Source organism: Carassius auratus, chromosome 8, assembly GCF_003368295.1.
Source record: "Carassius auratus strain Wakin chromosome 8, ASM336829v1, whole genome shotgun sequence".
NCBI classification, from domain to species: domain Eukaryota; kingdom Metazoa; phylum Chordata; class Actinopteri; order Cypriniformes; family Cyprinidae; genus Carassius; species Carassius auratus.
In genome coordinates this window covers 17,448,650-17,515,009 of record NC_039250.1, presented here as the reverse complement: position 1 = coordinate 17,515,009, position 66,360 = coordinate 17,448,650, and the positions used below count along the sequence as shown (strand labels likewise).

Below are 66,360 nucleotides of genomic sequence, written 5' to 3'. Positions count from 1 at the left end.
AATATAAATATGAATTTAATGTAGGGATGTGTATGTACATTATGAACAGAGCAAAGAGAATTATATAATCATTATGAGTAAACAGGAACGTGAAACAGTGGGTAATAATACAGTTGAATGAGTGTGCAAAAGTAAGTTTAAACAATTTATTATATGCAAAATAATAGTAGTGGCAATTATATTTATTGTAGAAATAGTTTACTGTGCTTGTACAGTAACAGCTTTAGAAGTTTATAGTGTAATGGATTTAAACATGTGCAGTCTGTGAAAATATGAGTAGTGCATACATGTATGTAAAGTACTGGGTGACCCAGTGCAGTAAAAGAGCAGGTGCAGGTTAGATTGGTGTGTGGTGTCAGGAGTGTCACAGCCTCGGGGAAGAAGCTCTTCCTGAGCCTACTAGTTCGAGAGCGTAGGCTCCTGTAACGCCAGCCGGATGGAAGGAGGGTGAAAAGTCCATGGTAGGGTGAGAGGCATCCTTGATGATGTTTCTTGCCCTACCCAGACAGCGCTTCTGATAAATGTTCTCTATGGAGGTTAACTGGGTGCCAGTGAGATCTCTCAGTCTTAAGATCCCAGACCTGGTCAAAGTGAAACAAACAATCCAGATGAAGTTGTTTAATGGACAGAGAGCTCAGCTTATGTTCTGTTGATTTAGCAGGGTGAGTAACTATGACCCTTGTAGTACTGTACACTTACCATTCTTCAAGCTGTTTTAAGATCTTTTGAGAAGCTTTTTCTCTGAAGACAATTTACCACATCCTCTTCTTTCAGTCCTTTCAAGAGCATCACTTGGTCAAAACCCCTCATTTGGTTTGATGAGATCATCTGTACAAAGTAAAATTGTTAAAATACTGCAATAAACAATTTCATTATGCAAGAATTTAGAAAAAGTTACAGAGGCAAAGGACTTGCTCATGAGACTCCATTAGCATGTGTAGTTCTCAGAGACTCTAGAATTCATCTATTGTTGCAGTAAATGTGTTTTCTTCCTCTAGAATCTTTCTCCAGAGCTAATGACTTCTCTCACAAATGTGTTTTAGTCTGTGCAGTGTAAGGCTTTGCTCAAACCAATCAACTATCAAGTCACAATTTATAACACAACATTCACAAAACAGTGAGATAATGTCAATTGGTGTTTATATCAATTAAACCACTTTTATGACACTTGTATGCTTTTAAGAATAACAGGTGGTGTTTTTTTAAAACTTTAGATTAAAAATGTTCCAGTCAAACTTTGCTAACATGCTATAATTATTATAGCTGTATCAAATAAAATAAAATAAATATAAAAACATTGGAAAGAATAATTACGGCTGACATGACCAGTCCTGTGAGAGATCATCATAAAGTCCTGTAACACAGCATTGCTTCAACACACACATACCAGAGGACTTCTGTTTGTTTGAGCACAAGATGACCATCTTCATTTCTCATCCTGAGCAAATCATTTCCTTGGTCTTCCTTCTCTTCTGTGAAACAAGATAATCTTACTCTGTGTGCAATGAGCAATATTTCTCTTTAAACATATAATTAAGTTAATTTAAAGTAAGATTCAGACCAGAGCATTTGATGAGTAAACAAATGTACCTGGGAAGAGCTGATTGTGGCAAGAGTCGCTGAGACTCAGTAACAGCTCTTTTAGTTTTTAGGAAGGTTTGTGAGGGTTGGCTCCCCAAAAACTTCTGAAAAAGAAGAACAGCATTATCTGCAAACAATCCTGTAAGACAGAAAGAAAGGAAATATTATTTCATTACATGCAACTTATACATTACTATATACTTTAACTTATACATTACTTACATACATTATTTTTTAGACCATGAAAGCATTAGTGAATTATTAAGACTTTGACGTGCGACTGTATTTAGGGATCATTTTAAAGACTTTTCCCCTTTCCAGATACCCACACTTGAGGTCTTATTCACTTGAGAGTGTGTGTACGTGACTATGAGACTGTCCTCGGTCTTAATAATGCCAAAGCACAGTGTCCTTAACACACACTAAACCTCTCCAATACTGCTCCGGAGCGCTATACAACGCTTAGTGTATCCCATCATGCATCATGTTTTGCAATTAATGTGAGACTTTTTGCAGAGATCTCACAGGAGGTCACGCAACTTTCCAATGTTTGTGAAATATTAATTATAATAATTAGAAATTGAGACTAATTTAGTAGTAAAACAAAGTGTTGCATGTTTTCTTGGTGCACAGAAAAGTATATTTATTTTGTACATCATTTGTAACTTCTTTTTATCACTTAATTAGAAGCACCACAAAATAAATTGTCATCTTTAATAGGGACTATTGAAAAGACATTTAGAAGTTTCTTTTAAAATACAAAGTTGAAACGAACTTTGCCATGTTAAGATCGACACACATTGTGATCTTCATGCTCACTTGGGCCAAATAAAGGAAATGTGCAAAGATGGCAAGTGTGGGTATTTGGACTGTACAACAGTTTAAGAAACAACAAAATGCTGTGCAAATGATAACAACAGGAATGTTTGATAAAAGGGACAAACTATCACAGACCAACCTGCCTCTGCAGCTTTCTGTCTTCTCCATTTCTGAAGGAATACCTCTCCACAAACACCACTGGGGTGACTGCTTACTTTATGTCTTTTCAGCTAAAAAATTAATACAAGGGGAAAGAAAATAAAACAGAATTATATACAGAATGTTAATAGTGATCTGTGAGCAAAATATTTAAGATATAAACCAATATGAATTGAACTGCAATATGGGAAAAAAGTTTTTTTTTTTTTTTTTTTTTTTTACATTAAAAAGGTATTACAAGCATGGTACAGTAAATGTGATTACTGTGAAATAAGTCATATAAAAGCACATTAAAACACTACCATTACAGTGGTACAACTATAGTTAATTTGGTGATTAATGTGCTATTACTATACTACAGTAAAGCTACAGTTACTGTGGTAAAAAAAAAAAAAAAAAAAAAAAACATGGTAAATGTCTTGTTTACTGGGTTTTACCTACTTTTGTAGGTGTCATGGTTACCATGATTTTACTACAAATACAACTTACATCTTTGAACCTGAAATGAATATAAAACGGATCCCAGGTCTGTGGCACGTCACGTGACCGATAGAGTTTAACCAGTTAGCAGCTGTGCTCATTTAGTTAAACACAATGAAACTCAAAGACAGCCTCGGATGACCGATGTAATACAGAGAGTAAACATAAGGCGCTCATATGATTAATAAAGAAGACAGAATACGTTTTAGGACAGGCATTAAAATAGCATATTTACTACTTCTCACCATAGACTGTATAACTCACCCAACCTGCGGCTCTTGCAAACTGATGGAAAGTATCGCGATGTGTGCTGAATGAGACTTCTTGAACGTGATTTCAAAGCGATAAACATCTCATGTCAGTGACGCTAGAGGCGCTTGACCACGCTTCAGTTTTTGACGCTTTGGGGTTGACGCACAGCGCGTGATGCGCGTAGTGGGAGGGGCGGCGCTATTTATTAATTATGTATTATTATTATTTAGGTCTTTCTGTGTTGATTTGCTGTTTATTAATATTTTTAAAACTATAACGCTAAATCTATCAACATTTATTTAGATGTTATCATGTATTCATTCATTTCTTTATTTTAATTATATTATTTCGGTCTTATTACAGGTGAAATATTACAGTAAGCCAGAACACGGGCCGAGCGGGGCTCATTCTAAACCCATTAGCGGACATTCATATCACAGAATCTGACAGCGATCAGAGGCTCATCAGCGACAGCATTTTTAAGAAGCCTTTACAATAGCCTTAATAAAAACTCTTAATAAATCTGTAGGCCTATCGCTAATAAATAATTTATTTATTTATTTATTTTTATTTTTTTTTTGTTCTTTTTATTTAAACTAAATTGTTTCTTAATGTAAAAATGTGTTACAGTTATGTGTCAAGGACTTGATATTGAATTCTGTAATAAAAAAAAAAAATTAATCTAGGCCTATGAAAAAATAAAAATCAATGAAAAAGTAAAAAAAGAACCATTGCGCATTTTACAGCTAAAAAAGTTTTAATGTGTTTTTGTCACCAGCAATACAGTATGTTGCTCAGTTTTGTACAGTAAGTTAAGCTCCGATTTTTTTTTCAAGTTTCAGTGAGTTTCTTCTGTTGTCCTGTGAAAAATTAAATAATAATAATAATAATTAATCAGAAAATATTGTGCTGATGCACGAAAGATGCCTCCAGTTGAAATGCATTAGTTTTAAAAAAACGTGCTGCAATCATGAAAATAAGGAAATAAACGTGTGCCTGCCACGAATAAATAGATTAAATTACGTGACAAAATCACGAACTGCCGTGAGACTGGGTTTCCGTGTGTGGACCACGGAAGAAGAGTGTCATTGACTTGCATTAGAGTTATCCGTGATCTCAGCACAGACTCACTCCGTGCTCGTATCACAGATTTTAGTTAGGCTAACAGAATCAAAGTGAATCTGTATGATGGCAGGACAATGCAATAGTTACAATAACAGTCAGGTTGGTCATGGTATTTGGTGTTGAAAAAAATAAATACTTCAAATGTTGCGTTTCCAGATGAGATAGCACGTCCATTGAGTGAGGTCTGTACTCCATCACTGAAACGATCCGTGTGTGGACCACGGAAGATGAGTGTCATTGACTTGCGTTAGAGCTATCCGTGATCTAAGCACAGACTCACTCCGTGCTCCTATCACAGATTTTAGTTCTGACTATAGCCAAAATGTGTGTAAAACGCCATCAAACTGGATTTTATGATGACAGGACGAGAAAAAATGCCAAGTTAATTACATGCCATTGCAACAGTGTCGACGAAAAGCTTGTAAGTTCCTAAACAAGTGAGTGAGGTCAGGTTGTGGAGGTGCTTTTGTAACTGAAACAAACGTAATTTTTATGATGACAGGACAATGCAATAACTACAACAGCTGTCTGGTTAATGTCATTATGGCATTTGATATTGGAAAAGAAACAAATACTTCAAATGTTGCGTTTCCAAATGAGAAAGCACGTCCGTTCAGCGAGTTCTGTACTCCGTCATTGAAACGGGTATCCGTGTGTGGATCACGGGAGGTCAGTGTCATTGACTTGCGTTGGAGAAATATCCGTGGCCGGGTCACGGAATTTGGGGCAATTCCGTGATGGCTTCACGGATTTTGAGTTAAGGACCCGTGGACATTTCACGGAATTCTGTGAGACCAGGTTGTCCGGTAACAGTAGGCTAACTTTACGTTCGCCAGCGCATGACGATGTTTTGATTCAGACTGCACAAAGAGAAGAGAAGATATACGGGTCCATTGTGAATGTGTCTGTGAGAGCAAATATAGTATAGTTACAGTAACTGCAGTAGGTGCGTCAGAAATTATTAAACCAGAGGGGACATGTAAATAAATGTGAGCTGAACAAGCGCTTTTTTCTTTTGTACAGATTGTTTCAAAGCAGCTTTACAGACATAACAGGAAAATGTTGTAATAATATTGTTAAATATAAGTAGGTAATAGGTAATACCTATTGCTTGACAAATGAAAAAAAAAAAAAAAAAAAAAATTATATATATATATATATATATATATATATATATATATATATATATTTCAAATGTTTGCCTATGTAGGAGATCCCTGTTTATTATTATTATAATTCTAATGATGACAGGAGTAATGATACATGGTGATATTATTAATACACATGCTTATTCTTTCTCTGTCTCTCTTTCTGCCCTACAGATTGCTGAAAAAGGAGAATCCTGTAGCAGAAAAGTGTGGGACTACTTCTGCAAATGCTTTAACTTTAGTATTATAATTTATTTACAGTACACACACAGACTGTTAAAACCAGCTTCAACTGGAAGAAAGTAAAAGTGTTAAATGTTTAAATGTTTTTTGATCATTAAAAAATATATACTTTTGATGTGCATTTGTTTAGACATTGAGACTGTAATCTAAGGCTTTTTTTTAACATAAATCCCTTCTGGAAAATGGTTTATACAGCCCACATACATAGAACAGGCAGATATTTTGCTATTAAATGTTGTGTAAGTGCAGTTTATAGGAAATGGGTCTAATATCCAGTTTATTTTCAAAATATCAGCTTATAAATCGGCTCTTTTCAATTTATTATCGGCATCGGCCCCCAAAAATCCATATAAGTGATAAGTGAAGTGACATTCAGCCAAGTATGGTGACCCATACTCAGAATTTGTGCTCTGCATTTAACCCATCCGAAATGCACACACACAGAGCAGTGAACACACACACGCGCACACTGTGAGCACACACCCAGAGCAGTGGGCAGCCATTTATGCTGCGGCGCCCAGGGAGAAGTTGGGGGTTCGATGCCTTGCTCAAGGGCACCTAAGTCATGGTATTGAAGGTGGAGAGAGAACTGTAAAGGCACTCCCCCCACCCACAATTCCGCCGGCCCGAGACTAGAACTCACAACCCTTCGATTGGGAGTTCAACCCTCTAACCATTAGGCCACGACTTCCCCCATTATCGGTCGGGCTCTAGATTTCACCATGATTAGCCTGTTGCTAGCATGTTTCTAGCATGATTAACATGTTGTTAACATGTTTCTAGCATGACTAGCATGCAACTAGCATATTGCTAGCATGTTTCTAACACGTGACTAGCATGTTGCTAGCATGATTTTAGCATTATTAGCATGTTGCTAGCTTGTTTCTAGCATGACCAGCATGTGACTAGCAAGTTGCTAGCATGATTTTAGCATGATTAGCATGTTGTTAGCATGTTTCTAACATGACTACCATGCGACTAGCATGTTGCTAGCATGATTTTAGTATGATTAGCATGTTTCTTGCATGTTTCTAGCATGATTAGCATGCGACTAGCATGTTGCTAGCATGTTTCTAGCATGATTAGCATTCGACTAGCATGTTGCTAGCATGTTTCTAGCATGATTAGCATGTTGCTAGCATGACTAGCATTCAACTAGCATGTTGCTAGCGTGATTTTAGCATGATTAGCATGTTGTTAGGACATAGATAGATAGATAGATAGATAGATAGATAGATAGATAGATAGCGTGTAAGCCACATTAAAAATGTTAACAGCTTAAAGGCGCAATATGTAATTTTTCTGCTTTAAAAATAGCAGAAAACACTATATCTATGTTATACATTTTTTTTAGTTGTGTAATTACATTATCCTGACAGTTTCCACGAACTTTCAAATCCGGAGAAAATTATTGTTTAATTAGAAGACATGGCACGTTTCTTTATTTCCGTTTTGTCGCCTGTCTATGGCGTCATATAAACTTTGACCCCTCTAGTTTATCTAACTTCCTGCGGAACCGCCAAATACAAAGGTGAACAGAAACAAAGACGAGACGAAGAAGAAAAAGTAGTAGCTAGCCTTGATCGAGACTATTATATTTTATATTTATATTGCTTATATTCGTATTTATACCTCAATCAATAACTTAGTTATGGATCATGATTATGCTTTGCCTGCACGTTCTGTGAAGCGCAAACGTACGGGTGAAATAAATGACCCGAGAAGGTTTTGGGACAAGATAAGAAACAAGACACGGGTAAATATTGGAGTTGCATTTCCAAGATAGAGTTTCGTGACAAGCTGAAACTACAGAGAGATGCCGAACTCGCTTGCATTCTGATAAACAGGTATGCATCCATCCAGCTAACTGTATCTATCCGTATATTTTGTGAAACGATGATGTCTTGTGTAAAACGCAGACGGACTAGCTCTCATGTACAGTATAGTATAATGTAAATCTACATTTGTTCTATATCTAGCTGGATAAAGCAGCTTCAAATGCAGTTCACTATCTTGTTCGATATCATAGTATAAACCTAATTATAATAATTAACGCAAAGCGACCATGTTTTTTTAACATATATTACTACTAGCTATATGGAATATTGATTTGATAGGGGTCTCATAATTCATATATCTCTCCGTTCAAAAAGACGTGATTGTCAAAATACTAAGTTAGAATGAGTGAGGAATGATTGGGAGCGACAGAGCGCGTGTTCCAATGAACAACAACTCCCATGAGCCCACGCTCTTTCCTGACGTCATCAAAGTACATCTTATGTTATTATTTTGATTGAGTGACCCCTGGTGGCCAAAAATCCAATACTGTATGTTTAAGTCATTTGTGGATTAATGCGTATTGGAGACGCGAATCCATTTAAAACGATTCAGTTCGATTTGGTGAACTGGTTCAAAAAGATCCGGTTACATCGAATGATTCGTTCGCGAACCAGATATGACAAACTGCTTTGTTTTGAACTCTCATTACAGACACGGAAGAGAAGACAATGCTGAATAAAGTCATAGTTTTTGCTATTTTTGGACCAAAATGTATTTTCGATGCTTCAAAATATTCTTACTGACCCTCTGATGTCACATGGACTACTTTGATGATGTTTTTCTTACCTCTCTGGACATGGACAGTAGACCGTACACACAGTTTCAATGGAGGGACTGAGAGCTCTCGGACTAAATCTAAAATATCTTAAACTGTGTTCTGAAGATAAATGGAGGTCCTACTGGTTTGGAACGACATGAGGGTGAGTTATTAATGACATAATTATGATTTTTGGATGAACTATCCCTTTAAGTCGCTGGGGTATATCTGTAGCAATAGCCACACACACACAAAAAAAAAGCCCTGCCCCTGTATCATTTATGACTTTTATGAGCTTTATGACTGGTTTTGTGTTCCAGGGTCACATTTCAGAACTGTTAGTTCACTTTAAGTGCATATTCAATAAAATGAAGCACATTTCTTTTTAACGATGGAAGTCTATTTGATTTCCTCAGTTCATTTACGCTAGATGTGTTTTCTATGAGGGGGTTTAGCACGAGGTGGCAGTAAGCTGTTATCAGTGGTGTTATTAAGACGGTCCAAGGGAAAAGAGCATTGTCCTAGAGAAGAAGAAAGAATGGAATGAAAGTAATATGAATAATATAGGATATTTGAATGAAGATTTTGTGAAGAGGAATTATTTTAATTATATGCTAATATTTACTGACGGATCAAGAGATCCAGGGACAAAACATATAGGATCAGGAGTATATATATACCAGAGTTTGATCTAGGTATGTAAAAGAATTAATCTTAAATTATCGGTATATACAGCAGAAATGGTTGCTATTATTTTAGGGTTACAGTGGATAGAAGAGGTGAGGCCAGAGAGAGTTGTCATTTGTTCAGACTCAACTGCTGCCCTGTTTAGTTTGAATTCCAAAAAGACCTTAAGAGATGATTTATTGATTTAAATATATACAATAATGCTGAGAATACAAAGAACTGGTGGTGATGTACAATTTGTTTGGTTCCTGGCTCATGTTGGTGTTGAGGGAAATGAAAAAGCAGATGAGATTGCAAAGACAGCATTAAAATTAAAAGATGATGAAATAATGAAAGTTCCCTTTGGAAAAGGAGAGGCCAAATCATTAATTAGAAAATCAGTGAGTGGCGAATGGCAGAACAAGTGGGACACAGACAATAAAGGGAGACCCTATTACAGCATTCAGAGATCTATTAAAGTGAAGGGTTTCAAAGGGAAATATAGAAGAGATGAAGTGATCTTTTCAAGGCTTGGACATATTAAAATCAACGCTGTATTTAATGGCAAAATTTGTGTCTGATAAATGTGAGGTATGTAATGTTCCTGAAAATGTCGAGCATGTCATTATGAAGTGAATTTGATTTTGAGAGGAACATCTTACGTGATAAGATCTGTGAATTAGGACGGGGATGGAATTTAGAAGGTATACTGGGGATAAGTGAGGAAACATGGGAGTGTTACGAAGCTCTCTTTAACTTTCTTAAATCTACGAATCTAATCTTTTATGGATTAGACCATAAAATATAGGTTTATGTTTATTTATTTATTTATTTATTTATTTGGATCACTAAAATATAACCTGAAATACTAAAACCATGAATGACATACTCCGGTACAGTAGGTGGCGGTATGCACCGGGAAAATTGGTTGGGACCCGCCATTAATACTAGAGAAGAAGAAGAAGAAGAAAGAGCATTGTCGTCTTCCGGGTGAGCTACTGTCATCTTTAGCATACGATTAAACGGTTAAAACTGAGCTTTTTGTGTTCCTCTCTCCACCGCCGATGATTTAAGCAGTATGTGTATTCCTGCCGATGGATGTCACGACAAACACTGAGGAGATTTTAAGCTGAGAGCGTTATCCAGCTGCTTGAAATTGAGGTCTGAGCTTGAATCGTAAAACACATTAAGACCGGGGAACCAGTTTTTGGCTGTCTAGTGAGCTTTCTACCTAGATAGCATGTATCAGGCATCATATTCGTGCAGCTCACTAGATTTTGACACACGGCTTTATATCTTCAAGGTGGTCAGGCTCGTTACATTGAGTTATTTGGCTTTGCTCTTTTGCTGCAAACCTGTCCGAGATCACTTGAGTGACATTAATGTGGAATGCTGTAATGTAGGTCTAATTAATTGCTTAAATACAGGCCTATTTACTAGTTAGACTGCTACAAGGTGCTTCACATAAAGTGACAGCCGTGGTTTAAATGCTGTATTTCATCTATTATGATAAAATCAGTTACTAAACCATTAAATAAAAATGCATTCTAATTTTATAAGCTCATGTTCCAGAAATTGAATATTTGTGCTGTTGAACTTGATTTGGCCTGGATGATTACAACAGTGACCAGTTAACTTGTATTTACATTTACTTTATACATTCATTCAAATTTGAACCCTCTTAAATTTTAAACGACTTTAAAAAGATAATACAAGCAATCTATATTATCCGTCAGCTACACTTCATGTATACATGCCAATTTTGTGCAAAAGAAGTGCGCTTGTATGTATTGCATGTAGTACACGTGTAGTGTACTAAAATTCTTAAAAGTATATTTAAAAAACAGTAACATTTGCATTCCTTTTAAAATGTAGTATTTCCCATAATTAGTACTCTTTTAAAAAGTATGCCAAAGTGTACTACTTTTATCCTGGGTTAGTAATCATTCAAACTCTTTGATTCACAGCACAATGTCGGTGTCAGTGGAGAAGAGCGACGCGGGGTTCCCCCCGGACTGGGAGGATGATGAGCGAATGGCTTTCTTGTTCTCTGCCTTCAAAGAGAACCGAGATGTGGACTGTACAGACTGGGACGGGAAAATAGACTTCTGGAGTCCTCTGATCATGGATCAGTGCAGGCGGCGCGGGTCGGTGTGTGTGAATCTGCAGGAGCTGAACGAGAGCTTCAGGAGGAAGGGCTCTGTTCCTCTGGGCTTGAGTACTGTCCTTCAGAGCATGATCAGGTCAGTCACTATCACCTCAAATACAACGTCGTGTAGATCACGAAGAGTAATCAGTACATGGATTTATAGCACGCTGTTGGGATCTGTTCTGTTGTCCTTCTAGAAGCGGGAAGATGCAGAAGGAATCAGACTTCGCTGCAAATGTAGACTCGGGCTGGTTGTCGTGGGGTGTTGGACTCTTGTTGGTTCGACCTCTGAAATGGACTCTGTCAGCTCTGCTGGGCAGTGGGAGGGTCCCGCTGGAGGAATCGTTTGTTGTGATAGACCTGGTGAAGGTAAGTGTAAAACTAACAGCAATAATGCTCATTTCCAGTCTTTATATAGACTACTGCTTGCTTGCTTGCTGAAATGTTTGGGGTCAGATTCATAAACCGAGCAAATTAGCGTGAGAGTGTAATCCCATAAAAGCGCAGATGAGAGTGGAAAGTTCAGTGGCTGATCTACTGACTGTTAGGAACACAGACACCGCCAGATCATTTCCATAATGAGCAACGCAATCTACCTATGATGATGTAATCTGTAATTTAAAAAAAACAAACACTTTTGGACCTCACTGTATTTTGTTTGTATGGCATGCAGGTAGTTATTGGTCAGATTTGAGCGTAGGCTGTTCCTCCTCTTGCAGGAAAAGGCTGTGGCACTGTTGGCAGCATATCGGGCTTCTCCTTTAGCAACACACTCTCTGGTGTCTTTCCAAGAGCTGCGTGCTCTCTCCTCTCACATCTGTCCGGATGAAAGCTCGCTCTGCCTGGCTCTGCTGCAGCTACAGAGAGAGAAACATGTCACCGTCTCACTTCACGAAGGCGAGAAGGTGTGTTTGAGGACAAGAGCATGCCTTGATGTACTCTAGCCGCACAGACTTTAGGGAAAAATGCATTTTGAAAACAGTGTAGGTAATAATGCAGAATTATATCATTTTTCAGTGATTGCTCACTTCAATATCGTTCAAACGTTTGATAAAAGTCATATTTTTGAGGTGCATTAAATTCCCCATGGAATTTGTTTTTCATCATTTCTGCCATGGAATTTTTTTTTTAAGGGCTATAGAAATAAAGTTTGATTTTTTAATATGACCTTTTGTCTTACAGTTCTGACTTTGACTTTTTTCTCATGAAAAAAGTTTTTATGAGATTCATTTAAAAAAAAAGTAAGAATTCTGACTTTTTTTTCTCTGAATTTCGAGTATATGAAATGTATATAATATATATATATATTTTAAAGGCAGTAAATACAATTCTTACAATTCTGATTGTCTTCACAATTCTGAGTAAAAAAAAAAAAAAAAAAAACTTACAATTGTGAGATTTACTCTCAATTGTGAGATTTTTATTTATTTATTATTATTCCGTGGTGGGCAGCCATAGACATTTATAATATTACAAAATATTTATATTTCAGATAAATGCTGCTGATTTGAACTTTCCATGTTCCAAAACCATGAAAAAAAAAATCTAATAAAATAAATCACGGATTCTACAATACATTTAGAGCAGAAAAACTGTTTTCAACATTGATAATAATCAGAAATGTTTCTTGAGCAGCAAATCAGCGTATTAGAATTATTTCTGAAGCATCATGTGACACTAAAGACTGGAGTAATTATGCTGAAAACTCAGGAATAAATTAAATTGTTAAATACAGTAGTTTTATATTATACTAATATTTCATAATGTTACTCTTTAAATGTATTTGTGATCAAATATCTGGAGATTTGGAGAGAATAGGAAAACAACTTTTGAATGGATATGTATATCTAAAAACAGTCATGCTTCAACAGTTCTTCAACCAATCACCAATCCAAATGTGTCTCTTAAATCACAGGGCACTGATTGGTTGATTAGTAACTTTTGCCACTTGTTTGTTTCTAATGACACTTTTAACCATGTCCCCATAGTTGGTGAAATTCAGTCAGGCAGGACAAAGCCGTGTGCCTCCCGTCAGCGAGGTGGACCTGGGTATCTATCAGCTCCAGCGCAGCGAGAAGCTTCTGGAGGAGAGAGTGGAGACATTGGGGCAGGAAGCAGAAAAGTGAGCCAGTTCATCCAGATTGCATTGACGTTACTCCAGCCAGTGTCATTTCTGTGACATGATGGGTTATTACAATAGCGCTGCTGTTAAATGATGTGTTTTCTAATGTGCAGGTGTAAGCAGCAGGCAAAATCACTGCTTAAAGAGGGGAAGAAATCACAGGTATGAGTGCACTTTTTGTGCCTATTGTTATAGGCAAGAAATGCGTTTTAATGGATTGCCACCTTTTCCTGCCACAGGCCCTGAGGTGTTTACGTGGGAGCAAGCGGGTGGAGAAGAAAGCAGACCGTCTGTTCGCTCAGCTGGAGACGGTGAAGGGGATCCTGGACAGAATAGCAAACTCCCAAACCGACCGCCTGGTGAGACGCACAGACACACAGATGCACTGACCGTCTGCTGTGAATTGGCCGACACCAGTGAAAGTCACCCACGCTTCGCCACGTCGCACTCCTACAAGCCAGCACTGCATTGCACTTTTTTTCTGGTTCACATTTTTCTGTAACACTTTTTTTTTTTTTTTTTTTTGCATACGTCCTGAAAATATTTCTGTGATTTAACAACACATTCACATGCGCATAGTTCTCTCTTTAATGATCACATGACATTATGATTGGACGATTATTTATAATCATTGTGATTGTGATTATTGCTCCCCTCGATTAAGCATAATCATCTGCAATATTTCCCCACAGATTTTTGCTTGGTCTTTTATTGGTATCATGCCTCCACAAGCACTCGTGTGCTTGAGGGTTGCCAGATTTCTAGAGGTTACATCCTCCAATCAGAGCTTTTCTTTTAAAAATACACATTTTTTGGCCAGTGTTTTACTTCATCTCTCCAATCAGAAAACGCTTAAACAATGGAAAAAGTGCTGATGATCAGAAAACACTGTCAAAGCTGTGAATTGGGGTTTTCTCTCTAGTGAGATGATTCTCAATAAAATAAGAGTGAAATATAATCATTGTTCCTTGACACAGCCGTTTGCGCTGTTTGCTATGAATAAATCTGCCATCAAACCTCATTGATGAAGGAATAAATCTAGACATGGATCTCGACTATATTGTGATCACAAGAGTGGGATCTATATACAATGGATAAACTAAACATTTCAATGCATGTTGGCCACAATTATTGGCAGCCCTTGAAATTCTTATGAGTAAAATAAGTGTTTATATCGTCCTAATGCACAACGAGAAGGAGAGTTCGAGTGGCCAAAGACTCTCCAAGGAGCACAGCTGGAGAATTGCAGAGATTAGTTGGGTCTTGGGGTCAGAAAGCTTAAAAAATATATATCAAATAGCCCCTACATCTCCAGATGTTGTTCTATGGTCAGATCAGATGAAACTTTTTAAAAAAACGGCTTTAATAATCATGTTTAGGATAAATGATGCAGTTTTATTTTCACAGCCACCTTTGCTCATATTTACCAAGGGTGCCACTAGTGGAGAGTGCTGTGGATGATGCATGGCTCAGTAAAGCGTTTCTATGCGTGTGAGCAGGTGATGCAGGCGTACCAGGCCGGTGTGGCGGCTCTGAGGATCTCACTGAAGGGTGTGACTGTGGAGCGAGCAGAGAATCTGGTTGATCAGATACAGGAGGTGATTCATCACAAATCTGTTGTTAATGCTAATATTATGTCATTATACATATTTTTAAGTTCTGTGTTTCATTTATGCTTTTTGCACAGTTATGCGACACTCAGGATGAAGTCAACCAGACTCTTGCCAGTGGAGTGCTGGATTCTGGTATACATGTTTTTCCCTAAATGTATTAATGAATTAATATGAATTTCAATGATGAATTCCATATATCAAGTGCGTCTGACTCTGTAGACCATGAGATGATTTCATAGGTGTGAGTTGTTTGCTATGATTGGTATTTCTGCCTTTCGGGCTGCAGTTCATTTATGAATGACAGTACGTCACTCTTCCACAACTGAGCTGGAACAGTCTTTGCCATAAAGCTGTCTTACAAACGAATGCTTCATGTGCTCACAGGTGAGGATTCAGAAGAGTTGGAGGAGGAGCTGAAGTCATTATTGGAGAAAACCATCCCAGATAATGACGTGCTCCCAGCGGTCCCAACGAATCCTATTTCTCCTCCAAGGAAAACGGGTATCCTGGATGCTGATTTTGTCCAGTCTCTGCCCTCCGTGCCTGATTCCAGTCTAGGCATCACAGACGAGGAGCTGGACAGAGAACTAAGTCGACTTACAGTCTCTGACACAGGTACCTTCACGCTTTTCTAGTTATTTCTGAAATGTTGGCAAGTAGCATTGATATTATTAGTCATATCTGAAGTGGTGTTGTCAAAAATACTGATTTATTTCTCTTCTCTGCTCCTCAGCTGTGCCGAGAGGAAGTATCTCAGCTCACAGGAAGCTGGAGCCGGCCCAGTGAATGACCGTTGAGCACAAGCAGCCACTAAAATGGGTTAATCGCTATCCACTAAAGAAAGCCATCAAATACAGTACTTATGTGTCCTTGCATTATAACAAGCCCTACCAAGTCTTCATGAAATGCCCTTATTCATGTTTGTAATGGCATGTCTATTTTTGTTTTTTAAAGAAGGTTTTAAGAGTGGCCCTTTGAGTTTGTAAAGTCTGTACAATGTATTATTCTAATAAAACTACAAATTATGATGCCAAATGAAGAATATTGTGTGTGCGTTGCTTTGAGAAGTGAGATGATCACTCAGATCTGTCTTTGCAGTTTTATTAGTAGTAGTAGTATTTTTTCTTTGAAGAGTATAGTATATTAAAATATGTAGTTTTAAGTATATAGCCATATTAATAAGTTATAAACACTCCCAGAACTGAAGAAAAAATTTTTTTTTAGGTTTATAAGAATATTGTTTCTGAAAGAAGAAACATTTTATTATCTAGTCTTAAGAAATCAGTGTTAGTATTTATTAAAATAAGTGTTAATTTATTTTAATAGTGTTAACGACTCCAAAATTATGAACATTAATCTTATTACTATATATAGTTACTTTTTGTTCGAATTAACTTCCCATGTTTACAAGTGACGAGTTGAAAACGAAAGATGACGTCAGAGCAGCAGTGTAAACGCAGTTTCCGGTATTAACACGCACGCGCACTAGTCGTTTTTTACTCCTGGACTGAACTGTTGCTCGGTAACTACCGGGAATTAGCGGCTTTTCTCCGCCACATTTGAACGATCATCACTGCCAGAGGAATTAAAGTTCCATATTTATGTGTTCATCGAGAGGAGTTCAATCATGGGACGACTGAATTCATAAAACACAGAGGATGGCTGTATTATCGATGCATTCGTCCCAGATGTAACATTAGCCGTACGGTGAGAACATATTCCTGCCTTCATGCAGATATTTATCGGACCAGAGGAAAACACAACTGACTTAATTTAATCAGTCAGGTCTAACTTATCTCTCCAAAACTTTACCGAGCTACTTTTAACCATCAATTATGCATCTGTTTATCACCGAAACTGTCCTCGGCCTGATCAGACGTTAATTGTGGCTGCGTTTCAAAATCTGGTGAGCTGTCTGCCTAGACAGCATTAGGTCGTGTTCAATTCCTTTTTTATCAGACTCAAAGGCGCCTTTAAAAAGCCCCGATGAACGCTATCTATGTAACGTTAGACATTGTGATCTATCGCTTTATTGTCGTGATATAAATGTATGAACGTCTGTCTTCAAGTGAACTTGTGAACTGTGACGCGTTTTTTTTTTCACTTCCTCATGTCAGGACATGCCACGTCTCCTCAGCACACCTGAACACGTGTGAAAGCTCCTGATGATGATGATGATGATGATGATGATGAGAACGAAGGTGAAGATGCCTTGAAATGTGACGTCATGGAGGAATACACTTGTACTGAGAAGAAGCTGCTAGTAAAGGTTTGATTCGTCCACATCACCTCTTCATCCGCTCCAGCAATGGGAAGGCAAGTACTAAACTGAAGTTATTTGAGAAATTTGGTGCATGTAATAATGGCAAATACATTCTTGCATTACTTATGTTTCTCCTGCTTAACACCTTTAAAGTCAGCATGAAATACAAATACATTTTTGCTTTCAAAAGACTAGTGCATTTTTTTAAACAACACTGGAAAAAAAAAAAACCTAGAATTGTGAGGAAAAAATTACTATTACCTTATTTTATTCTTAGTTTATTAGTAATAGGCTTCCATAAACATCCTCTTATCTAAGTTAAGTAAGATTGAAAAAAAATTGAACAAGAACACACTTGTTGGTTTCTCATTGTAATGCAGATTTTTAATAGAAAATGTATTTACTTTGGCACTACTTGTCACTGCACTGACATTAGCATAGCTGTGTTCATTTAACGAAGTAAAAACACCATATGCTGAAATAAAACACCGCCAGTTGAAATCCAGTAATTTAAATTGCAAATCATTTCGCTTCGCAGGTCATGTGAATTCACCACAGTGAGCGACCAATAGAAAGCTGCTTTGTTTGAAAGTGGCCCTTGTGTGAGCTGTGCTTCATACCTCACTATACTAATGACAATATAACTTTTTTGACTGCAAAGTTTTACAAATGACACCCTAATGGGTCTTCTTTGCCTTAAAATAAGACTACATTTTAACATTTACTCTCACAATTCAGTCTTATGCAAAGGTTGCTGGGAGCAAAAAATCCACCCATGCATTTTAATTTGATGCACCAAAAATGATCAATGTAGTCCCACCATGAAAGTAAACTTCCCTGCATTTTTCAGTCAACCGAACATGTTGCTTAATGCTCATTTTAATAAAGTAAATTGAGCGAGCTCCAAAAATATTTTTTTCTAGTGCATATCTTTCCTAATTTTAGCCAAGCTAAGAGGATCCAGTAACCATAGTGATGGAGTTCTCATTATATTTTTCTCCCTCTCTACAGGATTAGCATTTCCTGTCTGTTTCCAGCATCGTGGCACTTCAGCCTGTCTCCGGTGGTTCTGCCGCGGTTCCTGTTGCCTTCCTTCAGGCAACTGCTGCTGCTGGGTCTGTTGGCTGGTGTGATGGGGCTGCTGTACCTGCTGCTGGTCACAGGGAAGGGCCAGTACAGCTGGCTAAGAGAGGACCGACACCTCCACACGTAAAACGCCTATCAGTTCTAATCAGTTCTGTTATGCATGTAAGGAAAACGAATCATCCTGACGGATGTGTCTCCCCTAGACGTTTGGGTCGGGTACCAGACATGGAGGCCACGGACACCAATAACCCCAACCTGAACTACGGGCTGGTGGTGGACTGTGGCAGCAGTGGCTCCCGTGTGTTTGTGTACACCTGGCCTCGGCACAACGGCAACCTGCATGAGCTCCTGGACATCAAACAGATGCGAGACAAGCACAGGAAGCCTGTAGTGATGAAGATCAAGCCAGGTCAGTGTGGGAATGAATTATGGTTCTTGCACACGGAGTCTGACATTTTTCAGAAATCATAATTTCTTCATCCTTTCCTGTCAAAATGCTTGCTACAGATGCGAAAATGCATAAAATCGAACCTGATCTGAATAGTTTTTATGACCGACGAAAGTTTTGGAGGCAGTGTGTAAACGTTATTGACACAATGTTATGTCGTATTTATTTTTTTTTTACTTCGAGAATTTCGGACTCAGTGTTAATTTTGTCAGCTATTTTGAATTTAGTCTTAGTCTTAAGGTCCATTCACACCAAGCACGATAACAAGAACGATATATTTAAAAAAATTGTTAACAATATTAAAGAATATAATAGTTCGCATCACAGCTATAACGATAAAGGCACAGAGAAACGATCTAGTTGGAATCACTTTCCGAACGATTTTTTTCCAGCTGATGAATGACACAAACATTGACCGCCAATCAGAATCAATCCTGCTTTAATGAGCTGGAGAATTTAAAGCGTCAGACATGTATGTGTGTGCGGAGAATAAACTGACGATATCGTTTGCAGGTGTGGACGCTAATATCGTTATCTTTGTAGTTACTGTCCTTGGTGTGAATGGGGTTTTAGTCTTGTGTCAATGGTAACTTTTAGTTTTTATCATATTTAGTCAACTTCTGTTTTAGTTTTATGGTGCTTTCACATCTCTAGTTCGGTTTATTTGGTCCTAACCAAGGGCAAACAATTATACATCGTAGCATTTTTTAGCTTTTTTGGTTCCTTTTCACACCACACTGATTGCTTTGGTCCAAACCAGTTGAAACAAATCAAAATGCAGTCACATGACAACATCCACATCACTCATTGGCCATGACGTTTTTCCTAAACTGCTTTTCGATTGGTCAAAATTTACGTGTGGGAAAATTCCAATATAAGAGGAAAAGCCAGCAAACAACACGGAGACAACACAACTATGGAGAGAGACTGTGCGGGCTGGTTTTATCCCTGGCCATAATCTAGTACATTGTTTGTATACACCACAATATGCAAACAATACATTTCTATAATGAAGCGCGGATGCGGCTTGAAAACAACGTTCTAATGCACTGCTTTCTCACCTGCCCAATCGAACCGCACCAAATGGGGAAACGAACTCTGGTACGATTCAACCGAACTAATTGAGGCAGGTGTGAAAGCTTGAAGTCAAGTTGAAGTCAAGTTGTAGTCGACTAAGTGTCTTGAGCATTTTAGTCTAGTTTTAGTGTTCTAGTCTTACTGTATAATCGTTACAGTTTACTCAAATATGACATTACTAAAAATTTTAAATCCAGAGAAACTGTGAATTTTCAAATGGTCTCTTAATTTTTTCAAGAGCTTTATGTTTGAATAAATCCATTATGAGTATGTTTTTAAGACAGCTGCTGTTGAAATGTTTATTTTTTTAAAAATATATCATTATAACGTTATTATAAAATTGAAAGCAACTGATACAATTTAAAATTAAATTGAATTGCAAATGAATTGGTATATCAAAGTAAATGAAATCAAGAGCTTTTTGATCGACTACTCAGCCCTACAACTAACACTAGTTTCTGTTTGTTCAGGTATTTCAGAGTACGCATCCACACCAGACAAGGCCAGCGACTACATCAGCCCTCTGCTGAGCTTTGCTGCTCTGCACATCCCTAAGAACAAGCACCAGGAAACACCTCTCTACATCCTGTGCACTGCAGGAATGAGAGTCCTGCCTGAAAGGTGTCTACTCACACCTTATATTAGCTGCATGCTGTGGGACAGCTGATGCATGTGCTAAGATTGTGTTTGTTTGCAGCCAACAGGAGGCCCTGCTGGAGGATTTGCGGACTGATATTCCTGTAAATTTCAACTTTCTGTTCTCCGACTCCCATGTGGAAGTCATCTCAGGCAAACAGGAAGGTAAGACCCGCCTCTGAACCTCTTCTAGACCACCTCTAGAGTCATCAGTTCAGAAATCCAGGGGTTCATTTTAATATTGCACAAATCCACATTACCGTTCAAAAAGTTTGGGGTCAGTAAGATTTTTTTTTAGGGCTGCAACAACTAATTGATACAATCGATTATTATCAATAATGAAAATCATCGACAATGATTCTCATGAACGATTAGTTGGGTCTGCCCACAGCGCTTATACAACTGCAGCCGGTTGCATCAGATTACAGCACTGAATAATGCATTTCTATGGACAAATTTCATCTACAAATATTGGAGGAAACAAAATAAGCTCCTGCGAGAAATGTACTCGATCCTAGCTGCCCAAAACATGATAAATCTTTAAGCTTCAAGGTGATGCATTAGCATAATGGCTTGCCTGTCAAGTGTTTTTACAGATACGTGTATGCATCCTCAGCACAAAAAAACTTTGTTAACATTCATTTCCTTTTCTGTAAATGTGACAAATTCACGCAAACCTTTTCATTTTTGCATAAAGGCCTACCCTGACAGTCTGCGTTAAGTTGAAATCTTTAGTGAAACAGCACCGGTGCGTTAAACAGACCAAACACAGAGAGGCGAGGGAGACAATATTCAGCACAAAAACATTAATTGTGCTGAAATATCTGTTGTTTGATATATTTAGGTTTAAAAGTCAACATGCATATGCCTACAGTGATTAACAAATTTATTAAAACAAATTATGTAAGGTTTTTAACCAATTTTGTAAGGTTTGTGCCACTTCTGCTCTTAACTAACAGTATTGGTAATTACCAAAATATTTTTTTATCTTTCTGTATTGGTTAAACCTCCAATATGCGTAAGCTTTTTAGTAACAGTAGTAAGCCATTTTTAATGCTGTAATATAATTATTGCTGTTATCTGTGAAAGGCAGAAAAAAATTGTCAAGTGCTTTATAGTGGGTTTTTTTATTATTATTGTTATTCAGATTCCCAGTTAGTCAAAAAGTACATCAACAATGCCAGCAAGCATGTGAGCTGTTATTAAAGGCAAATTTGGCCATTTTTGTTATTATGTGAATAAAAACTATTTAGTTGTTTCAGTTTGTTATTGTCCAAAAATTACAATAACATTCTGAGAATTAATTCTTTTGATCTATTCCTAAAATATTTGTGTTTTGTCTTATGACAGGTTTCCATAGCATTCAGTTGACACATGTTTTAAGGACATTGGGCATAATGTGGAATAGTGTGTTTTTGTCAGTAACATTATAATAAACAAAATAGTCGTTTTAAAGGGGGGGTGAAATGCTCATTTTCACTCAATATCCTGTTAATCTTGAGTACCTATGGAGTAGTACTGCATCCTTCATAACTCCAAAAAGTCTTTAGTTTTATTATATTCATAAGAGAAAGATAGTCTGTACCGATTTTTCCCAGAAAAACACGACCGACTGGAGGTGTGACGTGTGGGCGGAGCTAAAGAATCATGAGCGCCAGTAGGCTTTTGCGTTGAGAGCATGTGGAAGCTGTGACATTACCTTGAGGAAAAAAACATCATACAAAACAAACCATGGCTAACAGTCAGATTCAGCCGTTTATTTATGATCCAGAATCAGATCCAGAGGCTGAAACTGAACGAGAGCAGCAGCAGCAACGACTCACTCCGAGCGGGGCTCAAACCCGGGTCTCCGATGGGAGGCGGACGCACTAACAAGGAGGCAGAGATATTTTAAGCAATTTTACTCACCGCCTGAGGTTCCAACACACGATCGTGACCCTTTTTCGTTGGGATTGCATCATCCTTAAGAAATAAACGATACGCAAATCCGTCGTCAAACTGGGCTTTGTTTGTAAAACAAGCATCTTCGAAATGCAGGGAACAAACAAAAACACTTGCACAACTCTGTTGATGCTCTGTAAAAAATAAACTCCATCCACTGATCCCTTGATGCTGTTTTTTCTTTGGTAATCTGTGCAGGGTTGTCTTGCCCTGGCAACCAAAAACACACTTCTTTTGTGACTTTTCACGACGCTCTCACTCTGATCAGTGAAGTCTGTTGTGCTCTCATTGCTCTGCTATACGGGAGCGCGCTCTTCCGGCAGAAGTGCCCTAAGGACCCATATAAGGAAATTCCGCTCCATCTAACGTCACACAGAGCCATACTCGAAAAAAACTTTCCGAAACTTGTGACAAACCGGAAGGAGTATTTTGGGAACAAAAATACTCCTTCAAACGTACAACTTAATTTTTGAAACTTTGTCCATGTTTAGCATGGGAATCCAACTCTTTAACAGTGTAAAAAAAACTCAGTATGCATGAAATAGCATTTCACCCCCCCCCCCCCCCCTTAAATGATTAATCGAAAAAATAATCCACCAACTAATTGATTATAAAATAATTGTTAGTTGCAGCCCTTTTTTTAATGGTCATCAAGGCTGCATTTATTTGATCAGAAATACAATAAATATTGTGATTTTCTTTTCTGTGGTATTATATTTAAAATGTCATTTATTTTTGTGACGCAAAGCTGAATTTTAAGCATTATTATTACTTTTTATTATTACAGTTTTCTCTAACATGATCCTTCAGAAATCATTATAAAATTTTCATTTGCTGCTAAAGAGACATTTGTATTTATTATCAATGAAATTGAAAACCGTCGTGCTGCTTAATATTTTTAAGGAAACGGTGATGTTTTTTTTCAGGGTTTATTGAATAAGTTCAAAACAGCATTTATTCAAGTGTCTTTACTGTCACTTTGGATAACTTTAATGAATCTTTGCTGAATAAAACTATTATTTCTCTGAAAAAAATTTTTTTTTCTTTTTTGCGTGAAAACTGAATTCAGTGGAATTAAATAGTTTTTTATTTATTATATTTTTTTGCAGGAGTATATGCATGGATAGGTATCAACTTTGTTCTGGGAAGATTCCATCATGTTGAGGATGGTAAGTTATTTGCCATTTTATGTCTCAAAAAAAATATACAGCCCCTACAAAAGTTTCCCTTCGTCTGCACTCTAATTTCTCTCTCTTTAAAAAAAAAAAAATATATATATATATATTCTGTGCTCTTGTTTCTCAGAACATGAGGCTGTGGTGGAGGTGCAGGTTCCTGGCAGTGACCAGCAGGAGACACTGGTGCGCAAGCGTACGGCTGGTGTATTGGACATGGGTGGTGTCTCCACTCAGATCGCATACGAAGTGCCCAAAACTGTAAGCTTTGCTTCTCCACAACAGGTTATTATCCATGAAAATTTCCCGTATTTTTGAAAGCTGAAAGTTTGGCTTTGTCATTCTCATTCTCTCATTCTTGTTCATTCTTGTTCTCCTGGTTCTCTGTGGTCCTTGGCCCAGTGCAGAACAAGGCTATGGTGAATTTGCTGAACTGATGCCATGAACTGAGATAAACCTGCTGCATGCTCATATAGCAGCATGGTGCTTAAGCTCTGAGAACAATACTAATCGCTCTTCAACAGTTATTTTTTTAAAGGGGACCAAATTCAGTTTTTTTTTTCTTATTCTGAAGTCCATTTACAATATCAGTCAAGGTTTCTTATACCAAAAATATTGTACAACACACATTGCAGTTTTTGGCATTGCAGTTTGTTTTGGTGAATTGGTGGTGTATTCATTTTCTGTCTCATTCAGATTAGTTTGTACAATCACATTCAGACTAATTAGTACCATTTGTACAGTCTAATTCAGATTAATTTAATTCATGCAATCTCATCCATTCTAATCCATGGAATTTCATTTAGGCTAATTTGTACAATCTCATGCAGATTAATTCATATAGTCTCATTTTGAATAATTTGTGCGATTTTATTCAGACTAATCTGTAATGTCTTATTCTGACTAATTTGTACGGTCTCATTCGGACTAATTCAGACTAATTCGTACAGTCTCCTTCAGACTCATTCGTACGGTCTCATTCGGTCTCATTCGGACTAATTCAGACTAATTCGTACAGTCTCCTTCAGACTCATTCGTACGGTCTCATTCGGTCTCATTCGGACTAATTCAGTCTAATTCCTACAGTCTCCTTCGGACTCATGCATATGGTCTCATTCGTACGGTCTCATTTAGACTCAATCGTTCTCATTTGCACGGTCTCATTCGTACAGACTCATTTGTAAGGTCTCAGACTCATTTTATCTCATTCGCACAGACTCATTTAGACTCAATTGGACTAAGGCTATGTTCACACCGCAGGGCTTAATGCTCAATTCCGATTTTTTTTTAAAATTAGATTTTTTTGCAAGGCCGTTCAGATTTCCAATTAAATGCGACCTTTTGTGATCTCCTGTGTGAACGTGAAATGACCCAGAAGTGACCCGCATGCGCAGAAGAGTACTCAACGGTGAACGACGTGACTCATTGTTAGCGGAAGTAGTTAACGTTAAACATAGATGTCAACAACAGTGTACTCAACAGCGGAGCTCTTTTTGCAATATTAAAGTTATTTCACCAACGGAGCCAGCACAATTACAATCTTCTCGTTTTAAGAAGAAAATGAAAAAGAAGGTTTTTGGCCATGGCGTTTTGTGGAGCAGTGTTAGCAACGTCGGTACAGAGAAACGTGTGGGTGCGGAGTCACATGCAGGAGTGGTGGGATACTGATGTGAGTGGCTCCTCTCGTTCCCGCCTAACGTTACTTCAACGCAGAATTATGGCGTTTGTAGCGTATCAATGACGTACGGGTCGGATACATGTGGCTTGGCCGTTCAGACGGAGGTCGCATTTCAAAAGATCGGATACGTATCGGATTCAGGACCACATATCCAAGTGGCCTGGGTCACATTTGAAAAGATCGGATCTGTGTCGTTCAGACTGTCATGAAAAGATCAGATGCAGGTCGCATAGGGGCAAAAAAATCGGAATTGGGTCATTTCAGCCTGCAGTGTGAATGTAGCCTAATTTGTACGGTCTCATTCGTACGGTCTCCGACTCATTCGCACAGTCTCATTCGCACGGTCTCCTTCGGACTCACTCGCACGGTCTCCTTCGGACTCATTTGTATGAGTTCCTTCAAACTAATTCATACAGTCTTCATTGTACAGTCTCATCTGCTTGCATCCATCAAAGGTTTAGGTTTATTGGTGAATCTTAATGCTTAGGTTTTTTTTGTCCCCCATGTGCATTCTCCTCCAATTCACTACAACATAAAATAGATGTTTTTTTTTTTTTATAAGACCATTTCTTCCCTCTCTGACCATCAAAATTAAGGCTCTTTCACACCAAGAATGCTAACAATAAAGAATGATATTAGTGTCCACACCAGCGAGCGATATCAGTCTGTTTGTTCTAAGCGCATTCACATCTGGCTCTTTAAATTCTTGAGCTCGTTACAGCAGGATGGTTTTTCCTGCTGTACTTTTAAGGCTTCTATATATAAATCAGAATATATTGTTTGTCTACTTTTATTAATTATATGGCCCCTTTCGATAATATTTGATCATTTAATTGAATCTCTGTAATTAGGGAGAGTTTCTTAATCTAATATTAGCAATCCATGAATTTGGTGTGCGTGTGTGTGAGCAATGTTTGTTTGTTTTTTTTCTAAATATAATAACTCCTCAGGCCAAATCCTGATGGCCTCTAATCTGACATAACAGGATGCCGCAGATATCAAACAAACTCCAAATGAAGTGTTCAGTGTTTTCATCATGTTCTTTAGTATTTTTCTGTATTAAAGCTTGTGAGCTATTAAAGGAATGTTCTTGTTCAACACGTTGAGCTCAATTGTCTTTCCTTCAGATTGTATCGCTTCATACACTTCAATTGTAAATGCATTGCTTTAAATGAGTCACTAATTCTCTGTGGTAATCAACACCATGCCACACATGCTTTTGATAGAGCTCAACTTGTTCCGAACCCCCAACATTCCTTTAAAATGTCATTTTACAAATATGATGCTGCTTCTCACTTCACTTGCTTTGCTGCATCTGTGTTTAAAGAAACATGCAATTCAAAAGCTCTTCAGAGTAGATCTGTTGCTCTGCTTTTTGATGCTCCAAATTTTGAACTTCTGTTAACATCTGTTCTGTACGGCAGTCTTGTTATATCTCTGTGTTTTGCTGTGTGCTACCAGGAAGAGATAGCCAAGAATTTGCTGGCCGAGTTTAACCTGGGCTGTGACGCTCACAGAACAGAGCACGTGTACCGTGTTTATGTCTCAACATTTTTGGGTTTTGGTGGAAATGCAGCACGCCAGAGATATGAAGAAAACCTCATCAGCAACACACAAATCCAAAACAAGTAAGATCAAATATTTTTTGGAAATATTGTTGAACATGAGATTTAAATTTTTTTAAATATGTAAACTTATATTTGTATTAATCAAATATGCATTAAATTGATTAAAAGTTTGAGTAAACATTTACAATGTTACAAAAACGTTGTTTCACATAAATGCTGTCCTCTTAATCAAAGAATAAAATGTATAATTTTCCACAAAAATAGGAAGCAGCAAAAGTTTTTAGCATTCATAATAATAATAATAATATTAATGTTTGTTGAGCATCAAATCATGTTATAATGATTTCTGAAGATCATGTGACACTGAAGACTGGAGTAATGATGCTGAAAACTCAGTTTGCATCACAGGAATAAAATCAAATATGTTTTTGTTATTACATATATATTTCTATAAATTGTATGAATTTTTTTATATAAATTATAAAATGTTTTATATTCTTATGTTTGTATATTCTTAATATAAAATATTCCTAAATACTACTGCATTTACTGTATTTTTTTATTAATTTGACAAATTAACTGAAAAAAAAAAATTAAATGTCTTACCAAACACTAATGTTAAAATGAAAATTTTAAATAAAAATATAGTTAAAAACATAAACTTATGTTTTAGCCTTTGATGTTGTTCAGTGCTATTAGCCAAGGTTTTTATTATTTTTTTTTATTTAACATTTAATTTATTAAAAATAATGTGTGCCGGCTTCCATGAACTTCGGTCATGCAAACGTCAGATTAGAGTCGGTTCATTCTGGCTGTTTGGACTGATTCACGGAAAATAAATCAAGCTTAGCTACTGATCTTGACGTTTAAATAAGAACCATTATTAAAACGCCTTTGATTTAACACTTACTTGCTTATATTGTGAATATTTGATGTCAACCAAACATCGATCACTACTGTCTCTAGGCTGCTGGGTCAGCATCAAGGAGAGAGCACAGACTCGCCCATCCTTGACCCCTGTCTGCCAGCTGACCTCCAGGACGAGGTGGGTCCTCAGGACCAGAGAGTTCACCTGAGAGGCACTGGAGACTTCGACCGCTGCCGTCTGCTGCTCCAGCCGTTTCTCAACCGCACCAATGACACCAACACCTCGCTGAACGGAGTATACCAGCCGCCCATCGACTTCACCAACAGCCAGTTCTACGGCTTCTCTGAGTTCTACTACTGTACAGAAGATGTGCTGCGCATGGGAGGAGACTACAACTCCACCAAATACTCCAACGCTGCTAAGGTGCACTCACATTTGACGATGTGTTCATGCTGCTCCTTTCCAATAGATTCAAAGTTCACTGTGGCAGTCAAGTTCCAAAAAGAAAGGTCACATTTGTCTGTATGGAACAGAGCAGCGTTAACATACTTCAAAAATTGTCTTTTAGTGATGCATAAAAGAAAATTAGATGAAATAAACAAGATTTTTGTTACAGCAAATATTTCATAGAATTTTTGCAACCCTTAAGATTTGTTGCAGCAGTTAACACCGGTTATTAGGGCTGGGACAACGCGTCGGGGTAATCGATGACGTCGACGCAAAATATGCGCATCGATTCGTCGACCTGTTTTTATTTCTCTAAAAAAACGTTTGCAAAACGTTTACCTTATGTGCGCTGAATATATGCGATGGCCGGATCAACTTTCTGTCCAACGTTATATAACCAATCCAGGGGGTTTTCTGCATTGATCTTTTTTTTTTGGCGGCTGTCAAAGCCTTATTTGATCTGTGAGTGATGTAGAATAGAATAACTGACAGGGCGCATACAAGAGAGAGCCCCGGCTGTGCGCGCGCACTGACAGTCTTCAAACAACACGAGCGCTTCTTGCTCTCGCTCTCCCTTGTGCAAATTAATCAAAATCATTAAACACGATAGAAAAAGGGCGAAACACCAAAGTTTCACGCGCGCTCGCACACTCACAGTCTTCAAACTACACGAGCGTTGTCTTGCGCGAGCTCTCTCTCTCTCTCTCTCTCCCTCTACCTCTCCCTCTCCCTCTCCCTCATGCATATTAACCAAAATCATTAGACACGATAGAAAAAGGACGGAATGCCAAAGTTTCACGTGGAGCATTCGGAGATTTTTTTTTTTTCTCCATGACCGGCTGCTGGCTCCCACTGTTATTATTATTATTATTATTATTATTATTTATTTTATTTTTTTTGGAAAAGCACTCTCTGTATTCGCTTAAAGCCCTCAAGTTTACATTGGTTACTGTATTCTTTCAATTGCTCTAAAGTATTTTGGGTGACCTTTTTTATTGAATGCTAGACATCAAGTTGTTTTTATTTTCATCTGAAATAACTTTTTTTTCAGTAAGCTAGGCCCTATGTGTTCAGTAAGCTTGTTTCAGTAAGCTATGTGTTTTCAAGGCTTCAATGTTTTATTGAATGCTATCTCTATACAGTGCAAAGTAATGCCTTCTTAGTCAGTCTTTTATTTTGTAATTTTAAGAGCAATAAACATATATTGCAATGTTAAGGAATTCATGTTTTTTACATTCAGATATGTAAATCAACGTATAAATTGTTAGTAGTCAATTAATGGGGAGATAATCGAAATCGAATCGGTCTGGAAAAATGTATCGTTTGATTAATCGATGAAAAAATAATCGCTAGATTAATTGTTTAAAAAATAATCGTTTATCCCAGCCCTACAGGTTATAACAACTGTTTGGGGGGATTTTTGTCCTAACTGGTGGTGCTCCCAGTCAAAAATGACGAGCATATGAATTGCTCATTATCACATTTGTTTTTATTGACCGTAAGCTATTACTGACCTTATTCTTTTAATTTCAGAGTTACTGTGCCACCCAGTGGAAGACTTTGAAAGAACGGTTTGATCGAGGACTTTACGCCTCGCATGCTGATCAACATAGACTGAAGTAAGTTTAAAATACAGAAAGGCAGCATCAACTCATTTCCTTGTCAGTACAACGGTGTATGGAAGAAAATACTACATTAACAGTTTGTACATAACGTAGTGCCAGTGATCAGTTTGGAGAAAGGTATAAACCGTCTGCTCCTCTCCTCCTGCAGGTATCAGTGCTTCAAATCTGCGTGGATGTATGAGGTGCTCCACTCAGGTTTCGCGTTTCCAGCGGCCTACGAGAATCTCAGGACGGCCCTGTTGGTGTATGACAAAGAAGTGCAGTGGACACTAGGAGCCATTTTGTACCGCACACGTTTTCTACCTCTAAGGTACATGCATATACATACCAACTTATACAACTTATACATGAGGCTTTTTTGGGCCTTTTTTTTTAAATAATTTTTCTTATGTTTTGGTTTCTCAGGGACATCCAGCAGGAGAGTTTAAAGAGCTCTCATTCTCACTGGCATCACAGCTTCTCCTTCATGAACAACCACTATCTGTTCCTGGCCTGTTTTCTGGTGGTGGTTTTGTCCATCCTCCTCTACCTGCTCCGTCTGAGACGCATACACAACCGCTCCACACTCCTGCGCAGTGCTTCTGCTTCCGTCAAGTGGCTGGAGGAGGGCCTGGGTTCACCAGACCTCCCTGTTACCCTATAGGCCCTGCGGCCTGTCAATCAAACAACTGGCCAATCACTGGAGGAGATGCACCTCTCCAATGATTTGTTTTTTGAAACACTTTGTCATGGTTTTGCATCCTATCAAGTCTTTTTCCTACAGTCATGATGTCAGCCTCTCACTGGCCAGTTTTGCATTTTCCCAGAATAATTTGCAAGGGATTCTACATGACGTGTACAGTCAAGCTTTGGTGTAATGTGAAGACTGCAGCTTGGGACAGGGCTGTATGGCTGCCTCTGATCAGCTGTGATGTTTGGTTGTTTATTTATTAATTGTATGAGGGGCGCTGAGGCTGCCTTTTGATTTTCAGTGTCACTATCAATGTGAAAGAGGACATGATGTGACTATATATGTGTCCCTAGTCTAGATAAGGTTCTGCTGGCTGTTGCCTCAAGACTGTACGCATAATTGAACATTTATTAAATGTTTTGGTTGTGCCAAGGAAAAACAGAGTGAGATTAACTTTAAAAGATGAAAATGAAATGTTTTTTCCACCAAAACCTTTTTTCTTCTCTCTCTGTTTCTCTCTCTCTTTCACTTTCTGTTCAATACAATAGAAACTCATGTCTTGGAACTTTTTTTTTGGACACTGAAGTTGGACTGCGCTGATATCATGGTAGAACGTGAAATCCCTTTAAAACGTAAAAACACCAGCCACAATTAGAAAGATGTGGCAAATTTATCAAATGATTCAAGTTCACTTTTTTCTACCTTAAAACACCTTTCCATGAATTATGTTTGCATGACCAGCACTCCATGGAGGAATGTTGAGAGAGAAAGAGAAAATGGCTCTTATTTAAATTTTTTCTTGTTAAAGGTAGATTGTTTCAATAGTGAAAATTACAGTGTTACAGTGTCAGAATAACTGCTTTATCATTGGTACTGCTTATTACTTGTGTGTGAGTGTATGTGGGACTGTGAGCATTGCTTTTATTTAATTATTCTATTTTATCTATCAGTTCTATGACTTCACATTGGGATGGAGCTGTAAATGTTATTTAAACTTGAAGAGCTCCATGATGCGTATCAGTGCAATATATTTGCATCTTTGCATGTCAGAATTCCAGCTTGCAGTTTATAAGTTCACCCACAAATAAATTGTCATGTTCTTCCAAACCCATATGTCCACTTCTGTTTGACTAAAATATTCTGATGAATGTGTTAGTCACTCGTTTGCATGCAGTTACATTGAATTAGGATCAAGATGTAAAAAAGCCACTAAAAACATAAAATAAAAATCATTGCACATATGATTTGTGTACTATATTCAAAGTCAAAAGCCAAACAATAGATTTGTGTGAGTAACAATAATATGACTCTAAAAATATAGTCCACAAGTTGAATGGGCAGTTTAATGACACTTCCGTAGTGTTTTTGTTGTCATTCACTTTCACAACATTGAAAATATCTTGTGTGTGTACATATATATATATATATATATATATATATATAATTTTTTTTTTAATTCACCATTTGCATTACCGTACATGGAAAAAAAAATCTGATGGGTTTGGAACAACAATCACTTAAAGGGAAGGTTCACATAAAAATGAAACCACAAAAATTCTTTCATCATTTTCTCCCCCTCAGTTGTTTCACCCTGGGTTTCTTTCTCCTGATGAATACAAAACAAAAATATATTTTGATAAATGGGGACCAACAACTTGAGGTTGAGCAAATGATGACAGCATTTTTATGTTTGAGTTAACTATTAATTGAATTTTTTTCAGTGTTCAATTACTGTACATTAAAATGTTTTTGGGGCTTAATTAGGATGTATTAGGATAGGACGCCATTTATATGACAAATCTTGCATCTAAAAGCCATTTGGAACTGAAGCAGTGTACACTTCCCTGATTAAATGTGTAGGTTCATTTATTTCAGTGCAAATTCTCAATTTCTTTAGATATATAGTTGAGTATCATCAGCATAACAATGGAAACTAATTCCGTATTTTCTAATACTATTTCCGAGGGGCAACATGTATATTGAAAATAGCAGAGGACCTAGGACAGATCCTTGTGGCACTCCATATTTTACTGGTGATAAATGAGATGACTCCCCATTTAAATAAACAAAGTGGTAGCGATCGGACAGGTAGAATCTAAACCATCTTAGAGCCTGCCCTTGAATGCCTGTATAGTTTTGTAATCGATCTATGAGTATGTCATGATCTATGGTGTCGAACGCAGCACTAAGATCGAGTAAAACTAGCAATGAGATGCAGACTTGATCTGATGCAAGAAACAAGTCATTTTCTGTGCTATTGTGGGGCATGAAACCTGACTGAAATTCTTTAGAGATCTTTTTTTTTTTTTTTTTTTTTTTTTTGCTAAAAGGAGCACATTTTTTCATTTTCTCAAAGAAAACATCTGATGTGGGGTTGTTTTTCACATCTCTCTTTGGAGAGTCAGTCAGTGCTGTATAATGTTGGTGTTTGTCAAGCACAGGTACCATATTCACACAAACTGTTAAACAAGTTTGCACGCAAAACATCATTTCCTTCAATATTGCTGTTTTCGGAAATAAAGAGAAATTAAGAATTAAACAGTGTTTTGTGTTTAAAGTGAAAACCCCATAGACGTTTACTGAAAGTGGGTCTCTTTACTAGAGTATAAGACTAAGTATTGAGTTCTTCACAATCAAGAGGACTTTGTGTCAGTGGTTTATTTATGATGCTCTCTGGACGGAGAGGTTAAACTCTTGTTTTCACTTTTCTCAGAGCTATAGAGAGTGACTGATCCCTGTTTTCTCATTCTTTTATTACAAACCTGAGAAGACGTTAAATGGCTGACCATGTGGCCTTCGGCTGTCTGAGACAGCTATATGAAAATATTAGGTACGTTAGTTCCTGTAATAATAATAATAATAATAATAAATGAACTATTATAGGACCTTAAGTCAGCTCAGCTCGTTGAACAACCTTTTCTAATAGCCATGATTTTATTTGCAATAAATAAATATGGTGTCTACCAAAACACTCTCATGGCGAACTGTTGGTGGTGAATTCACATCAATTTGTAATTTTTTTTAAACAATCTGCTTGTGTGTCACTGAGTTAAGTACTAAAATTAATAAATCTAAAAATAATTTATATAAGGGAAAGGGAAAACAAATGACAAAAGCATGTAAAATAACTGAAAGGTTAATTAAAAGTATGACTAAATAATATAATAAATAATTATAGTCATGTAAATACTGCCATCGCTGAAAACTGCATTTAGTTCAGTAGCCCATATGTGATGACAGCAAACAGTTTTTTGAGTTAACCTTCTGAAAGCATTTACATATGTCATTATTGCATTTGAAATTATTATTATTGCATTCAATTCACATTTAGACGATTATACTACCATTTTAAAGGTTTGAGGTTGGGAAGATTTTTAAAAGTTTATGTTGAAAGACATTCAATATATTTCAAAATGTAGTGTAAATGTAATTTTCCTGTGATGCAAATCTGAATTTCAGCATCATCACTCCAGTCTTTAGTGTCACATTATCCTCCAGAAATCATTCTGAAACAAATGCTGCACAAAAACATTTCTTATTATTATTGATTATTAATATTGAACTTTATTCAGAAATCTTTGAATGGAAAGTTCAAAAGAGCAGGATTTCTTAAAAAGCAAATCTTTTAAAACATTTTAAATGTTGAATAAATCAACAAAAAGTAATTATCATCAGGTCCCAGCATTTTATAAATGTTGCTCTCCAGCATTATTCAGCACAAACAAAGTGCATAATAACATAATGAAGTGCATTTTTGTTCCGAGTCGGTGGGAATGCGGGTGCTCTGCTGCGGTCGGACCCCGGCTCCCATTTCATCCTTGGAACAGGAGACTGCTGGTGAAAGAAACAAAAAACAACAGATCTGTGCAGCGTTTCCATGATAACATTGTTCTTTATAAAACACATTCATTCTCAGAACAAATGGACCAACTTTATTCAGTGAAACACAACTGTTTCTCTTAAATAAGAAAAACAGGCTGCATTTAGATAAGCCTACTTTCTAATCATGTGATGTGACTTGTCAACAAATAAATAGCTTTGATAAATATGTAGCTGTTCAGGAATCTTTATATTCGGTTTCTTAACCCATTTGTCTGTAACCCATTTGTCTTTGTGACTGAGGGTCATGAATTAGTTGTCAAGCAAGTGAATATTTGTCAGACGGAGACACATTAATAGCCACTGATTAATAGTCACTGGTGTATTGTATGTGTTAAAGGATATTTTAGGACAGGTATGTATCAGGCCTGAACTGAAATGAGCACTAATTTGAACATTTAGTACCTTCTATCTGTCTAAGAAAATTCCCCAAAAGTTGCTCTTTAAAAATTTGAGATATTTTAAGAAACGTAGTTTCCGATTAGTAATGCCCAGACCACGATGATCAAGCGCTGTCTGTGACATAATAAATCAGAAGATCCTGGAAATTATTATTATCTATGTGAGATATGTGTTATTTAGTCTTTTAGAGGGGTTTAGTTTTTAAGAGCTAAACAATGAGAAGTTTTAAAGAGGATGTTTGAATAGAGTCCTAGACAGTTTTTCAGATGCGACCTTCATCTAACAAAAAGTAAAAAGCTGAAATCAGTTTTCGACCATTGTGCTTTATTATTGGTAAAAGGTTAACAATGCATATTGAACAAGCTATACTTAACTAGACATTAAGCTGGATTTAGTAAGAGATTCACATGCAAACTACATGTACCCCTTTTTTCTTGTTTAAATTTTGTTGTGAAATTATCCCATCTTTTAGATTTAATTGTCCCAAATCATCTATAATCAGGAGTGAGTCTTGAAGTGAAACATTTCTATAACTAGGCTATACCAGGAATTTCCAAAAAAAAAAAAAAACTATAGTTAGCATCAAAAATGATTTCTCCCCCAACTTCAAAAGCGTTGATAACTGATCTTTGTGAGTCTTGAACTGTTAACAATTTTTAATGCGGATGACACTTCAGAAGTAATTGTGAATAAAGAGAGTGTGTCTGAGACTAAAGTTGTTATAATCACGTGAAACCATCTCAGACGCAGGCGTTTCTGGTGCCACCCTCTCACTCCTCGTTAGAGATGTTCTAGAGTTAGACATCTCTAAGTGAAATTCAAACGTCTTGCAAGATGCAAAGAATGCCACAGAGCTCCACGATAAATGATTCAATGAGTCTACTCAAAAACAGAAGTGTAGTGTAAACACAAACCACATCCAACCACACACAGCTCAATCATGAGTTTTTGTTCTTCTGTGTCAGAGGAAGTCTGTGAAACTGGTTTGATACGCTTTCTAAGTGTTAAACACCCTGCTCGTTTCTCTCTCAAGCATCATATGATCTGCTCACATGGGATGTGATATGAGCTAATGAAGTTATGTGTGTAGATGTGATGGCTTAAAATGTTATTTAACTCACATTGTAAAGTTAATAATTTGATACCTCACTGAGAGAAACACAGCTACTAATCATTCTGTCTTCCTTTGCGAAAAAGAAGTGCTCTTAATTGTATTGAATGTGCGCCTACAATGTACTTTAAATCTTAAAAGTATTTTTTTTAAGAACAGTACTTGCAGAGAATATAAATATTAATAAAATAAAATGCCACTTTTGTATATATATATATATATATATATATATATATATATATATATATATATATATATATATATATATATATACATACATACATAATTTTTATATTCTACTAATTTAATTTTCCTTTAAATTTAAAATACTTTTTTATTTAATTGTAACTGATAAGTCTGGAAACATTCAGATTGCACTTAAATCTCTTGTTTTAAACGACATAACTTCCATAATAAAAGTATGCTGAAGTGTACAGAAATGGGACTGCTGTATTAAAACGTTTTGTGTGCATGAAAGGTGGAGTAAATTAGAGGGACATCTGCTCAAAAGCAGATTCTCTGTATCATTTGTAGTTACAAAACCAGCAGATGTTGTATGATAAAGTGAACACTGTTGAAGTACAGATCCATTCTGAGAAAGACACACCTAAACTATCACTCTCTCACAGATGGATCTGACCAAAGCTAGCGTGTGTGGATTGGAATGACTATTAGAAGATCCAGATGCAGAATAGATACAGACATAATACATAATGTGTACATTTCCTTTTACAACGTTTCATTTCAGCTTTGTATAGGAATCTTTTTTTTTTCGAATCTGTTGAGTCGGTTCCTTTAACGATTCGTTCAAGATGTTTTTAGACCATTTGTGAGGGTTTTTTTTGAACTACAGAATTTGAGATTTTAGTTGGATCCATTCTATAAAATAACAGCATTAGACAGAATATATATATATAAACACAGCTACAAAAAAAAACATATATATATATATATATATATATATATATATATATATATATATATATATATATATATATATATATATATATTGTTTTTTTTTTTTTTTTTTTAAAGCAGGCCTTTTTTTTACACGTCCTGGAACAAACACTGAACATATTAAACTGGAACACATTAATTCCAAGATTTAAATGGAGAATGTGAAAATAAAACTTTTTTTGTGTGTGTGTGACTTATTTTGCCATCACGGGTCACATTTAATCGAGAAAGCTAGAGTATTATTAAAAGTAAGTTTATATAAATAACATTTATTACATAACAAATCCTGTGCATGTGCTTTTTGAAAACTTTTCACTAATGACTCAAATGAATCAATGAATCATTTTCAACTGGTCGTTCGAATGAACCGAATAGCTAAATGAATCTTACATGCCAAAAAAAGTACAAAGTCCCTTTAAAGCATTCAATAGTAGTCTTTTGTTCATATAAGACCATTATCTATAATGAGTTAATAAAGACGAAACGGACTAGAATATAATAATTACTCCTAATCTATGCAGTATTAAAACACCTCTTAAAAGAAGTATCACCCTAAAAAAAACTCGACAGGAATTCCCACATCACTGTACTTTTTTAATGGTCACACATCTTCCTTCACACTTTACCGTTCTCATCGCCTGGCGCGGGCCCGCTGCGTCATGGTGACGTCGCGGCGTCGCTGAGATGACGATGTCAGTGGTAGTGGTAGTAATGTGCGGGCTCGTGCCGCTGCCGCCGTTTCACATCTCCACGCATCAGCCGTGCGTTTAAACCTTCCCAGCGCCGCCCCTCACGCATGGAGTTGCGCACCGACACGGTCCTGGCGAGTCTGGAGATGTCGGAGGTGAAAAGCGACGGCGGATCGTCGGAGGGCGACGCGGATTACGAGAGTTTGCCCGCTCACGCGTCCCTGTGCACGCACATGACAGCGGGCGCCGTGGCCGGAGTGCTGGAGCACACAGTCATGTACCCCGTGGACTCGGTCAAGGTAACTCCGCGCAGACAGCAGGGTTTATAACATTCATCAGGGACTCTAGTGTGCTGTTAGCAGCCCTGGACAGCCCTGTAGCCGTCAAGCTAACTTTTAAAACAAAGTTCGGCTCGATCAGCATGGCAAATGACCTGATGACTCAAACCTTCTCAAATCGGTCCAAAACAACAACAACAACTAAGTTAAACCAGCAGAGTCGGCCATGCTTATTTTTTTTGCGCGTGTGTGTGTTTTAAGCTCTCTGTGCAGTTTACGAGTTTAGTGCACTTCCTCTCCAGACGCTGCTAAAGGAGCTCAACTCCTCACCTCATTTTTCTCTCTGTACAGTCATTTCAATGTTTTTAGGTTCTTAACACATTCAGGGTTTAGTCGATTGAAATACTATGTATTTACAGTGCAGAATAGCTTGCTACAATAGTGTTTTAACACTCATAATTGCTACAAGTCAATGGTATACTCATACTGTAAATACAAAAAAAGAGCACATACTCCGTCATCAAATCATGCATAAGATATCTTAGTTGTGCGTTTGTGAACTAAGTAGGAGACTTATTTTGTCAAAAAGCAGTGTTTAATTGCACACTTGTGGTGTATTATAAAAAAAAGAAAGAAAAAAACTACTTACAGATAATATTAATGAAATAAAACTTAAGTGCACTTAAAGAGAACGTTTATAGCTATGTTTCCTAACACACTTAAGTGTACTTTCTAAAAGTGTACTTAATAATCATCTCAAATTAAAATTACATTTTAAATAATTTTCTTTAAATAATCTTTTGACATGCTATAAAGTATACTTATTTTAATGTTGACTAACATTCGACAGCACATTTCAAATTAATTTTAAATTAACAATTGTTTCTAATTACATGACTTGCCAGTTTTGATGTAAATGACATTAAAATATATTTTAGTTTACCAGAAATGCTTGTTTTTACATCCATAACCATATTTCAAAGACCATAGAATTATAAAATTACTTTTAAAGATGAACCTAAGCCCTATTTAACAGGGTCAAATGCACTCTCAATAACTGCATTTAATATAAATTTAAACTTTAATACAATTTTATTTAATTTTAAATAACATCCATTTAATTGTATGTAATCTTAACTTTGAAAGAAATAAAAAAATAACTTTTTTATTATCATAATTCCGACAATTTTCCCTCACAATTCTAAATTTATATCTCACAAATTAAACTTTGCTTCTACCAGTTTAGAGAACAAAAAGTTTTGACAAATAAATAAAATTTTGACAAATAAATAAAATTGTGAGATATAAACTCAGAATTCTGAGTTTGTTTCTTTACAATTCCGGGTTCCCATTTCACAATTCGGAATTCTGCATTTATTCTGAGAAACAAAAACAAAAAAGTGAGAAAACATGTCAGAATTGTAATGTAAAAAGTTGTTGTTTAATTCTGTGGCAGAAATGGGCTTCCATACAATTAGCACTGAAGTATTTCTTTTAAAAGTGTCTCCAAAATAAGAACTCTTTTTAAATGTATGCTTAAGTGTACTTCCTTTTCACAAGGGCTTTCCTATAGACTTTCTGAAGTATATTTATTACAAGGATAGTCTGCCCTTGAGTAATCTTGGGTTTAATGGGTCGAAGTCATAATGGTGGTAGTTTATGGCTCACCCTTTTCCCTGGGTGTGAACTTATGACTTTGTAGTTAGCAGCTTAGATCTTTGACCACTAGGCCACGGCCTCCTCGAATAGATGAAACAAACGAGTTAAGTCACTGTCAGCATGACTTGTCTTGGTCAGATTCATTATTCCAGATACATTTTTTGAGGAACAAAAGGCTGTCTCTTTTTCTCCCCTTTGGACATATTTTATCCAGGGTGAAAGCGTCGTCTCATGATGTTGAGTGGAAATGCCACTCAGGTGATTTTGTGCATGAGTGTAGCGCTAATCTTTGGGCTAGCCTCGTTTCAGTTTTAAAACAACAGTTCATTCAAACATCAGCCTGGCAGCGAGTTCACTAAACTCTGAATTCTAGCTCTGTCTCTTCACAAACCATTTCCCGGAGTTTGTTACGGCGGGACAAAAGTGTCCTAACTTTGTCTTTTTGGGAGCTTGTGAGTGAAAGTGGTCTGTCACTGTGCCAGATTGAGCTCTGCATCTCTTGTGTGGGACTTGCGTAGGCTATTGTTATCGTTTCCTTAGTGGCTGCCAGATTTCACTCATTTGCTGGTCGCCATAGTGCTACACGTTTGAGAGCCGCGTACTACGTGTCTGGAGAGCACATAGCCACAGAGATGCGTCTCATGCCTAACCAACCAGAGGCCCCTGGACTTTACCTGGAAGGAATTGGGCTGTAATTGGTTTGTGCGTTCGTGCGTGTTTGTGTGTTAGTGATGGTAGACACAGAGAGTAAACTGAAAAAGTCATGTAGGCAGAAAAAGTCAAGTTTTAAAATGTTAATAATACTCTCTATCTCTCTATATGAAATATTTAAATATTTGTTTAAATAAATGTAACACACACAAGTACATATATTACATGATTGAAAAGTTTATAAACATATAATAATAATAATAATAATAATAATACATTTTCATACTCCTACATAATTAAGGTTTTAAAGTGTAATGTGGTGCCGCTCCACAAATTTAAGCTGGAGGCGTGACGTGTGGGCGGAGCTAAATAATCACGAGCGCCAGTAGGCTTTTGCGTCGAGAGCGTTTGAAAGTTGCGAGTACCGTGAGGAAAAAAAAACATCATCCAAAACAAACCATGGCTTACAGTCAGATTCAGCCGTTTATTTATGATCCAGAATCAGATCCAGAGGCTGAAACTGAACGAGAGCAGCAGAGGCAACGACTCGCTCCGAGCGGGGCTTGAACCCGGGTCTCCGGCATGGGAGGGGACGCACTAACAAGGAGGAAGAGATATTTGAAGCAGTTTTACTCACCGCCTGTGGTTCCAACACACGATTGTGACCCTTTTTCGTTGGGATTGCATCATCCTTAAGAAATAAACTATGTGCAAATCCGGCGTCAAACTGGGCCTTGTTTGTAAAACAAGCATCTTCGAAATGCAGGGAACAAACACAAACACTTGCACAACTCCGTTGATGCTCTGTAAAAATAAACTCCATCCAATGGTCCCTTAATGCTGTTTTTTTTTTTTGGTAATCTGTGCAGGGTTGTCTTGCCCTGGCAACCAAAAACACACTTCTTTTGTGACTTTTCACAACGCTCTCGCTCTGATCAGTGAATGTCTGTTGTGCTCTCAGTGCTCTGCTATACAGGAGCGCGCGCTCTTCCGGCAGAAGTGCCCTCAGGACCCATATAAGGAAATTCCGCTCCATCTAAAGTCACTCAGAGCCATACTCGAAAAAAACTTTCCGAAACTTGTGACAAACTGGAAGGGGTATTTTGGGAACAAAAATACTCCTTCAAACGTACAACTTAATTTTTGAAACTTTGTCCATGTTTAGCATGGGAATCCAACTCTTTAACAGTGTAAAAAACTCAGTATGCATGAAATAGCATTTCACCCCCCCCTTTAAAGTTAACTGCAAGTAAGCAGATCTTTAACCAGCTGTGGCACCAAAAGCCATGTATGACAGTTTCCAATGGTACTATGCTATTTGTTTTTTTTCTTTCAGTAAGTGAAGCAACACATCATAGTTTGCTAGTAATATATAGTACATATATGTCCATAAGACTTTGAAATATCTGAATTTAAGCCTTACCTGTTGTTGAATCTTCTGAAGGTTTTGGCTTTGGGTCCTTCATATGCCGCAGCAGCATTTTCCACCACACCAATAACACGGGGCTGCCCGCGGACGTGCCTGACTTTAAATCGGCGCCACTAAACACGGATATCGGCTGATGCCGATATATTAAAAAAAAATGACAAATATTGGTCCGATATATTGGTCGACCTCTAATCCAAAATTTCTGACATTGTGTTCCGAAGACAAACTAAGATTTTAAAGCTTTGAAACAACATTGGGATAAGTGATTAATGACAAAACTTTCATTTTGGGGTGGAGTATCCCTGTAATGTTGAACTAATGTTGAATTATAAACGATTATATTACCCCTATTACAGGAGATAAGGTTGACCTTCAATGATTTGCGTGACAGACTAGTAAATCATTTGTCATACAGCCAGAAAAAAATTTGCTTTAAATACTTCCTCTTTTTTGCTTTTGCATGGTTTAAAAAAAGTGCCTTCAGGAACAAGGGAAACAGAGATTTGTTAGTGATGTTCATAAGTGACTGCTTCAATTTCATTGGCCATTTTAAAGCAGACAAGTGTGCCTTAAACGTTGTCATTGCAGTATAGTTGGTAATTAAATGTCCTGTTGAAAACTAAACAAATGTGATGCTGCAATTCTGGAGACCATGTGTCTGTTGTAGTGATTCAGGCTGTAGGGAAACTGGAAATTCCAGTATGTGAGAAATAATTGGGAACTTGCCAGCTGTACAAGGCCCGTCACTTTCTAGAAGCACTACTTAAGAGCATTTCAGGACACTTGGTGTGCTTTTCCATATGACCTTTACTCACACACACTTACTGTCTCTGCATGGACAATGAGAAAGGTGCACATGGTGCTTCTTTTTCAAGGTTTAACATGAGGTGGCTTTCCATTAATTCATTTTCCATAATTAAATGTAGAGGTGACATGAAATTGACCCTATTTATGTTTTCAGCAAATCTGTCACATTCCACTTTTCTCAATTTAGTCACTGTCATGTTACGCCCAACTTTTGTTTCTCAAAGAAAGGATATTTGGTTTCACTCTAAAATGTCATATTATGGGAAGATAATTGCATTGCAAAGGACATTTAATATGGTCTAACACCCACTTTAATGTGTTGGTAGTCTGTAGTCTGTGACTGAAATGGATCTTTAACGGATCACATGGTTCTCAGTGTTTGGTAATATTGTGATGCATGTACAGTAAGAGACAGGGTGTGATTCAGAGAGATGCAGCAATAGCAGAAGAACCAGAATAGAGAAACAGGATGAATGACGCTGCTTTTTCTTGTAGTTGCGACTTCATATTAAGATGAAGAACTCTTCATAAAACCGATAAACGGCACTTACAAAAAAAAAAGAAGAGCTGATTGCCGTGCATTATTCTCCACAATAGTTGTGTTTCATATAGGCTTACACAAATTATATGATGCGGTGATTTTCATGTATTCAATGTATTCAAACTTTATTTAGGCAACCACGGCGTAGTTTCAAATGAAAGAGTTTGTAATGTAAGCTGTGTTTATATTTTATTAGCTTGATTCATTTTGGAAATAAAAATCTACTTTTTTTTTTTTTTTTTTTTTATGAAAAAAAAAATGAGGTGTAACAATTGTCTTTAATTTTTTCCTGTAGTCTTATAATAATAATAATAATAATAATAATAATAATTCCTTACATTTATATAGCGCTTTTCTAGGCACTCAAAGTGCTTTACATAGACAGGGGGTATCTCCTCATCCACCACCAGTGTGCAGCATCCACCTGGATGATGCGACGGCAGCCATAGTGCGCCAGAACAGTCACCACACACCAGCTTACTGATGGAGAGGAGACAGAGTGATGAAGCCAATCAGCAGATATGGGGATTGTTAGGGAGGCCATGATGGTCAGAGGCCAATGGGCGAATTTAGCTTATATATATGTCAATGAATTTGTTCATGAATCAAATATTATTTTTTCACTCTGTGCTATACATGACAGAGTATGAAAGTAATAGGCCTACTAAAATATGCAGACATCTTTTTTTATACTGTATAAAAGAAGAAAAACAATCCTGTCAGTCATGGTTTCATTAGCCAATAGACCCGTTATCCCGGGTTATACCATGTTTTTACAGTTAATCCCATGTCCAACAGATGAATACATACTCGGCCGTTAGAACCTTATAATTCCAAGGGGATGAAATCTTTCTGTAAATAGCTATGCCTTGTCTCCAATCGTGACCATGTGTGTATTTATTTGTTGGACATGGGATTAACTGTAAAAATAATATAGTAAAAAATATAAATAAACAAAATAAATCGGCATTAATCTAATACCCCCAATTAAATAATTTAAATAAACATGACGGATAAAGTCAAAAAGACTTTTAAGCTAATTCTGTCAGAGTGATGTGTATATTAATAATTTCAGTTTACAGTGCAACGTCTGCATATCAACCATGTTATTTAGGGATGCACGATAAATATCGCCCAATATTTAATGTGCATTTGTCAGTAATGCCGGTTCTGTAATCAGCAGTAAATCTCTACATGCTGCACCAAACCATGATCATATTTTGTACAGATTGTCAGTAAACAATGGCTCTGTGTAGCAAATGTCACAATGTCACAAATCTAGTAATCGCCATTGATGCCACTGAAAGCACGCAATATTTGATTACATTGGAAAAAAATTACATACTTTTACGTTAACTCTTTTATTTAACATTACTAAAACACAACATTAGTGGGACTTGGCCTTCAAATAACACGCACCTATAGTCTCAATGCAAGCGTTACTTTTTAAATTCACAAACAGGCCAAAAATATTTTTTAAAACCATCATCATAAACAACAATTATTTAAACCAATAGCCTATAATGTTATATGTAATAAATAAACTGCAGTTTCATTGGCAGGTGAAAGTTGGCAGCTGGTTTAAACATTGGGCCTGATGGTGGTGACTAGAGGGTATAACCAGTAATCGGTGTGGAACGGATGGGCTGCTGTGAGTCCCTCCTCATGGCTGATGGGTGGGTTAGGGCAGAGGTCATAATCTCACATGTCCAGAAGGGTGTGAATGTGAAGGAGTGTCTTTTGCATTTGGGAAGGGACGTTTTGAAATTGATTAACAGGCCGTTATTCACACACACACATGTGAGTACAATACACACTCAAATTCCTGTCATGACTGTCACCCCCCCTCTGTGACAGTTACTTGATAGTAACCAGTTCAGTTTGTTAAAAGGTGCAAAAATTTAGATTACAGCAAGGCCAGTCTTTCCACTTCCTGCTAAACTAAAGAAAACTAACTTACCTATGCTGTTTTATGTTTCTCATGTCAATCTGCATCTATTTCATGTTCATGTGTAATAATATGTGGAAAACATACAATACATATGTCATTATTCCAAGATAAACCACTTAAGAGTGTTACAGTTTGTTGTAACAAGATATTTAGGAATTGTAACATAATACTTTTTATTTTTGGATTTTTATTTTATTTTTATTGCAGTGTCAGAATAACCATGTGACTGTGTGTTTTGTTTTGCGGACATAAAAAATGTCCCAAGAAATGTCTTGAGGCTGTCAATGCACTCTCGAACATTGTGTGAATCAGAGGAAAAAAGCAATATAAATACTGTTCAGTTTCTTGCACAGACCGATCGTTTTGTGTCTTTATTCATCAATGTATCGCCACAAGCAGCAGGATTTAATTTGGTTTTGTATGTGTATGTTTTTTTTTTTTTTTTTTGACTCTCAAAGCCGTGATTCTCATTTACTTCCATTATATGACTGACAGACTGCAACAGTTTGAGTTAAAAATCTTAATTTGTATTCTACTGAAGAAACAAAGTCACCCACATCTTGGATGCCCTGAGGGTAAGCAGATAAACATCTAATTTTCATTTTTGGATGGACTATCCCTTTAAATCTGTTTGGAACAGCTCAGTCCATCCTGATGAATGTTTTCAGGGAGATCTCTCTTGTTCTTCCAGGATATTCAAGCTGTTGCTGTTTGATGACAGGAATTTTATTATGAAAGTTTAGGGCAAGTTAAACACATCTGAGCATTTGTCTAGTTCTCTAGTTAAAGAAGAGCTAATTAAACACTTGCGATTAGCTGTAATAATATTGTTTAAAGTAAGCTGTAACCGGTAAAACCAGCCTGTCTAGTGTTTAGGTTCAAAAGGTAAAATATGAAGGACAAATGGGACAAAAAAAAGGAAAATAAAAATGATTGAAAAAAGTATTTTGGTTTGGTTTAAACTTGTTTTACATGGACTATATAGACATACTTCAATTATTCTTTCACTCCATTATCTGACATCATATGCATGTTGCAGTCAGTATCTCCTTCTGTTATAAAGCAATCTCAAATGCAGTAATGGCTAGATATTACAGATGTATTGAGGAAATTGTTCTAACAAGTTATACTGTATGAGTTAATTTCAGTGAATCATTTGAAATTGTTCCAGAATGATCAGAATAACTATTAGACAATTAGACTGAATCAGAATGATTTTTAAAACATTTACAAATAATCACATGTGGTCAAAAAGTCTGGGAAGCCAGTATAAAAGGATACTCCCTCCAGAAGAATTGGCAGCAAGAAACTGGTTGGTTTTGTTGCTCAGACGTCTCTTCAAGTTTGAGTGGGCTGTTTTGGGGGCAGAATAAGCTTCAGTTTGTGGATCAGGCTTTATTCTGATAGTTTGGCTCCTGTGGGCCTCGGTCTGTGTATGTTGTGAGGATTCTTGCCAAATCATTCACATTAAACAAAGCATGTTTTTATAACTGAGCCGAAATGTTGGCCAAGCAGAAAGATTGACTGCTTCTATCTCTGTCTACATATTGATGGTATTTCCTTCCCCTTTTGTGTTAACAATTTAACCATCCTTTTTGTTTCTATCAGAAAATATCTATTTTTAGGGTCTCTGTAATTATATATTTTCTGGTGGAATTGAATAAAACACCATAACATCAGAAATTTGTTTGTGGCCTACACAATGCCAGAACTGATCTTCATGATATGGTCTTGTTCCTAAACTTTGTTTGTGAATGTTTTTCTGTAAGTTTAGTTTTGCTTATCAATTGTTGCTCCTTTTTATGGTTAATAGACTTATTCGCTGCTGTCTTTCTGTCCACAGACACGTATGCAGAGTTTACAGCCAGACCCAAAGGCTCAGTACCGCAGTGTGTACGGTGCACTGAAGAGGATTATGAGGACAGAGGGCCTCCTTCGGCCCTTGAGGGGCCTCAACATTACTGTGCTGGGGGCCGGTCCCGCACACGCACTCTATTTCGCCTGCTACGAGCGGATCAAGCGCAGCCTTAGTGACGTCATACAGAATGGAGGGAACAGTCACATCGCTAACGGTAAGAGAAGGGATTATTCTGTGAGGTCTTAAAGGGATAGATCACCCACAATTAAAACTTGCTGTTAATTTACTCATCCTCAGGCCATCTGATATAGAGTTTTTCTTGAGTAGGACAGTATACAAGATTTTTTTAACTGGTTTATATATAATTTATAATTCATACATAATTTTCTTCTCTTTTCCCACTTCAGGTGTGGCAGGAAGTGTTGCCACTGTCCTCCACGATGCTATCATGAACCCAGCAGAAGGTATTCTTCAACAGTCAATGATAAATCTTATATTTTAATACTTTTAAGTACACTGTAAAGTGGTTTGTTTTGGGGTCTTCAAGATTACGCCCAAGAAATTCCACATTTCATTAACAATAATTTTATCCAGAGATTCATATTTTAGTTTTACAGATTTACTTTTTTTTTTTTTAAAGTTATTTATTTAAATAAGATTTTCAACATCTGCATTTCCTGCATTAAGCCCTGTGAGAAAATCCTGGTCTAGACATTAGAAAAATATGTATACGAAAATATGAGTTCTTATTATTATATTATTATTAGAATTATTGTATCATATGTAATTAATAACAGTTAATATAAATTTTAATGAGCATGGAAAAACTCAATTACAGTGAATTGACGGTTGGCTGAAATAGCTGTGGTGCTTGTGAATATGATTTTTTTTTTTTTTTTCTAATTATGTGTTTCTTTCTTTAATGGCAGATTTCAGTAAAATACTAGTACAGTAGATATAATGCAAACAATATTGCTGGATTAAAATAATTTACAAGTATTTGTAAACACAAAATGTGCATCCTTTGACAACACTTTTGATTGTGATATTTTTCACAAATGAACACATTTACTGATGTATTTCAAGTCGCAGAATAAAACAAGGAAATATATTGAGCTTGTTTCAAACAAATACCTTAATTTAGGCAATTAAACGAAAGATCCAATAAAAAAACTGAACGAGAGGTGCTAAAATGCAAAGTTGTTTTCAGGTTTTGGCCTACAAAAATACATCATGTCTTGACAAATATGTGTTTTTAATGAGCAATTACAGTATATTACTAGCAAATATGATTTGAACATAATTGCTGAATAAAAAAATAAATAAAATAAAAAACCTTAACACATTAATGTTTTTTTTTTATTATTAACAGTGTTGGGAAGGTTACTTTGGAAAAGTTACCCTCTTCAAAATGTAATAAATAGTGTAACTATTTCAGTTACTTTATTAAAGTAATGTACCAGATTACTTTTAATAATTTTTTTATTACTTTTCTACATTTCTAACAGATGTTTTCAACTGTTAATCATTTTGAAACAGCGGGCAAGGTTAACCTTGCAATAGTACTCAACACTGATTACTGTCAGACTTTAATCACTTGAATTCTGATTATAATAATTTCATTTTAATGCACATCCAGCACAAAATCAGACTTTAAAGGGGCATAACATACACAGTTTCATACAATCTCATGTTAACCTTGAGTACCTATGGAGTAGTACTGTATCCTCCATATTTCTTTAGTTTTATCATATTTTTTAAAAGAAAGATACAGCTCTATGATTCTCTATGAAAACAGCCGATCTCCTGGAGGCGCGCCGTGGGCGGAGCTAATGAGTGACCAGCACTTGAGCGATTATTACCAACAAAAACTGACATTTAATGCCATTTCATTTACTGTCTGCAGTTCTGAATCATATCTGCAATCATTTATAGCTGGGACCCCGCCATTTTCAGTATCAAACAATGTGTAAATCCAGCGTCGAACTGGCCTTGCTTATGAAACATTCATCAACAAATACACTTGTGAAACTCTGTTGCTGCCCAGGAACACTAACTGCATTCACTGTTTACGTAATGCAAGGTTCTTCGGGAAGCTGAACAAAGTTATCTTTCCCTTACAACCAAAAACACAATTCTTTAGAAAATTGTCCCGTCACCTTGCAGCGTGCCGAGTGAAGCGTGTTAATAGGCATGCTCTTGCTCTCTCTCTGGTCGATGCGCGTTCGCTCTTCTGGGAAAAATGCCCATACAAGGACTTCCACCATTCATTATGTCATAAAGAGTCATGATCTAAAAAAACTTTACGAAACCCAAAAGTGAGTATTTAGCACAAAAAAATGGGCTATATTTAGCACAAGAATCTAACCAATCCCTGGGCCTGTCACAATAACACATTTTGCTGGATGATAAATTGCCCAAGAAATTATTGCGATAAATAGGGGTGTGACGGTTAGTATATAACCGTGAGACCGACGGTTATAGTTGAACACCGTCATTAGAACTCTATAACCGCCAAAACCGTGTCATTAAAAAAAATTTTACCAACATTTTTTATCAAAAATTATTTTCATTTTTTAGATAGGATCATAAGATGCGCAATATATCGGGAGACATGGTTTTTACCACTTAATGAGTTTTGTAAATCGTCAGACATGATATTTACCACTTCATTAAATTTTGCTTTGTAGAAAACCTTTCTTAAAAACGAATTTCGTTTTGTACAAATTTTATCTTAATTTTAATAAATGTTTCATCAACCAATTGACTAGACTAGAGCACATCTCATCGTAAATGAAACTCAGCGTAGGCCTATGCCTCATACTTTAGCATTAAATATCTTTGCTGCATCCTTTCTAGAACAGACAATGGCTTTTTTTTGCGGCTCGTATCAGCAAAGCATTGCATCGCCATAGACCGCAAAACAAGCAGTGGATGGCGGGCGGGTGCGGCTTTGAAATTTGCTCTATGATTTCCATGAAGCAAAAAACAAGGACGGAATCTCGAAATCCAGTCATGAAAATGAAACTTGCATTTTAATATGGACAGTCATGGAATTTGCCAAAGTTAGCATAAAATAATCAAATCAAATCTCCATATGGACAAGTATCTGTAAATGTTAAGCCGCAAAAGTTGTTTAAAATATAAATCCGTGTTCTGCGCGTCTCTGTGTGAATTAATGAATGGCAGAGACGTGCAGGTTTGTTTACTACATAGACTGAAGCGCATGACGCTTGCATTAATTTCAGCATATGAGCTTCAGAGTTCTCTCTCCTTCAAGCGATCTGAACTTTTCAGCTCATCTCAATGGACACACAGCGCACCTGTATTTGACACTCTGTAAACTCTTTGTGAAGGCACACGGCTCACCGTCACTTTACTGATAGCGCGGTTTCTCACACATGCAAAGAGAGAGAGCGAGAGTCTTACCACGCTTAAACAACACCTTATATGTAAACTATTCTTTGTTGTCTTCTCCTGTCAAAATAATGGATTTAATTTAGAATTATTCATATTCATTTTCGAACAAGCAGAAGACATACCAGTTTCTCCGGTAGTGGGCGGAGCTAATGGGCAAATGGCAATGGCTTTTTTTTTTGCGGCTCGCATCAGCAAAGCATTGCATCGCCATATACCCCAAAACAATCAGCGGATGGCGGGCGGGTGCGGCTTTGAAATTTGATCAAAAAACGGTGGCGCGGATGATGAGTTTTGTGACAGATCTCCTTAATAAATGGAGGTCTGAAATCTCTGCCCCTTTACCGATCAGAGCGCGCGCTGACACGGAGTTAACCCGCTATCTCCAAGAACAACCAATTGACTTGGACCCCCGACGGTTATGTTATGAACCGTCACATTTGACTCACGTCATAACCGTCATCACCAATTCTGAAACCGGCACACCCCTAGCGATAAATGTTAATATTGTCATTCTAAGACCAGTTTTAACTAATATAATGATAATGGCATAATAATGCAGGTAATAATCCTTTTCAAAGATCAATAAACTTTTATTTCTAAAGAATATTTAACACTGAAAATGGAAAACATTTTAAATATCCACAATAAATGAACAAAACAACAAAAAACGATAAAAGCAATGGACTGTCAATCGCTGAAAAAAAAAAAAAAAATGCTAAAGCCCTCCACTTGAATAAATACCAAAAACAATAAATGAAATGGATGTAAACAACATTGCACTTCAGAATTTTTTTTACATTAGGCTCAGGCATAAATAGTGCCAGTTATGACCTTTGTAAACAAACTAACAAAGCCTCAACAGGCCATATGCAGAAAACTTTTGAAAAATAATTTCTCCAGCATAAAGCTTTGTTCAAATAAAGCAAAAGTGAATTGCCGTATATGTCCACCAAGGACGAGAGAGAAAGAGAGAGATAGAGAGAGATTTTATGGCAGACTCAGAGCAAGAAATACCAACATTTTGACTTTGTGTGGCTAAAATTACTCGGCCTGGTACTCTGTGTTTCTCCACCGCAGGAACCAGGAACTAAATAAAGTTGCAGGTAAAAAAATGGCCCTCGGAATCCAACATGCGAGCTAGGTAGACGTACGACTCCAAGCTCCTGCCACAAACAGCCAGATTTCTAGTTGAGTATTATCCGAGTTTAGCCGTGGCAACAAAGATTGTGGATTTGTCATGGCAAATCTAAGAACCACAAAGAAAAACATGGATAATACTGAGGAAACTCCTGACGGGAACGAAGCTAGCGCTAAGCTAGTGGGTGCAGCTATCATGACCAACGAAGAGGATAACGTAACGCTCTCCTCTGATTTAAATTACTTAGAGAACCGCAATCTACATTTAGTCAAGAGGCCTGAAAAAGTAGAAGGAAAAGATGTGGTAAACTTTTTGGAAAAGTGGCTGTTTGATGTGTTTGGAGCATCTACCGAGCCCAGTAGTCATTGAAAGAGCACACGGAATCAGCAAGCCACCGACAAAGCCGCAACTGTACCCACTAATCCTGATCCTGAAATTCCTTAATTTCCGCAACCGACAGAGAGTGATTCAAGCCACCAGGGAGATGGGAACAGTGAAGTTTGAGGAACACAAAGTGATGACTTCTCAGTAGCGGTGAGGAAACAACCAAAGGAATTCGATGATGTGAAGAAGCGTCTCCAGACATTGAACATCTCATACAGATTTGTTTATCCAGCCAAACTGAGATTGCTGTATAAGGGTCAGTGGAAGATTTGCGAGATGGCAGGAGATGTACAGAAATTTATACAGGAATTCGGAGAAGCATCAGGAGAGTAATGAAAAGATCCTAGTATTTGACTGAAAGGTCATGCAGTTTTATTTATCAATGCTGATATCACAATCAATGTATTTCTTGATCGGTTTAACTCGGATGTGTAAACGGACGGTATTAATCTGTCAAAGTTAAAACATCATATTTAACCTGACTCATTCTGAGAATGAATCAGTTCAACTAATATTTGAGGGGAGATGATCTTATATTCATTGTTTACTGGCTGTTTGTGGATAGGCTGATGCTTAATGTTTTTTTTTTTTTTTTTTTACTGGCCAAGGATGGGTTCCTAGTTGTAGGACCAGACCATCCTGTTGAAGAATCTTTGCAGTTTGGTGGGAAGGGGGTGAACGCAGAGTTGTTCTGTTCAAGTGCGTTCAAGACTATGCAAAATCATAGCTCAGTGCATTTTAAGTTGTTTTTTTTAACCCTAATGGATTTTTATTTTATAATCTATTTGTTGCTATCCATTATGTGTATGATCATAGAGTTATGGAAAAGTGCTGTTGTAAAACATGTCAACTGAATCTCAGATAACATTTATTTCCTGGAATGTTAGGGGGCTAGGTAAACTTTCCAAGTTAAAACAAGTCATGACTAGACTTAAGCAATTTAAAACACCTATCGTGCTGTTACAAGAAACTCACCTTTTATCTGGTGAAATATTAAAAAAATACGTAGAAGGTGGCTGGGCCAAGTATTCTCTGCTTCATATACATCTAACTCAAGAGGAGTAATGATTTTGATTCATAAAGCCATTCCATTTAAACGTGTATGGGCCCAATTCTGACAGTCCAGAATTTTTTTTTAAACTTGTTCTTAACTTTGGTATCCCAACCTGGAAATTTAATCATATGATGTGATTTTAACATAACATTAAACCCGAATTTAGATAGGTACAACAGTAAAGACACAGCTCACATGCAAAGTAGGAAAACACTTCATAGTTTCATAAAATAACTCGATTTATGCAATCCATGGAGGAATATTCATGCTATAGTTTATCACTAAAATCATATTTTCACTAATAGACTACTTTTTGATTTCTAATAATTTATTTCACAAGATTTTTAACTGTTCCTATGAGTCTATTGTGATTTCTGATCATGGCCCAGTTAAACTTGGAGATAGCAGGTAAAAAACTTTTAAGGGACCTTGTAAACATTTTATGACTATGGAGAGAGGTCAGACTTTCAGCGTTGCAGATTAAACTAGATTGTATTCGAGTAAAGCAATAAATAGCATTTACACAACAGCTGAAAATCTGACTTCAGATGCAACGGAGATCAATGAAACTTTCACCAAATATTTCCAAGCATTATGTACTGCAGAATCTACAAGTCAGGGTATGCAGCAATATATATTTTTAGATAATCTCTAGATTCCATCTATGGACCGTGAAGCCAAAAGACAAATGGACGAACCCTTAACTAGTGAAGAAGTTTTAAATGCTATAATAAAGATGAAAAGTGGTAAAACAGCTGGCCCTGATGGGAACCAATAGATATATACAAAACCTTTAAGGATAAATTAGCGATTCTGCTATTAGAAATGTATAAAGAGTCTTTACTCGAGGGCTTCCCTTCCCTTTCTCTTAGAGATGCTTTAATAACACTCATCCCCAACCTTGACAAGCCCCAAGACAGATGTGAATCATATAAAGCGATTTCTTTAATGAATTCCGATGCCAAACTTATAGCCAAGGTTTTAGCCCTTCGATTAGAGGATAACATGCCTTCCTTAATAGGAATTGACCAAGATGGGTTTGTCCGAAACAGACAGGCCTTACATAATATCATGTGAATACTTAATATTGTTTATGAGAAGAATGGGTCTACAGACTTGTGTATTTTGTCGTTAGATGCAGAAAAAACATTTGACAGAGTCGAATGGTCTTATTTATTTGATGTACTCACCCGACAGCAGAGGTCATTACAAATAATTTAACCTCCAAACCTTTTAATTTATATTGTGGGACTCGTCAGGGTTGTCCACTCTCGCCATTATTATTTGTAATTTCCCTGGAACCCCTGGCAATTGCAATTAGAATGTGTCCAGGTATAAAGGGAATTGAAATTACAGGCCTAGAAGATCGGATTTCCCTATTTGCAGACAACATAATTGTTTATTTAACTAAACTTAAAGATTCAGTACCCACTCTTAATAATTTGATTAATGACTTTGGAACATTTTCGGGATATGAAGATAAAAAATCAATATATCTATAAAAAATCTATATTTTTTCTTACAGAGCAAGAAAGGCTGAATCCAACAGTTCAACATCCCTATAAAACCTCTATCGATGGATTTAGATATTTGGGAATCAAAGTTACTCCACAGGTGGAGGATCTGATTGCATCCAACTTCATGCCCCTGATAGCTCAAGTAAATGAACGTTTAACCTGTTAATTGTCACCATCAAATCTAATCTAATCTTGACCAACTATAGATCTCGTTGGAAAGGTCTAAGACTCCCAAATATATATTTTACCAATATTTTTTTGTTAAAAATTATGTAGGAAATGTAATAGGTTAATTTATGACAAGAGTGCACCCTGAGAAATCTACATTACAAAAGGAGCTTTGACCTTTGTTTAAAAAAAAAACAACAACTTCCTCTTTGCCTTTTTCTCTATCACATTTTAGAAATCATCAGAAGTTATATATAATTTGAAAACATAAAATATCAAAATTCATCCTTTAAAACCCATTTTAAAATCAGACATTTCATTACCATGTAAATGGTACATAAAAATCATGTTACAAAATGTTTTCAGTCATGAATTATAAAAATTTAGGTTTGTATCATGCACATTCAAGTCTATCTTCAAAAACGTGAGTGACCGTTAACTTGTTAAATAGATGGGTGTCTCTACCTCTCACCACTATCGGAAGGGTGAACATCATTAAAATGAATAAAGTCCCTAAATTTCTATATAATAATAATAATAATAATAATTCTTTACATTTATATAGCGCTTTTCTAGGCACTCAAAGCGCTTACATGGTCAGGGGGTATCTCCTCATCCACCACCAGTGTGCAGCATCCACCTGGATGATGCGACGGCAGCCATATTGCGCCAGAACGCCCACCACACACCAGCTTACTGATGGAGAGGAGACAGAGTGATGAAGCCAATCAGTAGATATGGGGATTGTTAGGAGGCCATGATGGTCAGAGACCAATGGGCGAATTTAGCCAGTTTCAATTCTATATCCGTTTCAATCAATCCCCCTAACTCAATTTTTCAAATATAAAGAAGACATTTGTTAAATTTATCTGGAACAAGAAACACTCCAGGTTTCGCTTATCGCTTTTGTACCTTCCATTCGAAAGAGGAGGGTTACAACTCCCTAATCTTTTATAGTATTTTAAGGCAGTCCAACTGAGAGCCGCATGTTTCTGGTTTGCTAGTCCATCTCATTCTCCATGGGTTCAGATTGAAAAAAAAAAGGTGCAGGAGAATTGAGTCTTGATACATATTTATACTCTGACTCTGGAGACTCAAACAAAATACAACTAACCCATTTGCTAAAACCACCATTTCAGTATGGCACGAACCACAAGGCTTGATCGTGCCTTGTCTGGGGTTCCTCGGGGCCAATGGCCAGGTTTTTTTGGCCCAACAAAACCCTTGAGGAGTGGTTATTAACAAAGGCAGAGTTTCTATAAGGATCATTTCAAAAAGCTAACATCTATGACACCAACATTTAAAACTTTAAAAAGTTTTGTGTTTGAAATAAATTGATCCAATCCAATGTGGATTATAATCACAATAAAAGCCAGAAATATTTAGAAGGGGTGCAAAAGACTATGCAAGCTAGGTATTAACGTTACCATAGTAAACATGGTAAATATGACCGCTGGAGAAATCAGACGTCAGCTTCTTATTCTCTATCACAATCGTGTAGTAACATATTTTATCCGTCATATGTCTCGTTTTGAGAGTTTAGCTCCCCGTGGCCTATGTCATGAAATTTAGCCTAATGTTTTTTTGTTCGGGATCTTTCATAAAAATAGAAATATTAACATTCATTCTAAATGTGATGTATGTGACTACAAATAAACAGAAACCCTCTTGACTGAATAAGCAGACTACTTTCATAACGTTCAGCGTTAAAAATAATAAATAAATTAGAAATACATTTATTTCTGTGACAAATTTTCAATAAATTATGATCGATGTATCACTTATTATAGTAAAACATGCTTTTGAATTTAAATATTTAACAAAGCATGCAAACAAACGTCTGCTTTTATCGTGTTCGTGTGTGATCGCGCATGTTCCAGTGACTTATTTCTTATTAGTTTTCTGATAACTTCTCTTTGTTTGTGAAATGATGGGGTTTCGTGACATTGTTCCTGAGAGGCGTGTAAAGGGCATGTTTTAGTGACGCACAGCGGAGCTTCAGGCCTGATGGTGGAAACCTCTGTGCTAATCTGGCCTCGTTGCTTCTGGCCTGAGGCTATTAGCCCGGCCCGTTTTAAGCCCTGGCTCGCACTGGCCCGAAAGTGGAAAAGCGGCTACTGCAGGGACGTCACTAGGATTGGAAGACAGGGGGGGCTTAGACCCCAAGGTTTTTGTAACTTGAGTTTGCAAAATCTTAGCACTCACATACAAGCATATGTGTGTTTATATATATATATATATATATATATATATATATATATATATATATATATATATATATATATAAATATAAACACATATAAACATATATATACATTTATTTGTTATGTAAATACAAACTTTTATTGTGGATGCGATTAATCACGATTATAATCGTCTCAGCCCTAGTTAGAATATAGCTAGCATGTATAATAAATATAATGAAATAATTTAGTTTAGGTTATGCATAGTGCCTAGACCTGCCAACAAATGCTTATTGTTAGAAGAAAACAAACCAATCCTTAGACATAGACCACTACTGACCTCAATCACACCGGCTCCCTCAGAATCAACTGGCCTGCCAATCTCCTGCGGCTGCTTCTCTTTCTTTCTGCTAAAATATCTTCAAATATCCATCTCATTTGCTCAGTGATTTGAAGGATACAACGGTAATAGCATTAACAGGGACCCTATGACATTTAGTTTTCAGTGACCCCAACATTCTATGGGGGTTGATATTGTTTTAGAATATGCCTATTTTAGAAATGGGTTATATTACTGGCAAAGAATAAAGAGTTGTGATTAGCTTGCTAAGTAAACCATTTCTTGTATTTTGCTTGTTCACTCTAGCTACTAGACTACAGTTTTCCATAGCAAACCAAAATATCCCCTTTCCTTTACCTCAAGAAAATGTAGCTAAAGGTTAGCAGGTAATTAAAAACAACATACAATTTCACTCTGTATCACGACACTTCCCAATCTTCCTTTCACCATTAGCGTGTGTATCAGTGTGTGAGTGGGAGGGTGCACAGTGAGTTCAGACCAAACTAGAGTAACGACGAGATGAGATGAATCCTCCAGTTACTTGCAGCGCTCCGGTCTGCAACGCTCTGAAAGTTGCCGGATCACACCAATGCAACGAGACGGTGCGGTGCTTCATCTTAGCACAATGACTCTTTGTACTTTGTCCAACTTTTTTTTTTTTTCAGACTTTTCAGCTATTTTTTGTAGCTGGATATATATCATTTTTTGCATCTAAATATGAATGAGGAAATGGTTGTTGATAAATCAAATTGTTATTGTTGTTCTTATTATCATTTAGGGGGGCTTAGAAACATTTCGGGACAGCCTCAGCCCCCCTAAAATAGGCCTAACGACGTCCCTGTGCTATACTGTTTTTAAAACCAAACCTTTGCATAGCAGTGACTGGAACCACTGGCATCTAACAATGCCTTGGGAAGAAAAAAACTAAAGCATATACATAAACCTAAATAGCAAATAAGAGTTATTGAATAATCATGTGTCCTAAACTCCTGAAACATTTGTCTCATATTTTAGAGCAGTCAATGCAATTTGGAAAAGAAAAAAAAAAAACTCTGTGAAAGTATTCTGATGTAACCCCCTTTGAAATTACATTTTTTGTAAGTGACTAATTTAATCTCACACAGATTACAGTTACATTTATTTTGTAATTAAATTACGCAATTCTGTTACATGTAACTAGTTACTTCCCAACTCTGATTATTAATCATGAAAATCATGGTTCATAAGACTTAGCATAGAATCACCTATTTGCATTTGCCAGAGAATGATAAGTACAGTCAATATTAAAAGTTTTATGTAAAGTTTCACATGAAATCTTTTTGTCACTGTCTCTCTCTCAGTGGTGAAGCAGAGGATGCAGATGTATAACTCTCCGTACCGCAGCCTGTATGACTGCGTCCTGACGGTCAGTCGCAGGGAAGGCCTGGCCGCCTTCTACCGCAGCTACAGCACTCAGCTGACCATGAACATCCCCTTCCAGGCCGTCCACTTCATCACTTACGAATTCATGCAGGAACATTTTAACCCCCAGCGCCAGTACCGGCCCGAGACGCACATCCTGTCCGGAGCGGCGGCCGGAGCCGTGTCTGCTGCTGTAACCACTCCGCTAGACGTGTGCAAGACGCTGCTAAACACGCAGGAGAACGTGGCGCTCAGCTCCGCACATGTTAGCGGACATCTCTCTGGCATGGTCAACGCGCTCAGGACAGTGTACCGATTGGGCGGCGTGCCGGCCTTCTTTAAAGGCATCAGAGCACGGGTGATTTATCAGATGCCGTCTACGGCCATCGCCTGGTCTGTGTACGAGTTCTTCAAATACTTTCTGACCCAACAGGAAACACACATCCAGGAGCTGAGGAGAGACGCTCACAAGGCCAGCACTACATGAGTCCCGCTAGCACTGAATCCGTTCAGCCCATCCAAAGAGTGAGCGTGAGGATCAACGGAAGACGCCTTCGGCTCAAAGGGGAATGTAGACGCTCATTTCTTATGCAGTAGACACCCCAGCAGCTTCTGTGTTTGTTGCTAACGTATTAATTTATTGGAAGAGTTTAATGTTGTTGTTACAAGAATGTTGCACACTACAGAACGTTTCTTGTAAACATGACGGAAACAGGAAGGTAAAGATGAGTCGATGTTTTGTTTGTGTTCTCACTTGCATAACATATTTTTGATTAAGCGTGATTGTGTGCGTGTGTATTTATATATGCACACTCACCGTCTGCTCAGTGACACAACAAAGCCGTGCGGTAGAACATTTCTTATTTGATTTGATTGGCTTTTATGGACTTTTTTATATTTGAGAGGTTCAGGAAAGTTTGCTTTTAATACTTTATTATTTTTGTTAGTATTTTATAATTTAAGTCATTCCTGAATTGTGTTGCTCAACAAGAAGACCGATTTTTATTATTATTGCCTAATCATCTATGAAAGCTGCCTGAGCTTCAAGCTTTGCATGTTTGGTTTTACAAATTTGATACTAATTTAATCAAACTGCTTAAATCCCATCACACTAAAGACCTTATGATTTCTAAATCCATAGTGTATGTATTCCTCTGTTAATTAACTTTACCAGTAGAAGATAACTTTTCCTCTTGCTTTTTAAGGGCATAGTTGTCTACGATGATATATCAGCAGTCCATCCTGTGACATAATTATGAGATGTGATCTATGCAGTGGGTTTTGCAGCTTTAGAAGTTTTTCTGCGTGTTAAAACCTTGAGAGTTGAGAGCGTGCAGCTCAAATACCTCAAACCCAGAATGAAATCTTTATTCCTTAATGAGGTTTCATAGCTGTGACAATCTCTTTGAGAGTCTGGGAGCAGATTTATTCTGTTTCCGAGCGGTTTGTGAATATGCAGCTGACTCATCCTTTGTGCTCTGCCTCTCTGTCGATCTCTAGATTCAGTCGCCCGTTCAGAATAAAGCTCGCCTTGTTTTTCAGAAACAGACCTTTCAGTCAGAGTAGAGGGCATATTTAATTTGTTACGAATGAAAACAAGGCTGTATGAGTCATGGAAAATCCAGAGAAGATGGCTTTTCAGTGTTTTGCTGTTCAGGTTATTAACAAGCAGGTGCAGGTATGACTAATTGGGCCTCTTACGCTAAGTTAAAACAGAATTTCTGTGAATTAAAGCTTTAGTTAACTGAAAAGTAAATATAATAATTTTCAAATAATTTCTAAACTGATTTAGCTTTTGTTCTTCTACAAAACATTTTAATATTCTCATAATTTTTGTCCATCCTTTGAAAGTACACGCAAACAAAATGTTTAAGCCTCAAAGAGTTAATAACGGCATCATAAAAATGCTTTATATAATGAACCGATTTCATTTAGGCTTGGACTTGGACTTAACCTTACATAGAGTGCATCAGATATGGTAAACGGAAGAAAATATAGTTTTCAAGTGTCAACCAAGCAGCCATTGTTAGCTTCTGTTTAACATAACATCTGGTCAGAAGAATCGCAATCATTTCATATGGATTTATAAACTTGATATTTTTAGATCTGTGAATTTTCAATAGATGGACCAAATATTAAAAACATCTTTACTCTTTTGGGTTTGGGTGAGTAAATGCATTTTTGGTTGAACTAACCCTTTAAATTGACATTCAGTCCAATGTAACGATGTTTGCAAGGCTTTACGCAAACAATTTTCTCCACACATTTCTCCATTGAGACCCGATATGTCAGTTTTGTAGTTTTGCAAACGAGAAACTAGTTTTTATACCCATCAAATTACATAATGCACATGCTCTCAAGGTCTTGGAATTTGCACTGGAATCACGCACAATAATCACGCAAGTAGAGGAATGGGTTTGTAAATAGTGTATAGTATTCGTAGGAGTTGTGGATTTTGACAACTTTGATTTGATTCTATTTTATCAGATTTTTAACTTCTGATTGAGAAGATGCTTATGTATCCTATGCAGGACGTCCTGTTTGTGGACCAACGGATGAAACGCACACCAGAAGCATCCTGCAGCCTTGATATCACAGCGCCAGTGTTTCGTTTGCCTCTTCGTGTTAGCATTCATTGATCGTTTGCCAGTGTTCATACTGCGTCTTTGCAATCTATGCAGACGACAGGACGGGACGGTGTGAGAGAGGTTTTAGTGCCATCAAATGATTAATCGCGATTAATTGCATGCAAAATAAAAGTTTGAGTTTACATAATATGTGTGTGTACTGTGTATATGTATTATGTTATTGTAAATACACACACATACAGAAGATATTTACATGTATATATTTTAATTTATATATAAATGTACTCTAATTTTTCTTAAATGTATGAATATATATATATATATATATATATATATATATATATATATATATATATATATATATATATATATAGTATGCGCACACATATATTATGTATACAAATACTTTTATTTTGGATGTGATTAATCGTTTGATACTTCGCTGTGTTCTGTTTGGTCTGTGCCTTTCCTGTGTCCTCTCTCACTTCCTGTTCCCTTGGACTTTTGTCCTCGGTCCTCTGTTTATTTCATCTCTGAAGGTTTGGGAAGTTCCTAATGCCGGTCCAGTGAGATGTTTATTTGCCTTCTGATTAAATGCTTATTGGTTTAGTACTTGATTTGCTGTGTGTGACCACTGTTTCTTTTCTCTGAGCATCTAGGAACCAAAGAAATTGACTTATTCTCTCACTACCATTACAGTATAGCTTATATATCACTAATTACACATTTGACCTTTCAGATTGGGGAAGAATGATGGTGGCGTTTGGTGCATTGAGATTTTATATAGCGATGTGTTTTAGGTTTTTCTTTTTTAGGATGCCTAGTTTGGTCATTGCAGTCGGATGTGGTGATATTTCTCATGAGGGGTCACGGAAAACCGTTTTTTTTTTTTTTTTTTTTGATTGACTGAGTACAGATTTCCGTTACCCTTTGGCTCTGTGTTGTACTTTGGAAACCCCATGGGTTTGCTTCTTCTGGGTCCAGCATTTTTAAATGCTTTCTAGCTGTAATTGCTCTGCAAAACTATAGCTGTTTCAAAATAATGCACATTGTATTTGAAACCATTTTAAATTGTGTAGGTTTTGCTTGTGGGTCCAATATTAACAACATTCCGTTGTTGATCTTTTCTGATCATCACTACCAACCATGCTCTGAGAAAACATATCTTATTCTGATATTTGCCACATTTCAGTGAAGAAGTGCAGCAGTGTTACTCTAAACGTGTCTTGGCCCGCTCTGTGCGCACAGTGTAGAAGAAGTGGGGAGATTTGGAAATACAAAAATAGTGCCATCTAGTGTACGCAAGTTATTTTTTTTTTTTTCTTTACTGCAATGAATATGTAAAACGTAGACTCTAAAACTGTTTAGTGGAAATGCTGCTACAGTTTGAAACACTGGAGCTGAAATAAAATGCACAATGATCAAATGGCACACGTCTTATTTGGTGTCTTTGTAACTTTACATGAATGTTTGTCATGAATGCATTCTGACATAAAATCATATGTCACTCTTATGAAGATTGAGGGCACCTCTCTGTGGTCTGAAGAGGGCGCTGTTGTCCAGAGAATATGACTTCGTTTACAACAAGAGCAGTTTTTTTTTTTTAGGAGTCAAATAAGGATAAAATCATGGTTCATATAAAAGTGAAATTTTTAACACAAGATACAACCAATTTTTTTTTACGTGTCTATGTACTATCAAACTATAAAGAAATATTTTTTTTATTATTTTTTGTAATACTCTATATTGTTTTTATTAATATTTAGTTTTAGTATATATATATATATATATATATATATATATATATATATATATATATATATATATATTTTTTTTTTGTTTTTTTTGTTTTTTTTTTTGTTTTTTGTTTTTTGCCTTGGCAACAAGCTCTTACACACAAAATCAAGTTTTATATGAAAAATAAACTAAATGAAAAGACTTTCACATCTCCCAAATGTGACTTTATATCTTGGAATTGTGATTTTGTAACTATTATTATTATTTGTATTTATTTTTTGCCTTTTCAATGAAGTTCTGTTCAATATGCTTTTGATCCCATGCTGCTGTAGCATAAAGTCATGTATCCATGTCTTTGGGCCATACAGACAATAAATAATCAAAACTGTATTTTTTTTTAAGGCCTTGGCTGATTAATACCTTGCGTTAGTTATTAGTCACCTGCTGGAAGCCTGAGGTCCTGATGGACAGAAACTCTCAGTCGGTTTGGCTGTGTCTCTCCAGAAGCAGTTCTTGAATAGTCCTGCAGTGAAACATCTGTTCTCCAGTTGTGACACAACATGTCTGAGGACACGTACACACTCCCCACACACCGCTCGGCCTTGTTTGGTGTTTTGGTTTGCTCTTGTCTGAGATGGTTGTTTATCTGGGAGGTATAAAAAGATAGTCCTTCATCATCCTGTGCTGAAATGTCCTCATAACCATCCCAATCGCTCCATCTGCTCACGCTTATCCTACATCACAGATAAAGCAGGTCAAGGGTCCAGGTCTTAAGTCTATGTTCATTCCCTCACAGAACAAATGCAGCAGACACGTATTGTTCTCCATCCATCAAAATCATGAGTCATCTCTACGTCCTCTTCTGAGGTTTTAGACTTCTAAGGGGCCGTATTACAGAAATATCCTAAGTCCAAAGTTAAGATCTGACTCTACCATGATACTCAGGGAAACCGTTATGGTTTCAGCTCAGATAGGACTGTAATTGTTAGAATCTGTTTCTGTGGCCGACTTTGAATCACGGGGATGTGCTGTTGAGCATTGTCTTATCAGTTTGGGCAAATTTGTCACGGCATATTGCAGCGCTGACAATGGCTCTCTTTGTGGAGGAGGTGAACGTGCCCATCACCACAGCGGAGGAGATTCTGTGCTTGTTTTGCCAAGCCTCAATGGAGGTCATAATGGTCTTACAGCTACACTGTGCGCTCAATCTTAAGAGCCAATCAGATCAGCATATGATATGGATAGACAAAATTAACTTCAATCATGTTAAATTCATTTTATTATACACATTTTATATATATATGGAAAACAAGACAGAAATATTCTTAACATTCTTAAAGATTCAGAAAAGATTCTTAACATTCTTAATACAAGAAATATTTACTTGAGAAGCAAAATAATGAGACATTAATATATTTTACTGAAATTAAGCGATTTTATGCTTAAAACTAATATCTGCCGGAAGGGGAGAAAAATAAACTTATTTTAAACAAAAAACAATATTTTTCTTACCCCAAATGACATGCTTTAAAGCATATACTTACATAATTTAACTTTTATTTTGAAAACCAGACTTAACAGCTTAAGATATTTTCCTTCTTAAGTCAATTTATTTTGATTTAAGAATGTTTATATTTCTATTTATTATGTAACGATTTAGGTATCTATAAGTAAACGTTTAAATAGGCAAACTGTCAGGGATTGGTAAGGGAGGAACTCAAGTGCAGACAGGATTCTCAACACAAAAGGGTTTATTTACAAAAAGGGAAAACAAAAACCCACGAGGGGGAAAACAGGACTATGGCAGATACAACAAATACTAAATAGGACTGATTAAACAAGATAAACAAAGACTCAAAACAGGAGAACACTAACTACAAATAACACTCACGGTTATACAGGATACAATATCTCAAAGGGGAATACTCTTTCACAAGGCTGACAGGTAGGAACACATATGAGGAACACACACAAATGAACCAACGAAAGACAGAGCACACTAGGAGATCTAAATAGGGGAACAATTAAGACACGACAGGTGGCACAGATAGGACAATCACGACACGACTAGGTTAACAAGGGGGGCGGGGCAAGGGAACGAGACAACACAAGCACATGGCCCAAAGACAAGGCCATGTGCTTGTACACAAAACATGGGTCTGTCATGATCCTGCCTCAAGACTAGGGAAAAACCAAGGACACAAGGGCAGAATCATGACACAAACTTAGTAGTTGAACTTGTTGAACTTAGGAATGCTTTGGCCAATCAGAGGCGCTTAGATTAGTCAGCAAATACATAGCTTTACTAAAATATTACAGTGTTAAAAATTCATTCTCAAAGTTTCGATACATTAAAAAATTATTAAAGGTGCCGTAGAATGCATTGATAAAATATAGTAAATTGTTCTCTGATGTCCCTAGAGTGTGTATGCTAAGTTTTATCTAAGTTTTAACCTTACACATTGCTTCCAAATGCAATTTTTATTTCCACATTCCTGTTAACAATCATTCTGGGAGCACATGAAGGCAGCATTAGTAAAAACAGGCACGAAAACAGTAATGGCGGACCACTGCTTCTCATTCAGGGCTGTGTATATGCTAATAGGGCAGAGAGCATCACAAATGGGCGGGGCTTTCACCAACTATGATGTCATAGTCTGGAACTGCTTGTGTGGAGAGACTGGTTATGATTTTTTGGAATGATAAAACAATGAGTGGGTGGATTTTTACCATTATAGGCTGGTTGTTTTCACACACTGCGTTTCCACACAACTATAAATAATTATAAGAATAAATAATAATAGTTATTTTCTCTTTGCCAGGAAAAAGCTTTAAGTGAAGAATGGCACAGCTTACCCTATACAATTCAAACAGTATTGCAGTCTCATATTGCTTCTGACTTGTATCCACTTCTGAATAGTGACTAATAAATCACAGATCTGACTGTGTATTTTGAAGAGCCAGTTTGACAACATGTTTGAGGACGACGCTCCTTCAGTCAGTTTACAAGACAATGAGTGTTTTTATGTGCTTCTCTGTTATTATTCTTTGTGTGTGTGTGTGTTGGGCAAGATCAGCATTTAAGTGTGCGCATCGATAAAGCATTTTGGCTTACGTACATCTATATACACAGAAAAGGGTGGAGTGTAAAATATTTAGGGAGTAGTTTGAGTGCTCATTAGTTTCAAAAGGACGTATCCCACTTTGAACAACAGGTGTGAGAAGAGCAATGACAGCTCGTCTAATCTGATGACATCAATCTTCACAAGCAAAACACAATTTTGAAATAGAAAATAGATTTCCATGGTGTTTAGCAACAACTGGCAGGTCCACTTCTGAATGATGCAATGCGTCGAACATACAGTATTTGCTTGATTTTCCTCATGTAAGAGTGCTTTAACATACATTTTTATATATAATTTCATAGTTTCTTCTATTGTCTTTGATATATGCTTAAAGTGAACTGTTGAATGCTGACAAGCATTTTTGAGACCTAAGATAATAACACTTTTATTAATGTCACTTTATTTGTAAAATTGTATGTCATGTATAACTGCACATTTGTAATGATGAAGCTGCAATTTCTTACATCTAAAATACATTAACTTTAAATTAAAATGAAAATGAAAATCAAGTACTCTACAAGTGCTTTAGTATGTTAGTCAACACATCAAAATATGTGTACTTCCAACGCTATCTCACAGCAAAATCGTACGTATTTTACGAGGTGGCTTATTCGTACGAATTTCTACGACCTCACTCGTACAATTTTATACGATTTGT

The 66,360-nt window shown here is 36.8% G+C and overlaps 3 protein-coding genes across 6 annotated transcripts; all 3 read left to right on the top strand.

The window, feature by feature from the left end:
• The first annotated feature begins 9,987 nt into the window (after positions 1-9,987).
• Positions 9,988-15,991, top strand: chmp7 (charged multivesicular body protein 7). Of its 3 annotated transcripts, none has more exons than XM_026269964.1 (11): positions 9,988-10,059; positions 11,037-11,312; positions 11,416-11,587; positions 11,938-12,123; positions 13,207-13,340; positions 13,454-13,502; positions 13,580-13,699; positions 14,840-14,938; positions 15,028-15,085; positions 15,338-15,568; positions 15,687-15,991. In XM_026269964.1, exons 2-11 carry the CDS (start codon positions 11,041-11,043, stop codon positions 15,737-15,739), a joined length of 1,374 nt encoding a protein of 457 aa, XP_026125749.1. In that variant the 5' UTR covers positions 9,988-10,059; positions 11,037-11,040; the 3' UTR covers positions 15,740-15,991. The 3 variants fall into 3 exon arrangements, with proteins under 3 accessions (XP_026125749.1, XP_026125747.1, XP_026125750.1); XM_026269962.1 differs by having other exon boundaries at positions 10,034-10,230; XM_026269965.1 differs by lacking the exon at positions 11,938-12,123 and having other exon boundaries at positions 10,034-10,230.
• Positions 15,992-16,414: 423 nt separating this feature from the next.
• Positions 16,415-31,677, top strand: entpd4 (ectonucleoside triphosphate diphosphohydrolase 4). Of its 2 annotated transcripts, none has more exons than XM_026269961.1 (13): positions 16,415-16,660; positions 17,071-17,269; positions 18,228-18,425; positions 18,506-18,711; positions 20,298-20,448; positions 20,525-20,628; positions 23,514-23,573; positions 23,710-23,840; positions 26,719-26,885; positions 27,792-28,116; positions 29,674-29,759; positions 29,914-30,075; positions 30,171-31,677. In XM_026269961.1, the coding sequence occupies exons 2-13, from the start codon at positions 17,262-17,264 to the stop codon at positions 30,406-30,408; spliced, it is 1,836 nt and encodes a 611-aa protein (XP_026125746.1). In that variant the 5' UTR covers positions 16,415-16,660; positions 17,071-17,261; the 3' UTR covers positions 30,409-31,677. The 2 variants fall into 2 exon arrangements, with proteins under 2 accessions (XP_026125746.1, XP_026125745.1); XM_026269960.1 differs by having other exon boundaries at positions 23,710-23,864.
• A 5,753-nt stretch (positions 31,678-37,430) lies between these two features.
• Positions 37,431-61,029, top strand: slc25a37 (solute carrier family 25 member 37). Its single transcript, XM_026269959.1, has 4 exons — positions 37,431-37,772; positions 46,633-46,861; positions 47,055-47,111; positions 58,192-61,029. The coding sequence occupies exons 1-4, from the start codon at positions 37,581-37,583 to the stop codon at positions 58,737-58,739; spliced, it is 1,026 nt and encodes a 341-aa protein (XP_026125744.1). The 5' UTR covers positions 37,431-37,580; the 3' UTR covers positions 58,740-61,029.
• Positions 61,030-66,360: the final 5,331 nt, after the last annotated feature.

Coding starts and splice junctions, on each gene's coding strand:
- chmp7 (XM_026269964.1), top strand. CDS start 11,041: ATGTCGGTGTCAGTGGAGAAGAGCGACGCGGGGTTCCCCCCGGACTGG. Junction 11,313..11,415: donor GTCCTTCAGAGCATGATCAG/GTCAGTCACTAT, acceptor TTGTCCTTCTAG/AAGCGGGAAGATGCAGAAGG. Junction 13,503..13,579: donor AAGAGGGGAAGAAATCACAG/GTATGAGTGCAC, acceptor TTCCTGCCACAG/GCCCTGAGGTGTTTACGTGG.
- entpd4 (XM_026269960.1), top strand. Junction 23,574..23,709: donor ATTCCATCATGTTGAGGATG/GTAAGTTATTTG, acceptor CTTGTTTCTCAG/AACATGAGGCTGTGGTGGAG. Junction 28,117..29,673: donor AATACTCCAACGCTGCTAAG/GTGCACTCACAT, acceptor TTTTAATTTCAG/AGTTACTGTGCCACCCAGTG.
- slc25a37 (XM_026269959.1), top strand. CDS start 37,581: ATGGAGTTGCGCACCGACACGGTCCTGGCGAGTCTGGAGATGTCGGAG. Junction 37,773..46,632: donor ACCCCGTGGACTCGGTCAAG/GTAACTCCGCGC, acceptor TTCTGTCCACAG/ACACGTATGCAGAGTTTACA. Junction 47,112..58,191: donor TATCATGAACCCAGCAGAAG/GTATTCTTCAAC, acceptor TCTCTCTCTCAG/TGGTGAAGCAGAGGATGCAG.